The following is a 72,089-nucleotide window of genomic DNA, read 5'->3' on the forward strand; positions in this document are numbered from 1 at the left end:
GCTCACAAAATCGTTGCCCCAATGCATCATTGAAATTCAAGCTGGAAAGATGATTTTAATATATCACTTGTACATTTTGTATTGCTCTTCTGGTGACAATGTAGTTTGTTTTTGTCAATTACCATTTTAATAATAGGGTAAAGAAAATTAAGTGGATTTTTGAAAGAAAACAATACTGTCAATATACTATTAAAACAAATTAAAATGGTAAAAGTTATTGTACTTTAAGTAAAAATAAAAGAGCAAAAATATCAATCCCAGTTTTGATTACTTAAATGAACAAAAAAAAATGCATATAGCAAAGGATAGTTTCAATCTGCCTACCGCTGGGTTTTGGGCCCAGCATGCTTCCATTGCTGTACTCTGCTGCACATGTAAGTGCAAGAGATCCTGAAGCACTCACTCATCATGGGAAAGTACCAATGTGTTTCTTCGTTGGTTGATGGAAGAAACATTTTACAAAAACTCTCCAGATTATTGACTTTTTAAAGTTTTTCTAGGAAACGTTTTAGATGAATGCTTATTAGCCTTTGTCAGTATGTACTTTTGCAAAGTGTCTTTGTGGCGCAATCAGTTAGTGTGCACGGCTATTAACCAAAAGGTTGGTGGTTCAATCCCACCCAGGCACGTAATTGACCTTGTTATCAGATTTTGGTGATCTTTAAGTAGACAAGTCAAAATTTCAAACCCCCTGTTATGGTGTAGGGTACCTGGCCTTCTCTGATGTAATCAGAGTTAGATTTGATTCAGTGATTTTATAAAAACAGCTAGGAAGCACTATTTAGCAGTGGGTTGCAGAGAAAAAGAAATATGCTGGCAAAAAAAATCCAATTGAGTGATTAAACAGCTCTTCATTTTCTGGCTTTATTTTTATGCTAACAAATTTGTTCTCTGAAAAGTGTCCACAAAGCCAAGTCTCTGATTAACACCTTTGTAGGGATGGTTTTTCACCTATTACTAAATTAAACTTGCTTCATTGGAAAGGCAGCAAGATGCATCCTCATTTCAATTTCTACTGAAATAATACAGGTTGACACCAGGAAACATTAACGCCACTGCATCCTTGCTGCTTTCACATGTGGAAGTTTGTTTAATGTGAAAACAAGGTGATATCTAATTAGCACACAGGTAAGGAATTAAGAAAACCTTTATTTAAGGGTAAAGATGTTTCTCACAAAATCGTTGCCCCAATGCATCATTGAAATTCAAGCTGGAAAGATGATTTTAATATATCACTTGTACATTTTGTATTGCTCTTCTGGTGACAATGTAGTTTGTTTTTGTCAATTACCCTTTTAATAATAGGGTAAAGAAAATTAAGTGGATTTTTTAAAGAAAACTATACTGTCAATATACTATTCAAACAAATTAAAATGGTAAAAGTTATTGTACTTCAAGTAAAAATAAAAGAGCAAAAATATCAATCCCAGTTTTGATTACTTAAATTAACAAAAAAAATGCATATAGCAAAGGATAGTTTCAATCTGCCTACCTCTGGGTTATGGGCCCAGCATGCTTCCATTGCAGTACTCTGCTGCACATGTAAGTGCAAGAGATCCTGAAGCACTCACTCATCATGGGAAAGTACCAATGTGTTTCTTCATTGGTTGATGGAAGAAACATCTTACAAAAACTCTCCAGATTATTGACTTTTTAAAGTTTTTCTAGGAAACGTTCTAGATGTATGCTTATTAGACTTTGTCAGTATGTAATTTTTGCAAAGTGTCTCTGTGGCGCAATCGGTTAGTGTGTCCGGCTACTAACCAAAAGGTTGGTGGTTCAATCCCAACCAGGGACGTAATTGACCTTGTTATCAGATTTTGGTGATCTTTAAGTAGACAAGTCAAAATTTCAAATTCCCTGTTATGCTGTAGGGTACCTGGCCTTCTCTGATGTAGTTAGATTTGACTCAGTGATTTTATAAAAACAGCTAGGAAGCACAATTTAGCAGTGGGTTGCAGAGAAAAAGAAATATGCTGGCAAAAAAAATCCAATTGAGTGATTAAACAGCTCTTCATTTTCTGGCTTTATTTTTATGCTAACAAATTTGTTCTTTGAAAAGTGTCCACAAAGCCAAGTCTCTGATTAACACCTTTGTAGGGATGGTTTTTCACCTATTACTAAATTAAACTTGCTTCATTGGAAAGGCAGCAAGATGCATCCTCAATTCAATGTCTACTGAAATAATACAGGTTGACACCAGGAAACATTAACGCCACTGTATCCTTGCTGCTTTCTCATGTGGAAGTCTGTTTATGTTAGGCGCCGAGGGTCCGCTCGTCAGTGCGGCCGGCGCCTAGCAACGGGGACGCCACTGTCGGATCGTGTTCCCCGTTGCTGGGTCTAAGTTTATATCATCACTGGTTTCCTGGCTGTGTAGCATGCAGCTGCACGGCATGTTGTAATTATCACTCATCTGTTTCCCTGGCCATGCAGCTTGTCAGCTGCATGGCATTTAATCCAATCAGCCTCCAAACAGCTGATTGGAAGACTCTCTGTTAAAAGCACTCCCAGGACTCCTCACAGACGCCGGTGATAGCTTCCTGTTTGCCTGATTCTGCTGCAGAGAGAGTTCCCAGTCCCGGTCTGTTCGTTTGTTCCTGTTCTCAGTGATCCAGTACTCGGAAGTTACCATCTGTTCCTGGAGTCTGACCGAGCACCTTTAACATCTGGTGGTGTTCGTGAGTCGCGGCGCAGCCGTGTGTTGCGGCTTGTCCGCTACTATTTATTATTGTGTTTATTTTGAGTTCTGGTGCTTTGCGGAGGATTCCGCTTCCACAAGATCCACTCTGGTGTCCAGCGGTGCCGGATAGGAGTGTCGGATCCGTGGATCCTTGGTTGTCCTTTTCCCTGGCGGCTAGTCCGCACATACCTTTTGATTTAGTTAAGTTAGCTTGTAACCCCTGGCTTGGTTGCTTAGTCAGAGGGCCCCTTGTTATCTCCCTGTCTCGGACTTCCCCTTGTCTCCCATTAAGACCTGCGGGGGCATCGGGGTTGGGCAGACATAATCCGCCCTTCGAACGCGGCTGCCATGGGCTCAAGCAACCATAGTCTCGCAGGGGATTTCTGATAACACGGGCGAGACAACGGAGTTAGGGCGCCAGGGGTTACTAGGCTCTCCAGCTCCCACAACCTGTATTTCATTCCTGTACTCAGATCTCTGCCATAAGATCTTCTCCAGTCTGGAGTACAGGAATCGTAACATTATCACCGGCGCAACATTATCACCGGCCAGACAAAAGAAAAAATTTCAACAGGAGTTAATTTTTTCACTTATCCAGTAGGGAGAATTTTGTCGGCCTCATGAATCCCACCGGTGTTGGGCCAAATCCTGGCCAGTTTTTGGTTAGTCAGATTCAGGAACTTACCCAGATGGTTCAGGATCTGTCCCTCCGGGTGAGCTCACAGGAAGATCTGTTACGGACTTCCCCGAGGGTCATCCCTGAACCAAAAATGCATCTGCCTGACCGTTTTTCTGGGGATAGAAAACAGTTTTTTAATTTTAAAGAGTCTTGTAAACTGTATTTTCGTTTAAGACCAGTTTCCTCAGGTACGGAGGCTCAGCGGGTTGGAATTATAATTTCTCTGCTTCAGGGGGATCCTCAGACCTGGGCTTTTGGTTTAAAGACAGACGATCCGGCCTTATTGTCTGTAGACGCTTTTTTGAAATCTTTAGGGCTATTGTATGACGACCCTGATAGAGAGGCATCCGCAGAAAGTCAGTTGCGTGCTCTAAGACAGGGTAGGAATCCTGCAGAGAATTATTGTACGGAGTTTCGCCGTTGGTCGAACGACTGTGGCTGGAATGATCCTGCCCTGCGCAGTCAGTTTCGCCTCGGCTTATCTGAATCTATAAAAGACAGCCTCCTTCAGTATCCCGCTCCTGAGAACCTTGATAAACTCATGGAGCTCTCTATTAAAATAGATCGTCGGCTCAGAGAGCGGAGGACTGAGAAAGGGGCATCTGTAGTTTCTTTTCCCTGTGTTTCTTCCGTTCCGATAGACATGGAGGAGCCTATGCAGATTGGTCTCTCCAAATTGTCTCCGGAAGAAAGAACCAGGAGGCAAAATTCTGGTCTGTGTTTGTACTGCGGAGGTAAGGGACATTTTGCCCGTAGTTGCCCAAACAAGTCGGGAAACTTCCTGACCAAGTGAATAGTGAGGGGGTTCACTTTGGTCTACAGCTCATCTCCTCAAATAATTCACTATTGGTTCCTGCTAAAGTTTCTTATGACAGCCTCTGTTCCTCGGTCTCTGCTTTTGTGGACAGTGGAGCTGCAGGAAACTTTATGGACTTAACATGGGCCAAGGCCTTAGGTATTCCTCAGTTAACCTTAAGTAGGTGTATCACCATGCATGGTTTAGATGGGAGTCCCTTATCCAATGGGGTTATTTCTCTATGTACACCTCCTGTTTTGCTCTCGGTGGGAGCTCTACATTCTGAAAAGATTGAGTTTTTTCTTACCCATTGTCCAGCAGTTCCTGTGGTTCTGGGTCACCCTTGGCTGGCCTTTCATAATCCCATCATAGATTGGCAGTCTGGGGAGATTCTACAATGGAGTACCATCTGTGATAAAGAATGTATTACACTTCCTATCCGAGTAGCTGCTGCCAGGCCCGCACATATTCCTGGAGAGTACCAAGATTTTTTGGATGTGTTTTCCAAGGGCAATGCGGATATTTTGCCTCCCCATAGGCCTTATGATTGGACCATTTCTCATTATCAAAAAAGTCAATCCAGTTGCTTTCCGGTTACAGCTACCAAAAACGTTACGAATCGGAAATACCTTCCATTGCTCTTTGCTCAAACCATATGTTTCATCTAGCAGATTTCCTCGTAAAAAACCTCAGGGGAGATCACCAGTTATTGTACAGGGTCAGCAGGAGTTCGTGGTTGAGAAGGTTCTCGATTCCAAGCTGTCCCGGGGTCGGCTTTATTTTTTGGTGCATTGGAGAGGTTATGGTCCTGAGGAAAGGTCGTGGGTCCTAGATGAGGACCTTCATGCCCCAAGGCTCAAAAGGGCATTTTTTCAGGAATTTCCTCAGAAACCCGGATTTAGGGGTTCCTTGACCCCTCCTCAAGGGGGGGGTACTGTTAGGCGCCGAGGGTCGGCTCGTCAGTGCGGCCGGCGCCTAGCAACGGGGACGCCACTGTCGGATCGTGTTCCCCGTTGCTGGGTCTAAGTTTATATCATCACTGGTTTCCTGGCTGTGTAGCATGCAGCTGCACGGCATGTTGTAATTATCACTCATCTGTTTCCCTGGCCATGCAGCTTGTCAGCTGCATGGCATTTAATCCAATCAGCCTCCAAACAGCTGATTGGAAGACTCTCTGTTAAAAGCACTCCCAGGACTCCTCACAGACGCCGGTGATAGCTTCCTGTTTGCCTGATTCTGCTGCAGAGAGAGTTCCCAGTCCCGGTCTGTTCGTTTGTTCCTGTTCTCAGTGATCCAGTACTCGGAAGTTACCATCTGTTCCTGGAGTCTGACCGAGCACCTTTAACATCTGGTGGTGTTCGTGAGTCGCGGCGCAGCCGTGTGTTGCGGCTTGTCCGCTACTATTTATTATTGTGTTTATTTTGAGTTCTGGTGCTTTGCGGAGGATTCCGCTTCCACAAGATCCACTCTGGTGTCCAGCGGTGCCGGATAGGAGTGTCGGATCCGTGGATCCTTGGTTGTCCTTTTCCCTGGCGGCTAGTCCGCACATACCTTTTGATTTAGTTAAGTTAGCTTGTAACCCCTGGCTTGGTTGCTTAGTCAGAGGGCCCCTTGTTATCTCCCTGTCTCGGACTTCCCCTTGTCTCCCATTAAGACCTGCGGGGGCATCGGGGTTGGGCAGACATAATCCGCCCTTCGAACGCGGCTGCCATGGGCTCAAGCAACCATAGTCTCGCAGGGGATTTCTGATAACACGGGCGAGACAACGGAGTTAGGGCGCCAGGGGTTACTAGGCTCTCCAGCTCCCACAACCTGTATTTCATTCCTGTACTCAGATCTCTGCCATAAGATCTTCTCCAGTCTGGAGTACAGGAATCGTAACAGTTTAATGTGAAAACAAGGTGATATCTAATTAGCACACAGGTAAGGAATTAAGAAAATCTTTATTTAAGGGTGAAGATGTTGCTCACAAAATCGTTGCCCCAATGCATCATTGAAATTCAAGCTGGAAAGATGATTTTAATATATCACTTGTACATTTTGTATTGCTCTTCTGGTGACAATGTAGTTTGTTTTTGTCAATTACCATTTTAATAATAGGGTAAAGAAAATTAAGTGGATTTTTGAAAGAAAACAATACTGTCAATATACTATTAAAACAAATTAAAATGGTAAAAGTTATTGTACTTTAAGTAAAAATAAAAGAGCAAAAATATCAATCCCAGTTTTGATTACTTAAATGAACAAAAAAAAATGCATATAGCAAAGGATAGTTTCAATCTGCCTACCGCTGGGTTTTGGGCCCAGCATGCTTCCATTGCTGTACTCTGCTGCACATGTAAGTGCAAGAGATCCTGAAGCACTCACTCATCATGGGAAAGTACCAATGTGTTTCTTCGTTGGTTGATGGAAGAAACATTTTACAAAAACTCTCCAGATTATTGACTTTTTAAAGTTTTTCTAGGAAACGTTTTAGATGAATGCTTATTAGCCTTTGTCAGTATGTACTTTTGCAAAGTGTCTTTGTGGCGCAATCAGTTAGTGTGCACGGCTATTAACCAAAAGGTTGGTGGTTCAATCCCACCCAGGCACGTAATTGACCTTGTTATCAGATTTTGGTGATCTTTAAGTAGACAAGTCAAAATTTCAAACCCCCTGTTATGGTGTAGGGTACCTGGCCTTCTCTGATGTAATCAGAGTTAGATTTGATTCAGTGATTTTATAAAAACAGCTAGGAAGCACTATTTAGCAGTGGGTTGCAGAGAAAAAGAAATATGCTGGCAAAAAAAATCCAATTGAGTGATTAAACAGCTCTTCATTTTCTGGCTTTATTTTTATGCTAACAAATTTGTTCTCTGAAAAGTGTCCACAAAGCCAAGTCTCTGATTAACACCTTTGTAGGGATGGTTTTTCACCTATTACTAAATTAAACTTGCTTCATTGGAAAGGCAGCAAGATGCATCCTCATTTCAATTTCTACTGAAATAATACAGGTTGACACCAGGAAACATTAACGCCACTGCATCCTTGCTGCTTTCACATGTGGAAGTTTGTTTAATGTGAAAACAAGGTGATATCTAATTAGCACACAGGTAAGGAATTAAGAAAACCTTTATTTAAGGGTAAAGATGTTTCTCACAAAATCGTTGCCCCAATGCATCATTGAAATTCAAGCTGGAAAGATGATTTTAATATATCACTTGTACATTTTGTATTGCTCTTCTGGTGACAATGTAGTTTGTTTTTGTCAATTACCCTTTTAATAATAGGGTAAAGAAAATTAAGTGGATTTTTTAAAGAAAACTATACTGTCAATATACTATTCAAACAAATTAAAATGGTAAAAGTTATTGTACTTCAAGTAAAAATAAAAGAGCAAAAATATCAATCCCAGTTTTGATTACTTAAATTAACAAAAAAAATGCATATAGCAAAGGATAGTTTCAATCTGCCTACCTCTGGGTTATGGGCCCAGCATGCTTCCATTGCAGTACTCTGCTGCACATGTAAGTGCAAGAGATCCTGAAGCACTCACTCATCATGGGAAAGTACCAATGTGTTTCTTCATTGGTTGATGGAAGAAACATCTTACAAAAACTCTCCAGATTATTGACTTTTTAAAGTTTTTCTAGGAAACGTTCTAGATGTATGCTTATTAGACTTTGTCAGTATGTACTTTTTGCAAAGTGTCTCTGTGGCGCAATCGGTTAGTGTGTCCGGCTACTAACCAAAAGGTTGGTGGTTCAATCCCAACCAGGGACGTAATTGACCTTGTTATCAGATTTTGGTGATCTTTAAGTAGACAAGTCAAAATTTCAAACCCCCTGTTATGCTGTAGGATACCTGGCCTTCTCTGATGTAGTTAGATTTGACTCAGTGATTTTATAAAAACAGCTAGGAAGCACAATTTAGCAGTGGGTTGCAGAGAAAAAGAAATATGCTGGCAAAAAAAATCCAATTGAGTGATTAAACAGCTCTTCATTTTCTGGCTTTATTTTTATGCTAACAAATTTGTTCTTTGAAAAGTGTCCACAAAGCCAAGTCTCTTATTAACACCTTTGTAGGGATGGTTTTTCACCTATTACTAAATTAAACTTGCTTCATTGGAAAGGCAGCAAGATGCATCCTCAATTCAATGTCTACTGAAATAATACAGGTTGACACCAGGAAACATTAACGCCACTGTATCCTTGCTGCTTTCTCATGTGGAAGTCTGTTTAATGTGAAAACAAGGTGATATCTAATTAGCACACAGGTAAGGAATTAAGAAAATCTTTATTTAAGGGTGAAGATGTTGCTCACAAAATCGTTGCCCCAATGCATCATTGAAATTCAAGCTGGAAAGATGATTTTAATATATCACTTGTACATTTTGTATTGCTCTTCTGGTGACAATGTAGTTTGTTTTTGTCAATTACCATTTTAATAATAGGGTAAAGAAAATTAAGTGGATTTTTGAAAGAAAACAATACTGTCAATATACTATTAAAACAAATTAAAATGGTAAAAGTTATTGTACTTTAAGTAAAAATAAAAGAGCAAAAATATCAATCCCAGTTTTGATTACTTAAATGAACAAAAAAAAATGCATATAGCAAAGGATAGTTTCAATCTGCCTACCGCTGGGTTTTGGGCCCAGCATGCTTCCATTGCTGTACTCTGCTGCACATGTAAGTGCAAGAGATCCTGAAGCACTCACTCATCATGGGAAAGTACCAATGTGTTTCTTCGTTGGTTGATGGAAGAAACATTTTACAAAAACTCTCCAGATTATTGACTTTTTAAAGTTTTTCTAGGAAACGTTTTAGATGAATGCTTATTAGCCTTTGTCAGTATGTACTTTTGCAAAGTGTCTTTGTGGCGCAATCAGTTAGTGTGCACGGCTATTAACCAAAAGGTTGGTGGTTCAATCCCACCCAGGGACGTAATTGACCTTGTTATCAGATTTTGGTGATCTTTAAGTAGACAAGTCAAAATTTCAAATCCCCCTGTTCTGGTGTAGGGTACCTGGCCTTCTCTGATGTAATCAGAGTTAGATTTGATTCAGTGATTTTATAAAAACAGCTAGGAAGCACAATTTAGCAGTGGGTTGCAGAGAAAAAGAAATATGCTGGCAAAAAAAAATCCAATTGAGTGATTAAACAGCTCTTCATTTTCTGGCTTTATTTTTATGCTAACAAATTTGTTCTCTGAAAAGTGTCCACAAAGCCAAGTCTCTGATTAACACCTTTGTAGGGATGGTTTTTCACCTATTACTAAATTAAACTTGCTTCATTGGAAAGGCAGCAAGATGCATCCTCATTTCAATGTCTACTGAAATAATACAGGTTGACACCAGGAAACATTAACGCCACTGCATCCTTGCTGCTTTCTCATGTAGAAGTCTGTTTAATGTGAAAACAAGGTGATATCTAATTAGCACACAGGTAAGGAATTAAGAAAATCTTTATTTAAGGGTGAAGATGTTTCTCACAAAATCGTTGCCCCAATGCATCATTGAAATTCAAGCTGGAAAGATGATTTTAATATATCACTTGTACATTTTGTATTGCTCTTCTGGTGACAATGTAGTTTGTTTTTGTCAATTACCCTTTTAATAATAGGGTAAAGAAAATTAAGTGGATTTTTTAAAGAAAACTATACTGTCAATATACTATTAAAACAAATTAAAATGGTAAAAGTTATTGTACTTTAAGTAAAAATAAAAGAGCAAAAATATCAATCCCAGTTTTGATTACTTAAATGAACAAAAAAAAATGCATATAGCAAAGGATAGTTTCAATCTGCCTACCTCTGGGTTATGGGCCCAGCATGCTTCCATTGCAGTACTCTGCTGCACATGTAAGTGCAAGAGATCCTGAAGCACTCAGTCATCATGGGAAAGTACCAATGTGTTTCTTCGTTGGTTGATGGAAGAAACATCTTACAAAAACTCTCCAGATTATTGACTTTTTAAAGTTTTTCTAGGAAACGTTCTAGATGTATGCTTATTAGCCTTTGTCAGTAAGTACTTTTTACAAAGTGTCTCTGTGGCGCAATCGGTTAGTGTGTCTGGCTACTAACAAAAGGTTGGTGGTTCAATCCCACCCAGGGACGTAATTGACCTTGTTATCAGATTTTGGTGATCTTTAAGTAGACAAGTCAAAATTTCAAACCCCCTGTTATGGTGTAGGGTACCTGGCCTTCTCTGATGTAATCAGAGTTAGATTTGATTCAGTGATTTTATAAAAACAGATAGGAAGCACAATTTAGCAGTGGGTTGCAGAGACAAAGAAATATGCTGGCAAAAAAAATCCAATTGAGTGATTAAACAGCTCTTCATTTTCTGGCTTTATTTTTATGCTAACAAATTTGTTCTCTGAAAAGTGTCCACAAAGCCAAGTCTCTGATTAACACCTTTGTAGGATGGTTTTTCACCTATTACTAAATTAAACTTGCTTCATTGGAAAGGCAGCAAGATGCATCCTCATTTCAATTTCTACTGAAATAATACAGGTTGACACCAGGAAACATTAACGCCACTGCATCCTTGCTGCTTTCTCATGTGGAAGTTTGTTTAATGTGAAAACAAGGTGATATCTAATTAGCACACAGGTAAGGAATTAAGAAAATCTTTATTTAAGGGTGAAGATGTTTCTCACAAAATCGTTGCCCCAATGCATCATTGAAATTCAAGCTGGAAAGATGATTTTAATATATCACTTGTACATTTTGTATTGCTCTTCTGGTGACAATGTAGTTTGTTTTTGTCAATTACCCTTTTAATAATAGGGTAAAGAAAATTAAGTGGATTTTTTAAAGAAAACTATACTGTCAATATACTATTCAAACAAATTAAAATGGTAAAAGTTATTGTACTTCAAGTAAAAATAAAAGAGCAAAAATATCAATCCCAGTTTTGATTACTTAAATTAACAAAAAAAAATGCATATAGCAAAGGATAGTTTCAATCTGCCTACCTCTGGGTTATGGGCCCAGCATGCTTCCATTGCAGTACTCTGCTGCACATGTAAGTGCAAGAGATCCTGAAGCACTCACTCATCATGGGAAAGTACCAATGTGTTTCTTCGTTGGTTGATGGAAGAAACATCTTACAAAAACTCTCCAGATTATTGACTTTTTAAAGTTTTTCTAGGAAACGTTCTAGATGTATGCTTATTAGCCTTTGTCAGTATAGACTTTTTGCAAAGTGTCTCTGTAGCGCAATCAGCTAGTGTGTCCGGCTACTAACCAAAAGGTTGGTGGTTCAATCCCAACCAGGGACGTAATTGACCTTGTTATCAGATTTTGGTGATCTTTAAGTAGACAAGTCAAAATTTCAAACCCCCTGTTATGGTGTAGGGTACCTGGCCTTCTCTGATGTAATTAGATTTGATTCATTGATTTTATAAAAACAGCTAGAAAGCACAATTTAGCAGTGGGTTGCAGAGAAAAAGAAATATGCTGGCAAAAAAATCCAATTGAGTGATTAAACAGCTCTTCATTTTCTGGCTTTATTTTTATGCTAACAAATTTGTTCTCTGAAAAGTGTCCACAAAGCCAAGTCTCTGATTAACACCTTTGTAGGGATGGTTTTTCACCTATTACTAAATTAAACTTGCTTCATTGGAAAGGCAGCAAGATGCATCCTCATTTCAATGTCTACTGAAATAATACAGGTTGACACCAGGAAACATTAACGCCACTGCATCCTTGCTGCTTTCTCATGTAGAAGTCTGTTTAATGTGAAAACAAGGTGATATCTAATTAGCACACAGGTAAGGAATTAAGAAAATCTTTATTTAAGGGTGAAGATGTTTCTCACAAAATCGTTGCCCCAATGCATCATTGAAATTCAAGCTGGAAAGATGATTTTAATATATCACTTGTACATTTTGTATTGCTCTTCTGGTGACAATGTAGTTTGTTTTTGTCAATTACCCTTTTAATAATAGGGTAAAGAAAATTAAGTGGATTTTTTAAAGAAAACTATACTGTCAATATACTATTCAAACAAATTAAAATGGTAAAAGTTATTGTACTTCAAGTAAAAATAAAAGAGCAAAAATATCAATCCCAGTTTTGATTACTTAAATTAACAAAAAAAAATGCATATAGCAAAGGATAGTTTCAATCTGCCTACCTCTGGGTTATGGGCCCAGCATGCTTCCATTGCAGTACTCTGCTGCACATGTAAGTGCAAGAGATCCTGAAGCACTCAGTCATCATGGGAAAGTACCAATGTGTTTCTTCGTTGGTTGATGGAAGAAACATCTTACAAAAACTCTCCAGATTATTGACTTTTTAAAGTTTTTCTAGGAAACGTTCTAGATGTATGCTTATTAGCCTTTGTCAGTAAGTACCTTTTGCAAAGTGTCTCTGTGGCGCAATCGGTTAGTGTGTCCGGCTACTAACCAAAAGGTTGGTGGTTCAATCCAACCCAGGGACGTAATTGACCTTGTTATCAGATTTTGGTGATCTTTAAGTAGACAAGTCAAAATTTCAAACCCCCTGTTATGGTGTAGGGTACCTGGCCTTCTCTGATGTAATCAGAGTTAGATTTGAATCATTGATTTTATAAAAACAGCTAGGAAGCACAATTTAGCAGTGGGTTGTAGAGAAAAAGAAATATGCTGGCAAAAAAAATCCAATTGAGTGATTAAACAGCTCTTCATTTTCTGGCTTTATTTTTATGCTAACAAATTTGTTCTCTGAAAAGTGTCCACAAAGCCAAGTCTCTGATTAACACCTTTGTAGGGATGGTTTTTCACCTATTACTAAATTAAACTTGCTTCATTGGAAAGGCAGCAAGATGCATCCTCATTTCAATGTCTACTGAAATAATACAGGTTGACACCGGGAAACATTAACGCCACTGCATCCTTGCTGCTTTCTCATGTAGAAGTCTGTTTAATGTGAAAACAAGGTGATATCTAATTAGCACACAGGTAAGGAATTAAGAAAATCTTTATTTAAGGGTGAAGATGTTTCTCACAAAATCGTTGCCCCAATGCATCATTGAAATTCAAGCTGGAAAGATGATTTTAATATATCACTTGAACATTTTGTATTGCTCTTCTGGTGACAATGTAGTTTGTTTTTGTCAATTACCCTTTTAATAATAGGGTAAAGAAAATTAAGTGGATTTTTTAAAGAAAACTATACTGTCAATATACTATTAAAACAAATTAAAATGGTAAAAGTTATTGTACTTTAAGTAAAAATAAAAGAGCAAAAATATCAATCCCAGTTTTGATTACTTAAATTAACAAAAAAAAATGCATATAGCAAAGGATAGTTTCAATCTGCCTACCTCTGGGTTATGGGCCCAGCATGCTTCCATTGCAGTACTCTGCTGCACATGTAAGTGCAAGAGATCCAAAAGCACTCAGTCATCATGGGAAAGTACCAATGTGTTTCTTCGTTGGTTGATGGAAGAAACATCTTACAAAAACTCTCCAGATTATTGACTTTTTTAAGTTTTTCTAGGAAACGTTCTAGATGTATGCTTATTAGCCTTTGTCAGTATGTACTTTTTACAAAGTGTCTCTGTGGCGCAATCGGTTAGTGTGTTTGGCTACTAACCAAAAAGTTGGTGGTTCAATCCCACCCAGGGACGTAATTGACCTTGTTATCAGATTTTGGTGATCTTTAAGTAGACAAGTCAAAATTTCAAACCCCCTGTTATGGTGTAGGGTACCTGGCCTTCTCTGATGTAATCAGAGTTAGATTTGATTCAGTGATTTTATAAAAACAGCTAGGAAGCACTATTTAGCAGTGGGTTGCAGAGAAAAAGAAATATGCTGGCAAAAAAAATCCAATTGAGTGATTAAACAGCTCTTCATTTTCTGGCTTTATTTTTATGCTAACAAATTTGTTCTCTGAAAAGTGTCCACAAAGCCAAGTCTCTGATTAACACCTTTGTAGGGATGGTTTTTCACCTATTACTAAATTAAACTTGCTTCATTGGAAAGGCAGCAAGATGCATCCTCATTTCAATTTCTACTGAAATAATACAGGTTGACACCAGGAAACATTAACGCCACTGCATCCTTGCTGCTTTCACATGTGGAAGTTTGTTTAATGTGAAAACAAGGTGATATCTAATTAGCACACAGGTAAAGAATTAAGAAAACCTTTATTTAAGGGTAAAGATGTTTCTCACAAAATCGTTGCCCCAATGCATCATTGAAATTCAAGCTGGAAAGATGATTTTAATATATCACTTGTACATTTTGTATTGCTCTTCTGGTGACAATGTAGTTTGTTTTTGTCAATTACCCTTTTAATAATAGGGTAAAGAAAATTAAGTGGATTTTTTAAAGAAAACTATACTGTCAATATACTATTCAAACAAATTAAAATGGTAAAAGTTATTGTACTTCAAGTAAAAATAAAAGAGCAAAAATATCAATCCCAGTTTTGATTACTTAAATTAACAAAAAAAATGCATATAGCAAAGGATAGTTTCAATCTGCCTACCTCTGGGTTATGGGCCCAGCATGCTTCCATTGCAGTACTCTGCTGCACATGTAAGTGCAAGAGATCCTGAAGCACTCACTCATCATGGGAAAGTACCAATGTGTTTCTTCATTGGTTGATGGAAGAAACATCTTACAAAAACTCTCCAGATTATTGACTTTTTAAAGTTTTTCTAGGAAACATTCTAGATGTATGCTTATTAGACTTTGTCAGTATGTACTTTTTGCAAAGTGTCTCTGTGGCGCAATCGGTTAGTGTGTCCGGCTACTAACCAAAAGGTTGGTGGTTCAATCCCAACCAGGGACGTAATTGACCTTGTTATCAGATTTTGGTGATCTTTAAGTAGACAAGTCAAAATTTCAAACCCCCTGTTATGCTGTAGGGTACCTGGCCTTCTCTGATGTAGTTAGATTTGACTCAGTGATTTTATAAAAACAGCTAGGAAGCACAATTTAGCAGTGGGTTGCAGAGAAAAAGAAATATGCTGGCAAAAAAAATCCAATTGAGTGATTAAACAGCTCTTCATTTTCTGGCTTTATTTTTATGCTAACAAATTTGTTCTTTGAAAAGTGTCCACAAAGCCAAGTCTCTGATTAACACCTTTTTAGGGATGGTTTTTCACCTATTACTAAATTAAACTTGCTTCATTGGAAAGGCAGCAAGATGCATCCTCAATTCAATGTCTACTGAAATAATACAGGTTGACACCAGGAAACATTAACGCCACTGTATCCTTGCTGCTTTCTCATGTGGAAGTCTGTTTAATGTGAAAACAAGGTGATATCTAATTAGCACACAGGTAAGGAATTAAGAAAATCTTTATTTAAGGGTGAAGATGTTGCTCACAAAATCGTTGCCCCAATGCATCATTGAAATTCAAGCTGGAAAGATGATTTTAATATATCACTTGTACATTTTGTATTGCTCTTCTGGTGACAATGTAGTTTGTTTTTGTCAATTACCATTTTAATAATAGGGTAAAGAAAATTAAGTGGATTTTTGAAAGAAAACAATACTGTCAATATACTATTAAAACAAATTAAAATGGTAAAAGTTATTGTACTTTAAGTAAAAATAAAAGAGCAAAAATATCAATCCCAGTTTTGATTACTTAAATGAACAAAAAAAAATGCATATAGCAAAGGATAGTTTCAATCTGCCTACCGCTGGGTTTTGGGCCCAGCATGCTTCCATTGCTGTACTCTGCTGCACATGTAAGTGCAAGAGATCCTGAAGCACTCAGTCATCATGGGAAAGTACCAATGTGTTTCTTCGTTGGTTGATGGAAGAAACATTTTACAAAAACTCTCCAGATTATTGACTTTTTAAAGTTTTTCTAGGAAACGTTTTAGATGAATGCTTATTAGCCTTTGTCAGTATGTCCTTTTGCAAAGTGTCTTTGTGGCGCAATCAGTTAGTGTGCACGGCTATTAACCAAAAGGTTGGTGGTTCAATCCCACCCAGGCACGTAATTGACCTTGTTATCAGATTTTGGTGATCTTTAAGTAGACAAGTCAAAATTTCAAACTCCCTGTTATGGTGTAGGGTACCTGGCCTTCTCTGATGTAATCAGAGTTAGATTTGATTCAGTGATTTTATAAAAACAGATAGGAAGCACAATTTAGCAGTGGGTTGCAGAGAAAAAGAAATATGCTGGCAAAAAAAATCCAATTGAGTGATTAAACAGCTCTTCATTTTCTGACTTTATTTTTATGCTAACAGATTTGTTCTCTGAAAAGTGTCCACAAAGCCAAGTCTCTGATTAACACCTTTGTAGGGATGGTTTTTCACCTATTACTAAATTAAACTTGCTTCATTGGAAAGGCAGCAAGATGCATCCTCATTTCAATTTCTACTGAAATAATACAGGTTGACACCAGGAAACATTAACGCCACTGCATCCTTGCTGCTTTCTCATGTGGAAGTTTGTTTAATGTGAAAACAAGGTGATATCTAATTAGCACACAGGTAAGGAATTAAGAAAATCTTTATTTAAGGGTGAAGATGTTTCTCACAAAATCGTTGCCCCAATGCATCATTGAAATTCAAGCTGGAAAGATGATTTTAATATATCACTTGTACATTTTGTATTGCTCTTCTGGTGACAATGTAGTTTGTTTTTGTCAATTACCCTTTTAATAATAGGGTAAAGAAAATTAAGTGGATTTTTTAAAGAAAACTATACTGTCAATATACTATTCAAACAAATTAAAATGGTAAAAGTTATTGTACTTCAAGTAAAAATAAAAGAGCAAAAATATCAATCCCAGTTTTGATTACTTAAATTAACAAAAAAAAAATGCATATAGCAAAGGATAGTTTCAATCTGCCTACCTCTGGGTTATGGGCCCAGCATGCTTCCATTGCAGTACTCTGCTGCACATGTAAGTGCAAGAGATCCTGAAGCACTCACTCATCATGGGAAAGTACCAATGTGTTTCTTCGTTGGTTGATGGAAGAAACATTTTACAAAAACTCTCCAGATTATTGACTTTTTAAAGTTTTTCTAGGAAACGTTCTAGATGTATGCTTATTAGCCTTTGTCAGTATGTACTTTTTGGGAAGTGTCTCTGTGGCGCATTCGGTTAGTGTGTCCGGCTACTAACCAAAAGGTTGGTGGTTTAATCCCAACCAGGGACGTAATTGACCTTGTTATCAGATTTTGGTGATCTTTAAGTAGACAAGTCAAAATTTCAAACCCCCTGTTATGGTGTAGGGTACCTGGCCTTCTCTGATGTAATAAGAGTTAGATTTGATTCAGTGATTTTATAAAAACAGCTAGGAAGCACAATTTAGCAGTGGGTTGCAGAGAAAAAGAAATATGCTGGCAAAAAAAATCCAATTGAGTGATTAAACAGCTCTTCATTTTCTGGCTTTATTTTTATGCTAACAAATTTGTTCTCTGAAAAGTGTCCACAAAGCCAAGTCTCTGATTAACACCTTTGTAGGGATGGTTTTTCACCTATTACTAAATTAAACTTGCTTCATTGGAAAGGCAGCAAGATGCATCCTCATTTCAATGTCTACTGAAATAATACAGGTTGACACCAGGAAACATTAACGCCACTGCATCCTTGCTGCTTTCTCATGTAGAAGTCTGTTTAATGTGAAAACAAGGTGATATCTAATTAGCACACAGGTAAGGAATTAAGAAAATCTTTATTTAAGGGTGAAGATGTTTCTCACAAAATCGTTGCCCCAATGCATCATTGAAATTCAAGCTGGAAAGATGATTTTAATATATCACTTGTACATTTTGTATTGCTCTTCTGGTGACAATGTAGTTTGTTTTTGTCAATTACCCTTTTAATAATAGGGTAAAGAAAATTAAGTGGATTTTTTAAAGAAAACTATACTGTCAATATACTATTAAAACAAATTAAAATGGTAAAAGTTATTGTACTTCAAGTAAAAATAAAAGAGCAAAAATATCAATCCCAGTTTTGATTACTTAAATTAACAAAAAAAATGCATATAGCAAAGGATAGTTTCAATCTGCCTACCTCTGGGTTATGGGCCCAGCATGTTTCCATTGCAGTACTCTGCTGCACATGTAAGTGCAAGAGATCCTGAAGCACTCACTCATCATGGGAAAGTACCAATGTGTTTCTTCATTGGTTGATGGAAGAAACATCTTACAAAAACTCTCCAGATTATTGACTTTTTAAAGTTTTTCTAGGAAACGTTCTAGATGTATGCTTATTAGACTTTGTCAGTATGTACTTTTCGCAAAGTGTCTCTGTGGCGCAATCGGTTAGTGTGTCCGGCTACTAACCAAAAGGTTGGTGGTTCAATCCCAACCAGGGACGTAATTGACCTTGTTATCAGATTTTGGTGATCTTTAAGTAGACAAGTCAAAATTTCAAACCCCCTGTTATGCTGTAGGGTACCTGGCCTTCTCTGATGTAGTTAGATTTGACTCAGTGATTTTATAAAAACAGCTAGGAAGCACAATTTAGCAGTGGGTTGCAGAGAAAAAGAAATATGCTGGCAAAAAAAATCCAATTGAGTGATTAAACAGCTCTTCATTTTCTGGCTTTATTTTTATGCTAACAAATTTGTTCTTTGAAAAGTGTCCACAAAGCCAAGTCTCTGATTAACACCTTTGTAGGGATGGTTTTTCACCTATTACTAAATTAAACTTGCTTCATTGGAAAGGCAGCAAGATGCATCCTCAATTCAATGTCTACTGAAATAATACAGGTTGACACCAGGAAACATTAACGCCACTGTATCCTTGCTGCTTTCTCATGTGGAAGTCTGTTTAATGTGAAAACAAGGTGATATCTAATTAGCACACAGGTAAGGAATTAAGAAAATCTTTATTTAAGGGTGAAGATGTTGCTCACAAAATCGTTGCCCCAATGCATCATTGAAATTCAAGCTGGAAAGATGATTTTAATATATCACTTGTACATTTTGTATTGCTCTTCTGGTGACAATGTAGTTTGTTTTTGTCAATTACCATTTTAATAATAGGGTAAAGAAAATTAAGTGGATTTTTGAAAGAAAACAATACTGTCAATATACTATTAAAACAAATTAAAATGGTAAAAGTTATTGTACTTTAAGTAAAAATAAAAGAGCAAAAATATCAATCCCAGTTTTGATTACTTAAATGAACAAAAAAAAATGCATATAGCAAAGGATAGTTTCAATCTGCCTACCGCTGGGTTTTGGGCCCAGCATGCTTCCATTGCTGTACTCTGCTGCACATGTAAGTGCAAGAGATCCTGAAGCACTCACTCATCATGGGAAAGTACCAATGTGTTTCTTCGTTGGTTGATGGAAGAAACATTTTACAAAAACTCTCCAGATTATTGACTTTTTAAAGTTTTTCTAGGAAACGTTTTAGATGAATGCTTATTAGCCTTTGTCAGTATGTCCTTTTGCAAAGTGTCTTTGTGGCGCAATCAGTTAGTGTGCACGGCTATTAACCAAAAGGTTGGTGGTTCAATCCCACCCAGGCACGTAATTGACCTTGTTATCAGATTTTGGTGATCTTTAAGTAGACAAGTCAAAATTTCAAACTCCCTGTTATGGTGTAGGGTACCTGGCCTTCTCTGATGTAATCAGAGTTAGATTTGATTCAGTGATTTTATAAAAACAGATAGGAAGCACAATTTAGCAGTGGGTTGCAGAGAAAAAGAAATATGCTGGCAAAAAAAATCCAATTGAGTGATTAAACAGCTCTTCATTTTCTGACTTTATTTTTATGCTAACAAATTTGTTCTCTGAAAAGTGTCCACAAAGCCAAGTCTCTGATTAACACCTTTGTAGGGATGGTTTTTCACCTATTACTAAATTAAACTTGCTTCATTGGAAAGGCAGCAAGATGCATCCTCATTTCAATTTCTACTGAAATAATACAGGTTGACACCAGGAAACATTAACGCCACTGCATCCTTGCTGCTTTCTCATGTGGAAGTTTGTTTAATGTGAAAACAAGGTGATATCTAATTAGCACACAGGTAAGGAATTAAGAAAATCTTTATTTAAGGGTGAAGATGTTTCTCACAAAATCGTTGCCCCAATGCATCATTGAAATTCAAGCTGGAAAGATGATTTTAATATATCACTTGTACATTTTGTATTGCTCTTCTGGTGACAATGTAGTTTGTTTTTGTCAATTACCCTTTTAATAATAGGGTAAAGAAAATTAAGTGGATTTTTTAAAGAAAACTATACTGTCAATATACTATTCAAACAAATTAAAATGGTAAAAGTTATTGTACTTCAAGTAAAAATAAAAGAGCAAAAATATCAATCCCAGTTTTGATTACTTAAATTAACAAAAAAAAATGCATATAGCAAAGGATAGTTTCAATCTGCCTACCTCTGGGTTATGGGCCCAGCATGCTTCCATTGCAGTACTCTGCTGCACATGTAAGTGCAAGAGATCCTGAAGCACTCACTCATCATGGGAAAGTACCAATGTGTTTCTTCGTTGGTTGATGGAAGAAACATTTTACAAAAACTCTCCAGATTATTGACTTTTTAAAGTTTTTCTAGGAAACGTTCTAGATGTATGCTTATTAGCCTTTGTCAGTATGTACTTTTTGGGAAGTGTCTCTGTGGCGCAATCGGTTAGTGTGTCCGGCTACTAACCAAAAGGTTGGTGGTTTAATCCCAACCAGGGACGTAATTGACCTTGTTATCAGATTTTGGTGATCTTTAAGTAGACAAGTCAAAATTTCAAACCCCCTGTTATGGTGTAGGGTACCTGGCCTTCTCTGATGTAGTTAGATTTGATTTAGTGATTTTATAAAAACAGCTAGGAAGCACAATTTAGCAGTGGGTTGCAGAGAAAAAGAAATATGCTGGCAAAAAAAATCCATTTGAGTGATTAAACAGCTCTTCATTTTCTGGCTTTATTTTTATGCTAACAAATTTGTTCTTTGAAAAGTGTCCACAAAGCCAAGTCTCTGATTAACACCTTTGTAGGGATGGTTTTTCACCTATTACTAAATTAAACTTGCTTCATTAGAAAGGCAGCAAGATGCATCCTCAATTCAATGTCTACTGAAATAATACAGGTTGACACCAGGAAACATTAACGCCACTGTATCCTTGCTGCTTTCTCATGTGGAAGTCTGTTTAATGTGAAAACAAGGTGATATCTAATTAGCACACAGGTAAGGAATTAAGAAAATCTTTATTTAAGGGTGAAGATGTTTCTCACAAAATCGTTGCCCCAATGCATCATTGAAATTCAAGCTGGAAAGATGATTTTAATATATCACTTGTACATTTTGTATTGCTCTTCTGGTGACAATGTAGTTTGTTTTTGTCAATTACCATTTTAATAATAGGGTAAAGAAAATTAAGTGGATTTTTGAAAGAAAACAATACTGTCAATATACTATTAAAACAAATTAAAATGGTAAAAGTTATTGTACTTTAAGTAAAAATAAAAGAGCCAAAATATCAATCCCAGTTTTGGATTACTTTAATTAACAAAAAAAAATGCATATAGCAGAGGATAGTTTCAATCTGCCTACCGCTGGGTTATGGGCCCAGCATGCTTCTATTGCTGTACTCTGCTGCACATGTAAGTGCAAGAGATCCTGAAGCACTCACTCATCATGGGAAAGTACCAATGTGTTTCTTCGTTGGTTGATGGAAGAAACATTTTACAAAAACTCTCCAGATTATTGACTTTTTAAAGTTTTTCTAGGAAACGTTTTAGATGAATGCTTATTAGCCTTTGTCAGTAAGAACTTTTGCAAAGTGTCTTTGTGGCGCAATCAGTTAGTGTGCACGGCTATTAACCAAAAGGTTGGTGGTTCAATCCCACCCAGGGACGTAATTGACCTTGTTATCAGATTTTGGTGATCTTTAAGTAGACAAGTCAAAATTTCAAATCCCCCTGTTCTGGTGTAGGGTACCTGGCCTTCTCTGATGTAATCAGAGTTAGATTTGATTCAGTGATTTTATAAAAACAGCTAGGAAGCACAATTTAGCAGTGGGTTGCAGAGAAAAAGAAATATGCTGGCAAAAAAAATCCAATTGAGTGATTAAACAGCTCTTAATTTTCTGGCTTTATTTTTATGCTAACAAATTTGTTCTCTGAAAAGTGTCCACAAAGCCAAGTCTCTGATTAACACCTTTGTAAGGATGGTTTTTAACCTATTACTAAATTAAACTTGCTTCATTGGAAAGGCAGCAAGATGCATCCTCATTTCAATGTCTACTGAAATAATACAGGTTGACACCAGGAAACATTAACGCCACTGCATCCTTGCTGCTTTCTCATGTGGAAGTCTGTTTAATGTGAAAACAAGGTGATATCTAATTAGCACACAGGTAAGGAATTAAGAAAATCTTTATTTAAGGGTGAAAATGTTTCTCACAAAATCGTTGCCCCAATGCATCATTGAAATTTAAGCTGGAAAGATGATTTTAATATATCACTTGTACATTTTGTATTGCTCTTCTGGTGACAATGTAGTTTGTTTTTGTCAATTACCATTTTAATAATAGGGTAAAGAAAATTAAGTGGATTTTTGAAAGAAAACAATACTGTCAATATACTATTAAAACAAATTAAAATGGTAAAAGTTATTGTACTGTAAGTAAAAATAAAAGAGCCAACATATCAATCCCAGTTTTGGATTACTTTAATTAACAAAAAAAAATGCATATAGCAGAGGATAGTTTCAATCTGCCTACCTCTGGGTTATATGCCCAGCATGCTTCCATTGCTGTACTCTGCTGCACATGTAAGTGCAATAGATCCTGAAGCACTCACTCATCATGGGAAAGTACCAATGTGTTTCTTCGTTGGTTGATGGAAGAAACATCTTACAAAAACTCTCCAGATTATTGACTTTTTAAAGTTTTTCTAGGAAACGTTCTAGATGTATGCTTATTAGACTTTGTCAATATGTACTTTTTGCAAAGTGTCTCTGTGGCGCAATCGGTTAGTGTGTCCGGCTACTAACCAAAAGGTTGGTGGTTCAATCCCAACCAGGGACGTAATTGACCTTGTTATCAGATTTTGGTGATCTTTAAGTAGACAAGTCAAAATTTCAAACCCCCTGTTATGCTGTAGGGTACCTGGCCTTCTCTGATGTAGTTAGATTTGACTCAGTGATTTTATAAAAACAGCTAGGAAGCACAATTTAGCAGTGGGTTGCAGAGAAAAAGAAATATGCTGGCAAAAAAAATCCAATTGAGTGATTAAACAGCTCTTCATTTTCTGTCTTTATTTTTATTCTAACAAATTTGTTCTTTGAAAAGTGTCCACAAAGCCAAGTCTCTGATTAACACCTTTGTAGGGATGGTTTTTCACCTATTACTAAATTAAACTTGCTTCATTGGAAAGGCAGCAAGATGCATCCTCAATTCAATGTCTACTGAAATAATACAGGTTGACACCAGGAAACATTAACGCCACTGTATCATTGCTGCTTTCTCATGTGGAAGTCTATTTAATGGCCCTCATTCCGAGTTGATCGGTCGCAAGGCGAATTTAGCAGAGTTACACACGCTAAGCCGCCGCCTACTGGGAGTGAATCTTAGCTTCTTAAAATTGCGACCGATGTATTCGCAATATTGCGATTACTAACTACTTAGCAGTTTCAGAGTAGCTCCAGACTTACTCTGCCTGTGCGATCAGTTCAGTGCTTGTCGTTCCTGGTTGACGTCACAAACACACCCAGCGTTCGCCCAGGCACTCCCACCGTTTCTCCGGCCACTCCTGCGTTTTTTCCGGAAACGGTAGCGTTTTCAGCCACACGCCCCTGAAACGCCGTGTTTCCGCCCAGTAACACCCATTTCCTGTCAATCACATTACGATCGCCGGAGCGAAGAAAAAGCCGTGAGTAAAAATACTTTCTTCATAGTAAAGTTACTTGGCGCAGTCGCAGTGCGAACATTGCGCATGCGTACTAAGCGGATTTTCACTGCGATGCGATGAAAAATACCGAGCGAACAACTCGGAATGAGGGCCAATGTGAAAACAAGGTGATATCTAATTAGCACACAGGTAAGGAATTAAGAAAATCTTTATTTAAGGGTGAAGATGTTTCTCACAAAATCGTTGCCCCAATGCATCATTGAAATTCAAGCTGGAAAGATGATTTTAATATATCACTTGTACATTTTGTATTGCTCTTCTGGTGACAATGTAGTTTGTTTTTGTCAATTACCATTTTAATAATAGGGTAAAGAAAATTAAGTGGATTTTTGAAAGAAAACAATACTGTCAATATACTATTAAAACAAATTAAAATGGTAAAAGTTATTGTACTTTAAGTAAAAATAAAAGAGCAAAAATATCAATCCCAGTTTTGATTACTTAAATGAACAAAAAAAAATGCATATAGCAAAGGATAGTTTCAATCTGCCTACCGCTGGGTTATGGGCCCAGCTTGCTTCCATTGCTGTACTCTGCTGCACATGTAAGTGCAAGAGATCCTGAAGCACTCACTCATCATGGGAAAGTACCAATGTGTTTCTTCGTTGGTTGATGGAAGAAACATTTTACAAAAACTCTCCAGATAATTGACTTTTTAAAGTTTTTCTAGGAAACGTTTTAGATGAATGCTTATTAGCCTTTGTCAGTATGTACTTTTGCAAAGTGTCTTTGTGGCGCAATCAGTTAGTGTGCATGGCTATTAACCAAAAGGTTGGTGGTTCAATCCCACCCAGGGACGTAATTGACCTTGTTATCAAATTTTGGTGATCTTTAAGTAGACAAGTCAAAATTTCAAATCCCCCTGTTCTGGTGTAGGGTACCTGGCCTTCTCTGATGTAATCAGAGTTAGATTTGATTCAGTGATTTTATAAAAACAGCTAGGAAGCACAATTTAGCAGTGGGTTGCAGAGAAAAAGAAATATGCTGGCAAAAAAAATCCAATTGAGTGATTAAACAGCTTTTAATTTTCTGGCTTTATTTTTATGCTAACAAATTTGTTCTCTGAAAAGTGTCCACAAAGCCAAGTCTCTGATTAACACCTTTGTAAGGATGGTTTTTAACCTATTACTAAATTAAACTTGCTTCATTGGAAAGGCAGCAAGATGCATCCTCATTTCAATGTCTACTGAAATAATACAGGTTGACACCAGGAAACATTAACGCCACTGCATCCTTGCTGCTTTCTCATGTGGAAGTCTGTTTAATGTGAAAACAAGGTGATATCTAATTAGCACACAGGTAAGGAATTAAGAAAATCTTTATTTAAGGGTGAAAATGTTTCTCACAAAATCGTTGCCCCAATGCATCATTGAAATTCAAGCTGGAAAGATGATTTTAATATATCACTTGTACATTTTGTATTGCTCTTCTGGTGACAATGTAGTTTGTTTTTGTCAATTACCCTTTTAATAATAGGGTAAAGAAAATTAAGTGGCTTTTTTAAAGAAAACTATACTGTCAATATACTATTAAAACAAATTAAAATGGTAAAAGTTATTGTACTTTAAGTAAAAATAAAAGAGCAAAAATATCAATCCCAGTTTTGATTACTTAAATTAACAAAAAAAAATGCATATAGCAAAGGATAGTTTCAATCTGCCTACCTCTGGGTTATGGGCCCAGCATGCTTCCATTGCAGTACTCTGCTGCACATGTAAGTGCAAGAGATCCTGAAGCACTCAGTCATCATGGGAAAGTACCAATGTGTTTCTTCGTTGGTTGATGGAAGAAACATCTTACAAAAACTCTCCAGATTATTGACTTTTTAAAGTTTTTCTAGGAAACGTTCTAGATGTATGCTTATTAGCCTTTGTCAGTAAGCACTTTTTACAAAGTGTCTCTGTGGCGCAATCGGTTAGTGTGTCTGGCTACTAACAAAAGGTTGGTGGTTCAATCCCACCCAGGGACGTAATTGACCTTGTTATCAGATTTTGGTGATCTTTAAGTAGACAAGTCAAAATTTCAAACCCCCTGTTATGGTGTAGGGTACCTGGCCTTCTCTGATGTAATCAGAGTTAGGTTTGATTCAGTGATTTTATAAAAACAGATAGGAAGCACAATTTAGCAGTGGGTTGCAGAGAAAAAGAAATATGCTGGCAAAAAAAATCCAATTGAGTGATTAAACAGCTCTTCATTTTCTGACTTTATTTTTATGCTAACGAATTTGTTCTCTGAAAAGTGTCCACAAAGCCAAGTCTCTGATTAACACCTTTGTAGGGATGGTTTTTCACCTATTACTAAATTAAACTTGCTTCATTGGAAAGGCAGCAAGATGCATCCTCATTTCAATTTCTACTGAAATAATACAGGTTGACACCAGGAAACATTAACGCCACTGCATCCTTGCTGCTTTCTCATGTGGAAGTTTGTTTAATGTGAAAACAAGGTGATATCTAATTAGCACACAGGTAAGGAATTAAGAAAATCTTTATTTAAGGGTGAAGATGTTTCTCACAAAATCGTTGCCCCAATGCATCATTGAAATTCAAGCTGGAAAGATGATTTTAATATATCACTTGTACATTTTGTATTGCTCTTCTGGTGACAATGTAGTTTGTTTTTGTCAATTACCCTTTTAATAATAGGGTAAAGAAAATTAAGTGGATTTTTTAAAGAAAACTATACTGTCAATATACTATTCAAACAAATTAAAATGGTAAAAGTTATTGTACTTCAAGTAAAAATAAAAGAGCAAAAATATCAATCCCAGTTTTGATTACTTAAATTAACAAAAAAAAATGCATATAGCAAAGGATAGTTTCAATCTGCCTACCTCTGGGTTATGGGCCCAGCATGCTTCCATTGCAGTACTCTGCTGCACATGTAAGTGCAAGAGATCCTGAAGCACTCACTCATCATGGGAAAGTACCAATGTGTTTCTTCGTTGGTTGATGGAAGAAACATTTTACAAAAACTCTCCAGATTATTGACTTTTTAAAGTTTTTCTAGGAAACGTTCTAGATGTATGCTTATTAGCCTTTGTCAGTATGTACTTTTTGGGAAGTGTCTCTGTGGCGCAATCGGTTAGTGTGTCCGGCTACTAACCAAAAGTTTGGTGGTTCAATCCCAACCAGGGACGTAATTGACCTTGTTATCAGATTTTGGTGATCTTTAAGTAGACAAGTCAAAATTTCAAACCCCCTGTTATGGTGTAGGGTACCTGGCCTTCTCTGATGTAATAAGAGTTAGATTTGATTCAGTGATTTTATAAAAACAGCTAGGAAGCACAATTTAGCAGTGGGTTGCAGAGAAAAAGAAATATGCTGGCAAAAAAAATCCAATTGAGTGATTAAACAGCTCTTCATTTTCTGGCTTTATTTTTATGCTAACAAATTTGTTCTCTGAAAAGTGTCCACAAAGCCAAGTCTCTGATTAACACCTTTGTAGGAATGTTTTTTCACCTATTACTAAATTAAACTTGCTTCATTGGAAAGGCAGCAAGATGCATCCTCATTTCAATGTCTACTGAAATAATACAGGTTGACACCAGGAAACATTAACGCCACTGCATCCTTGCTGCTTTCTCATGTAGAAGTCTGTTTAATGTGAAAACAAGGTGATATCTAATTAGCACACATGTAAGGAATTAAGAAAATCTTTATTTAAGGGTGAAGATGTTTCTCACAAAATCGTTGCCCCAATGCATCATTGAAATTCAAGCTGGAAAGATGATTTTAATATATCACTTGTACATTTTGTATTGCTCTTCTGGTGACAATGTAGTTTGTTTTTGTCAATTACCATTTTAATAATAGGGTAAAGAAAATTAAGTGGATTTTTGAAAGAAAACAATACTGTCAATATACTATTAAAACAAATTAAAATGGTAAAAGTTATTGTACTTTAAGTAAAAATAAAAGAGCCAAAATATCAATCCCAGTTTTGGATTACTTTAATTAACAAAAAAAAATGCATATAGCAAAGGATAGTTTCAATCTGCCTACCGCTGGGTTATGGGCCCAGCATGCTTCCATTGCTGTACTCTGCTGCACATGTAAGTGTAAGAGATCCTGAAGCACTCACTCATCATGGGAAAGTACCAATGTGTTTCTTCGTTGGTTGATGGAAGAAACATTTTACAAAAACTCTCCAGATTATTGACTTTTTAAAGTTTTTCTAGGAAACGTTTTAGATGAATGCTTATTAGCCTTTGTCAGTATGTACTTTTGCAAAGTGTCTCTGTGGCGCAATCAGTTAGTGTGTACGGCTATAAACCAAAAGATTGGTGGTTCAATCCCACCCAGGGACGTAATTGATCTTGTTATCAGATTTTGGTGATCTTTAAGTAGACAAGTCAAAATTTCAAATCCCCTCTTATGGTGTAGGGTACCTGGCCTTCTCTGATGTAATCAGAGTTAGATTTGATTCAGTGATTTTATAAAAACAGCTAGGAAGCACAATTTAGCAGTGGGTTGCAGAGAAAAAGAAATATGCTGGCAAAAAAATCCAATTGAGTGATTAAACAGCTCTTCATTTTCTGGCTTTATTTTTATGCTAACAAATATGTTCTCTGAAAAGTGTCCACAAAGCCAAGTCTCTGATGAACACCTTTGTAAGGATGGTTTTTCACCTATTACTAAATTAAACTTGCTTCATTGGAAAGGCAGCAAGATGCATCCTCATTTCAATGTCTACTGAAATAATACAGGTTGACACCAGGAAACATTAACGCCAATGCATCCTTGCTGCTTTCTCATGTGGAAGACTGTTTAATGTGAAAACAAGGTGATATCTAATTAGCACACAGGTAAGGAATTAAGAAAATCTTTACTTAAGGGTGAAGATGTTTCTCACAAAATCGTTGCCCCAATGCATCATTGAAATTCAAGCTGGAAAGATGATTTTAATATATCACTTGTACATTTTGTATTGCTCTTCTGGTGACAATGTAGTTTGTTTTTGTCAATTACCCTTTTAATAATAGGGTAAAGAAAATTAAGTGGATTTTTTAAAGAAAACTATACTGTCAATATACTATTCAAACAAATTAAAATGGTAAAAGTTATTGTACTTCAAGTAAAAATAAAAGAGCAAAAATATCAATCCCAGTTTTGATTACTTAAATTAACAAAAAAAAATGCATATAGCAAAGGATAGTTTCAATCTGCCTACCTCTGGGTTATGGGCCCAGCATGCTTCCATTGCAGTACTCTGCTGCACATGTAAGTGCAAGAGATCCTGAAGCACTCACTCATCATGGGAAAGTACCAATGTGTTTCTTCGTTGGTTGATGGAAGAAACATTTTACAAAAACTCTCCAGATTATTGACTTTTTAAAGTTTTTCTAGGAAACGTTCTAGATGTATGCTTATTAGCCTTTGTCAGTATGTACTTTTTGGGAAGTGTCTCTGTGGCGCAATCGGTTAGTGTGTCCGGCTACTAACCAAAAGTTTGGTGGTTCAATCCCAACCAGGGACGTAATTGACCTTGTTATCAGATTTTGGTGATCTTTAAGTAGACAAGTCAAAATTTCAAACCCCCTGTTATGGTGTAGGGTACCTGGCCTTCTCTGATGTAATAAGAGTTAGATTTGATTCAGTGATTTTATAAAAACAGCTAGGAAGCACAATTTAGCAGTGGGTTGCAGAGAAAAAGAAATATGCTGGCAAAAAAAATCCAATTGAGTGATTAAACAGCTCTTCATTTTCTGGCTTTATTTTTATGCTAACAAATTTGTTCTCTGAAAAGTGTCCACAAAGCCAAGTCTCTGATTAACACCTTTGTAGGAATGTTTTTTCACCTATTACTAAATTAAACTTGCTTCATTGGAAAGGCAGCAAGATGCATCCTCATTTCAATGTCTACTGAAATAATACAGGTTGACACCAGGAAACATTAACGCCACTGCATCCTTGCTGCTTTCTCATGTAGAAGTCTGTTTAATGTGAAAACAAGGTGATATCTAATTAGCACACATGTAAGGAATTAAGAAAATCTTTATTTAAGGGTGAAGATGTTTCTCACAAAATCGTTGCCCCAATGCATCATTGAAATTCAAGCTGGAAAGATGATTTTAATATATCACTTGTACATTTTGTATTGCTCTTCTGGTGACAATGTAGTTTGTTTTTGTCAATTACCATTTTAATAATAGGGTAAAGAAAATTAAGTGGATTTTTGAAAGAAAACAATACTGTCAATATACTATTAAAACAAATTAAAATGGTAAAAGTTATTGTACTTTAAGTAAAAATAAAAGAGCCAAAATATCAATCCCAGTTTTGGATTACTTTAATTAACAAAAAAAAATGCATATAGCAAAGGATAGTTTCAATCTGCCTACCGCTGGGTTATGGGCCCAGCATGCTTCCATTGCTGTACTCTGCTGCACATGTAAGTGTAAGAGATCCTGAAGCACTCACTCATCATGGGAAAGTACCAATGTGTTTCTTCGTTGGTTGATGGAAGAAACATTTTACAAAAACTCTCCAGATTATTGACTTTTTAAAGTTTTTCTAGGAAACGTTTTAGATGAATGCTTATTAGCCTTTGTCAGTATGTACTTTTGCAAAGTGTCTCTGTGGCGCAATCAGTTAGTGTGTACGGCTATAAACCAAAAGATTGGTGGTTCAATCCCACCCAGGGACGTAATTGATCTTGTTATCAGATTTTGGTGATCTTTAAGTAGACAAGTCAAAATTTCAAATCCCCTCTTATGGTGTAGGGTACCTGGCCTTCTCTGATGTAATCAGAGTTAGATTTGATTCAGTGATTTTATAAAAACAGCTAGGAAGCACAATTTAGCAGTGGGTTGCAGAGAAAAAGAAATATGCTGGCAAAAAAATCCAATTGAGTGATTAAACAGCTCTTCATTTTCTGGCTTTATTTTTATGCTAACAAATATGTTCTCTGAAAAGTGTCCACAAAGCCAAGTCTCTGATGAACACCTTTGTAAGGATGGTTTTTCACCTATTACTAAATTAAACTTGCTTCATTGGAAAGGCAGCAAGATGCATCCTCATTTCAATGTCTACTGAAATAATACAGGTTGACACCAGGAAACATTAACGCCAATGCATCCTTGCTGCTTTCTCATGTGGAAGACTGTTTAATGTGAAAACAAGGTGATATCTAATTAGCACACAGGTAAGGAATTAAGAAAATCTTTACTTAAGGGTGAAGATGTTTCTCACAAAATCGTTGCCCCAATGCATCATTGAAATTCAAGCTGGAAAGATGATTTTAATATATCACTTGTACATTTTGTATTGCTCTTCTGGTGACAATGTAGTTTGTTTTTGTCAATTACCATTTTAATAATAGGGTAAAGAAAATTAAGTGGATTTTTGAAAGAAAACAATACTGTCAATATACTATTAAAACAAATTAAAATGGTAAAAGTTATTGTACTTTAATTAAATAAAAAATAGCTAACATATCAATCCCAGTTTTGGATTACTTTAACAAAAAAAATGCATATAGCAGAGGATAGTTTCAATCTGCCTACCTCTGGGTAATGGGCCCAGCATGCTTCCATTGCAGTACTCTGCTGCACATGTAAGTGCAAGAGATCCTGAAGCACTCACTCATCATGTGTTTCTTCGTTGGTTGATTTAAGAAAATTCTTACAAAAACTCTCCAGATTATTGACTTTTTAAAGTTTTTCTAGGAAACGTTCTAGATTAATGCTTATTAGCCTTTGTCAGTATGTACTTTTTGCAAAGTGTCTCTGTGGCGCAATCGGTTAGTGTGTCTGGCTACTAACCAAAAGGTTGGTGGTTCAATCCCACCCAGGGACATGATTGACATTGTGATCAGGTTTTGGTGATATTTAAGTAGACAAGTCAAAATTTCAAACCCCCTCTTTTGGTGTAGGGTACCTGGCCTTCTCTGATGTAATCGGAGTTAGATTTGATTCAGTGATTTTATAAAAAACAGCTAGGAAGCACAATTTAGCAATGGGTTGCAGAGAAAAAAATATGCTGGTAGAAAAATCCAATTGAGTGATTAAACAGCTCTTCATTTTCTGCCTTTATTTTTATGCTAACAAATTTGTTCTCTGAAAAGTGTCCACAAAGCCAAGTCTCTGATTAACACCTTTGTAAGGATGGTTTTTCACCTATTACTAAATTAAACTTGCTTCATTGGAAAGGCAGCAAGATGCATCCTCATTTCAATGTCTACTGAAATAATACAGGTTGACACCAGGAAACATTAACACCACTGCATCCTTGCTGCTTTCTCATGTAGAAGTCTGTTTTATGTGAAAACAAGGTGACATGTAATTAGCACACAGGTAAGGAATTAAGAAAATCTTTATTTAAGGGTGAAGATGTTTCTCACAAAATCGTTGCCCCAATGCATCATTGAAATTCAAGCTGGAAAGATGATTTTAATATATCACTTGTACATTTTGTATTGCTCTTCTGGTGACAATGTAGTTTGTTTTTGTCAATTACCCTTTTAATAATAGGGTAAAGAAAATTAAGTGGATTTTTTAAAGAAAACTATACTGTCAATATACTATTAAAACAAATTAAAATGGTAAAAGTTATTGTACTTTAAGTAAAAATAAAAGAGCAAAAATATCAATCCCAGTTTTGATTACTTAAAGTAACCAAAAAAAATGCATATAGCAAAGGATAGTTTCAATTAGAGATGAGCGCCTGAAATTTTTCAGGTTTTGTGTTTTGGTTTTGGGTTCGGTTCCGCGGCCGTGTTTTGGGTTCGACCGCGTTTTGGCAAAACCTCACCGAATTTTTTTTGTCGGATTCGGGTGTGTTTTGGATTCGGGTGTTTTTTTCAAAAAACCCTAAAAAACAGCTTAAATCATAGAATTTGGGGGTCATTTTGATCCCATATTATTATTAACCTCAAAAACCATAATTTCCATCATTTTCAGTCTATTCTGAATACCTCACACCTCACAATATTATTTTTAGTCCTAAAATTTGCACCAAGGTCGCTGGATGACTAAGCTAAGCGACACTAGTGGCCGACACAAACACCTGGCCCATCTAGGAGTGGCACTGCAGTGTCACGCAGGATGTCCCTTCCAAAAAACCCTCCCCAATCAGCACATGATGCAAAGAAAAAAAGAGGCGCAATGAGGTAGCTGACTGTGTGAGTAAGATAAGCGACCCTAGTGGCCGACACAAACACCGGGCCCATTTAGGAGTGGCACTGCAGTGTCACGCAGGATGTCCCTTCCAAAAAACCCTCCCCAATCAGCACATGACGCAAAGAAAAAAAGAGGCGCAATGAGGTAGCTGACTGTGTGAGTAAGATTAGCGACCCTAGTGGCCGACACAAACACCGGGCCCATTTAGGAGTGGCACTGCAGTGTCACGCAGGATGTCCCTTCCAAAAAACCCTCCCCAATCAGCACATGACGCAAAGAAAAAAAGAGGCGCAATGAGGTAGCTGACTGTGTGAGTAAGATTAGCGACCCTAGTGGCCGACACAAACACCGGGCCCATTTAGGAGTGGCACTGCAGTGTCACGCAGGATGTCCCTTCCAAAAAACCCTCCCCAATCAGCACATGACGCAAAGAAAAAAAGAGGCGCAATGAGGTAGCTTACTGTGTGAGTAAGATTAGCGACCCTAGTGGCCGACACAAACACCGGGCCCATTTAGGAGTGGCACTGCAGTGTCACGCAGGATGTCCCTTCCAAAAAACCCTCCCCAATCAGCACATGACGCAAAGAAAAAAAGAGGCGCAATGAGGTAGCTGACTGTGTGAGTAAGATTAGCGACCCTAGTGGCCGACACAAACACCGGGCCCATTTAGGAGTGGCACTGCAGTGTCACGCAGGATGTCCCTTCCAAAAAACCCTCCCCAATCAGCACATGACGCAAAGAAAAAAAGAGGCGCAATGAGGTAGCTGACTGTGTGAGTAAGATTAGCGACCCTAGTGGCCGACACAAACACCGGGCCCATTTAGGAGTGGCACTGCAGTGTCACGCAGGATGTCCCTTCCAAAAAACCCTCCCCAAACAGCACATGACGCAAAGAAAAATAAAAGAAAAAAGAGGTGCAAGATGGAATTGTCCTTGGGCCCTCCCACCCACCCTTATGTTGTATAAACAAAACAGGACATGCACACTTTAACCAACCCATCATTTCAGTGACAGGGTCTGCCACACGACTGTGACTGATATGACGGGTTGGTTTGGACCCCCCAAAAAAAGAAGCAATTAATCTCTCCTTGCACAAACTGGCTCTACAGAGGCAAGATGTCCACCTCATCATCACCCTCCGATATATCACCGTGTACATCCCCCTCCTCACAGATTATCAATTCGTCCCCACTGGAATCCACCATCTCAGCTCCCTGTGTACTTTGTGGAGGCAATTGCTGCTGGTCAATGTCTCCGCGGAGGAATTGATTATAATTCATTTTAATGAACATCATCTTCTCCACATTTTCTGGATGTAACCTCGTACGCCGATTGCTGACAAGGTGAGCGGCGGCACTAAACACTCTTTCGGAGTACACACTTGTGGGAGGGCAACTTAGGTAGAATAAAGCCAGTTTGTGCAATGGCCTCCAAATTGCCTCTTTTTCCTGCCAGTATAAGTATGGACTGTGTGACGTGCCTACTTGGATGCGGTCACTCATATAATCCTCCACCATTCTTTCAATGGTGAGAGAATCATATGCAGTGACAGTAGACGACATGTCCGTAATCGTTGTCAGGTCCTTCAGTCCGGACCAGATGTCAGCATCAGCAGTCGCTCCAGACTGCCCTGCATCACCGCCAGCGGGTGGGCTCGGAATTCTGAGCCTTTTCCTCGCACCCCCAGTTGCGGGAGAATGTGAAGGAGGAGATGTTGACAGGTCGCGTTCCGCTTGACTTGACAATTTTCTCACCAGCAGGTCTTTCAACCCCAGTAGACTTGTGTCTGCCGGAAAGAGAGATCCAAGGTAGGCTTTAAATCTAGGATCGAGCACGGTGGCCAAAATGTAGTGCTCTGATTTCAACAGATTGACCACCCGTGAATCCTTGTTAAGCGAATTAAGGGCTCCATCCACAAGTCCCACATGCCTAGCGGAATCGCTCCGTGTTAGCTCCTCCTTCAATGTCTCCAGCTTCTTCTGCAAAAGCCTGATGAGGGGAATGACCTGACTCAGGCTGGCAGTGTCTGAACTGACTTCACGTGTGGCAAGTTCAAAGGGCATCAGAACCTTGCACAACGTTGAAATCATTCTCCACTGCGCTTGAGACAGGTGCATTCCACCTCCTATATCGTGCTCAATTGTATAGGCTTGAATGGCCTTTTGCTGCTCCTCCAACCTCTGAAGCATATAGAGGGTTGAATTCCACCTCGTTACCACTTCTTGCTTCAGATGATGGCAGGGCAGGTTCAGTAGTTTTTGGTGGTGCTCCAGTCTTCTGTACGTGGTGCCTGTACGCCGAAAGTGTCCCGCAATTTTTCTGGCCACCGACAGCATCTCTTGCACGCCCCTGTCGTTTTTTAAATAATTCTGCACCACCAAATTCAAGGTATGTGCAAAACATGGGACGTGCTGGAATTTGCCCATATTTAATGCACACACAATATTGCTGGCGTTGTCCGATGCCACAAATCCACAGGAGAGTCCAATTGGGGTAAGCCATTCCGCGATGATCTTTCTCAGTTGCCGTAAGAGGTTTTCAGCTGTGTGCGTATTCTGGAAACCGGTGATACAAAGCGTAGCCTGCCTAGGAAAGAGTTGGCGTTTGCGAGATGCTGCTACTGGTGCCGCCGCTGCTGTTCTTGCGGCGGGAGTCCATACATCTACCCAGTGGGCTGTCACAGTCATATAGTCCTGACCCTGCCCTGCTCCACTTGTCCACATGTCCGTGGTTAAGTGGACATTGGGTACAACTGCATTTTTTAGGACACTGGTGAGTCTTTTTCTGAGGTCTGTGTAAATTTTCGGTATCGCCTGCCTAGAGAAGTGGAACCTAGATGGTATTTGGTAACGGGGGCACACTGCCTCAATAAATTGTCTAGTTCCCTGTGAACTAACGGCGGATACCGGACGCACGTCTAACACCAACATAGTTGTCAAGGCCTCAGTTATCCGCTTTGCAGCAGGATGACTGCTGTGATATTTCATCTTCCTCGCAAAGGACTGTTGAACAGTCAATTGCTTACTGGAAGTAGTACAAGTGGGCTTACGACTTCCCCTCTGGGATGACCATCGACTCCCAGCAGCAACAACAGCAGCGCCAGCAGCAGTAGGCGTTACACGCAAGGATGCATCGGAGGAATCCCAGGCAGGAGAGGACTCGTCAGAATTGCCAGTGACATGGCCTGCAGGACTATTGGCATTCCTGGGGAAGGAGGAAATTGACACTGAGGGAGTTGGTGGGGTGGTTTGCGTGAGCTTGGTTACAAGAGGAAGGGATTTACTGGTCAGTGGACTGCTTCCGCTGTCACCCAAAGTTTTTGAACTTGTCACTGACTTATTATGAATGCGCTGCAGGTGACGTATAAGGGAGGATGTTCCGAGGTGGTTAACGTCCTTACCCCTACTTATTACAGCTTGACAAAGGGAACACACGGCTTGACACCTGTTGTCCGCATTTCTGTTAAAATAGTTCCACACCGAAGAGCTGATTTTTTTGGTATTTTCACCAGGCATGTCAACGGCCATATTCCTCCCACGGACAACAGGTGTCTCCCCGGGTGCCTGACTTAAACAAAACACCTCACCATCAGAATCCTCCTGGTCAATTTCCTCCCCAGCGCCAGCAACACCCATATCCTCCTCATCCTAGTGTACTTCAACACTGACATCTTCAATCTGACTATCAGGAACTGGACTGCGGGTGCTCCTTCCAGCACTTGCAGGGGGCGTGCAAATGGTGGAAGGCGCATGCTCTTCACGTCCAGTGTTGGGAAGGTCAGGCATCGCAACCGACACAATTGGACTCTCCTTGTGGATTTGGGATTTCGAAGAACGCACAGTTCTTTGCGGTGCTACTGCTTTTGCCAGCTTGAGTCTTTTCATTTTTCTAGCGAGAGGCTGAGTGCCTCCATCCTCATGTGAAGCTGAACCACTAGCCATGAACATAGGCCAGGGCCTCAGCCGTTCCTTGCCACTCCGTGTGGTAAATGGCATATTGGCAAGTTTACGCTTCTCCTCCGACAATTTTATTTTAGGTTTTGGAGTCCTTTTTTTACTGATATTTGGTGTTTTGGATTTGACATGCTCTGTACTATGACATTGGGCATCGGCCTTGGCAGACGACGTTGCTGGCATTTCATCGTCTCGGCCATGACTAGTGGCAGCAGCTTCAGCACGAGGTGGAAGTGGATCTTGATCTTTCCCTAATTTTGGAACCTCAACATTTTTGTTCTCCATATTTTAATAGGCACAACTAAAAGGCACCTCAGGTAAACAATGGAGATGGATGGATACTAGTATACAATTATGGACGGACTGCCGAGTGCCGACACAGAGGTAGCTACAGCCGTGAACTACCGTACTGTGTCTGCTGCTAATATAGACTGGTTGATAAAGAGATGTCGTAGTATGTATGTATGAAGAAGAAAGAAAAAAAAACCACGGTTAGGTGGTATACAATTATGGACGGACTGCCGAGTGCCGACACAGAGGTAGCCACAGCCGTGAACTACCGTACTGTACTGTGTCTGCTGCTAATATAGACTGGTTGATAAAGAGATGTCGTAGTATGTATGTATAAAGAAGAAAGAAAAAAAAACCACGGTTAGGTGGTATACAATTATGGACGGACTGCCGAGTGCCGACACAGAGGTAGCCACAGCCGTGAACTACCGTACTGTACTGTGTCTGCTGCTAATATAGACTGGTTGATAAAGAGATGTCGTAGTATGTATGTATGAAGAAGAAAGAAAAAAAAAACACGGTTAGGTGGTATACAATTATGGACGGACTGCCGAGTGCCGACACAGAGGTAGCCACAGCCGTGAACTACCGTACTGTACTGTGTCTGCTGCTAATATAGACTGGTTGATAAAGAGATGTCGTAGTATGTATGTATGAAGAAGAAAGAAAAAAAAACCACGGTTAGGTGGTATACAATTATGGACGGACTGCCGAGTGCCGACACAGAGGTAGCCACAGCCGTGAACTACCGTACTGTACTGTGTCTGCTGCTAATATAGACTGGTTGATAAAGAGATGTCGTAGTATGTATGTATAAAGAAGAAAGAAAAAAAAACCACGGTTAGGTCGTATACAATTATGGACGGACTGCCGAGTGCCGACACAGAGGTAGCCACAGCCGTGAACTACCGTACTGTACTGTGTCTGCTGCTAATATAGACTGGTTGATATAGAGATGTCGTAGTATGTATGTATGAAGAAGAAAGAAAAAAAAACCACGGTTAGGTGGTATACAATTATGGACGGACTGCCGAGTGCCGACACAGAGGTAGCCACAGCCGTGAACTACCGTACTGTACTGTGTCTGCTGCTAATATAGACTGGTTGATAAAGAGATGTCGTAGTATGTATGTATGAAGAAGAAAGAAAAAAAAACCACGGTTAGGTGGTATACAATTATGGACGGACTGCCGAGTGCCGACACAGAGGTAGCCACAGCCGTGAACTACCGTACTGTACTGTGTCTGCTGCTAATATAGACTGGTTGATAAAGAGATGTAGTAGTATGTATGTATAAAGAAGAAAGAAAAAAAAACCACGGGTAGGTGGTATACAATTATGGATGGACTGCCGAGTGCCGACACAGAGGTAGCTACAGCCGTGAACTACCGTACTGTGTCTGCTGCGACTGGATGATAAATAATGATATAAAAAATATATATATATCACTACTGCAGCCGGACAGGTATATATATTATATAATGACGGACCTGCTGGACACTGTCTGTCAGCAGAATGAGTTTTTTATAGAATAAAAAAAAAACACCACACAAGTGAAGTCACACGACGAGTGTTTAACTTTTTCAGGCAATCACAATATAGTATACTACTAACTATACTGGTGGTCAGTGTGGTCAGGTCACTGGTCAGTCACACTGGCAGTGGCACTCCTGCAGCAAAAGTGTGCACTGTTTAATTTTAATATAATATGTACTCCTGGCTCCTGCTATAACCTATAACTGGCACTGCAGTGCTCCCCAGTCTCCCCCACAATTATAAGCTGTGTGAGCTGAGCACAGTCAGATATATAATATATATATACATAGATGATGCAGCACACTGGGCTGAGCAGTGCACACAGATATGGTATGTGACTGTCTTGTACTCCTGGCTCCTGCTATAACCTATAACTGGCACTGCAGTGCTCCCCAGTCTCCCCCACAATTATAAGCTGTGTGAGCTGAGCACAGTCAGATATATATACATAGATGATGCAGGCATGCAGCACACTGGGCTGAGCAGTGCACACAGATATGGTATGTGACTGAGTCACTGTGTGTACCGTTTTTTTCAGGCAGAGAACGGATATATTAAATAAAACAACTGCACTGCTGGTGGTCACTGTGGTCAGTCACTAAACTCTGCACTCTCTTCTACAGTATCAGCCTCAGGTCAATCTCTCTCTCTCTCTCCTAATCTAAATGGAGAGGACGCCAGCCACGTCCTCTCCCTATCAATCTCAATGCACGTGTGAAAATGGCGGCGACGCGCGGCTCCTTATATAGAATCCGAGTCTCGCGAGAATCCGACAGCGTCATGAGGGTGAAAATGTTTCTCACAAAATCGTTGCCCCAATGCATCATTGAAATTCAAGCTGGAAAGATGATTTTAATATATCACTTGTACATTTTGTATTGCTCTTCTGGTGACAATGTAGTTTGTTTTTGTCAATTACCATTTTAATAATAGGGTAAAGAAAATTAAGTGGATTTTTAAAAGAAAACAATACTTTCAATATACTATTAAAACAAACAGCCAGGGGTTACCAATTACGTAAACTCCTTCATGATAAAGAAAAAGTATTGGCTATGGATAGAAAAGACCTATTAGTCAAAAAGATTAGGACAACACAGGATTCCAAATTTCCTTGGGTGAATCAGTACCATTCACGTTCTGAGACTGTATGTAAAATTGCCAAAAAACATTGGCATCTTATTAAGTCAGATGATCAATTGAAGTTGGGCGGAGTAGATTTGATGCCATGTTTCTCCAGATCCAGCAATTTGCGGGATATTCTGGTCAAAACTGACATTACAGGTAAAGGGAAGCCACCCCCAAAGAACTTTTTAACTTTAGGCAAATTGGGATGCTACAAGTGTCCCTGTACTACTTGTAAGTATCTGATTAGTGGTGACACTTTTTGTCACCCTCATTTAGGTACAAAGCTTAAAATTCAGCATCGCTTAACATGTGAGAGCACCTATGTCGTATACCAGATCATATGCCCATGCGGACTTTCCTATATAGGTAAAACTATCAGGAAGTTCAAAGAGAGGATGACGGCACACAGATCAGCTATTAGACAGGCACTGTCCACTGGTATAAGTGAACAACCAGTGGCCAGACACTTTGCTGAATTTAAACATAGTGTGGCCAGCATCAAGTACCGCATGATAGATCATATTCCTTTATCATTACGAGGAGGCGACAGAGGGGCTGCTCTGCTGAGATGTGAGGCCAGATGGATATCCAAATTGGATGTCTTGGCCCCACGGGGCCTTAACGAAACTCTTCCCTTGTCCTGCTTTTAGGTGTCAAGCATTGCTGGTTTTCATTATATTGTTTCTTTATTTCTATTTGATATAATTGTTTCATATATTGATTATAAAAAATTTTCATAAATTTTTTTCATTTTTTTCATTCTTTTTATTTTTATATATATTTTTTGTACTATATGATTGTTACATTTGCCCCGATTCATTTTGTGACTACAATGTTTTTTCTCCTTTTTTCGTGACTCAGTGTTACTAATATCTATGGGTTTCTCTTAGCAGATCCCCTCAATCTGTCACTTTGAACATGGTGGTTATATCTGAAATGTTAACTTTTGTCAAGTATTGGAATGAGCTTTTAAGCGATTGTATCTTATTACTATACGGAGGTCTTATTTCTAAGTACCGCCATTGACTGCAGCATTGTGCCTTGTTTAGATTGTCACCATGGTGATGGGTTTGGTGTGCACGTAACGGCTGTTAGCCGCGACGTCATCTGACAGCGCCCTGCCTCAGCGTCCTGCGCTGGCGCTCCGGCGGGCGGGAGAAATGTTCACGCTGGTGGGGATATAAGGTGAGTTCATTTGTATTTGTTTGTATCCTGACGAAAATTTTATAAATTGAAACGTTGATCTTCACGGAGTCTGGCCGTTTATTCACCAGTTTCTACTAAGCTGTGAGTGCCGCATGTTACTATTTTCTAATATATATATACATAGATGATGCAGCACACTGGGCTGAGCAGTGCACACAGATATGGTATGTGACTGTCTTGTACTCCTGGCTCCTGCTATAACCTATAACTGGCACTGCAGTGCTCCCCAGTCTCCCCCACAATTATAAGCTGTGTGAGCTGAGCACAGTCAGATATATATACATAGATGATGCAGGCATGCAGCACACTGGGCTGAGCAGTGCACACAGATATGGTATGTGACTGAGTCACTGTGTGTACCGTTTTTTTCAGGCAGAGAACGGATATATTAAATAAAACAACTGCACTGCTGGTGGTCACTGTGGTCAGTCACTAAACTCTGCACTCTCTTCTACAGTATCAGCCTCAGGTCAATCTCTCTCTCTCTCTCCTAATCTAAATGGAGAGGACGCCAGCCACGTCCTCTCCCTATCAATCTCAATGCACGTGTGAAAATGGCGGCGACGCGCGGCTCCTTATATAGAATCCGAGTCTCGCGAGAATCCGACAGCGTCATGAGGGTGAAAATGTTTCTCACAAAATCGTTGCCCCAATGCATCATTGAAATTCAAGCTGGAAAGATGATTTTAATATATCACTTGTACATTTTGTATTGCTCTTCTGGTGACAATGTAGTTTGTTTTTGTCAATTACCATTTTAATAATAGGGTAAAGAAAATTAAGTGGATTTTTAAAAGAAAACAATACTTTCAATATACTATTAAAACAAATTAAAATGGTAAAAGTTATTGTACTTTAATGAAAAATAAAAGAGCAAAAATATCAATCCCAGTTTTGGATTACTTTAATTAACAAAAAAAATGCATATAGCAGAGGATAGTTTTAATCTGCCTACCTCTGGGTTATGGGCCCAGCATGCTTCCATTGCAATACTCTGCTGCACATGTAAGTGCAAGAGATCCTGAAGCACTCACTCATCATGGGAAAGTACCAATGTGTTTCTTCGTTGGTGGATGGAAGAAACATCTTACAAAAACTCTCCAGATTATTGACTTTTTAAAGTTTTTCTAGGAAACGTTTTAGATGAATGCTTATTAGCCTTTGTCAGTATGTACTTTTGCAAAGTGTCTCTGTGGCGCAATCAGTTAGTGTGTACGGCTATAAACCAAAAGGTTGGTGGTTCAATCCCACCCAGGGACGTAATTGACCTTGTTATCAGATTTTGGTGATCTTTAAGTAGACAAGTCAAAATTTCAAATCCCCTCTTATGGTGTAGGGTACCTGGCCTTCTCTGATGTAATCAGAGTTAGATTTGATTCAGTGATTTTATAAAAACAGCTAGGAAGCACAATTTAGCAATGGGTTGCAGAGAAAAAAAATATGCTGGCAGAAAAATCCAATTGAGTGATTAAACAGCTCTTCATTTTCAGCCTTTATTTTTATGCTAACAAATTTGTTCTCTAAAAAGTGTCCACAAAGCCAAGTCTCTGATTAACACCTTTGTAGGGATGGTTTTTCACCTATAACTAAATTAAACTTGCTTCATTGGAAAGGCAGCAAGATGCATCCTCATTTCAATGTCTACAGAAATAATACAGGTTGACACCAGGAAACATTAACGCCACTGCATCCTTGCTGCTTTCTCATGAAGAAGTCTGTTTAATGTGAAAACAAGGTGATATCTAATTAGCACACAGGTAAGGAATTAAGAAAATCTTTATTTAAGGGTGAAGATGTTTCTCACAAAATCGTTGCCCCAATGCATCATTGAAATTCAAGCAGGAAAGATGATTTTAATATATCACTTGTACATTTTGTATTGCTCTTCTGGTGACAATGTAGTTTGTTTTTGTCAATTACCCTTTTAATAATAGGGTAAAGAAAATTAAGTGGATTTTTTAAAGAAAACTATACTGTCAATATACTATTAAAACAAATTAAAATGGTAAAAGTTATTGTACTTTAAGTAAAAATAAAAGAGCAAAAATATCAATCCCAGTTTTGATTACTTAAATTAACAAAAAAAAATGCATATAGCAAAGGATAGTTTCAATCTGCCTACCTCTGGGTTATGGGCCCAGCATGCTTCCATTGCAGTACTCTGCTGCACATGTAAGTGCAAGAGATCCTGAAGCACTCAGTCATCATGGGAAAGTACCAATGTGTTTCTTCGTTGGTTGATGGAAGAAACATCTTACAAAAACTCTCCAGATTATTGACTTTTTAAAGTTTTTCTAGGAAACGTTCTAGATGTATGCTTATTAGACTTTGTCAGTATGTACTTTTTGCAAAGTGTCTCTGTAGCGCAATCGGTTAGTGTGTCCGGCTACTAACCAAAAGGTTGGTGGTTCAATTCCAACCAGGGACGTAATTGACCTTGTTATCAGATTTTGGTGATCTTTAAGTAGACAAGTCAAAATTTCAAACCCCGTGTTATGGTGTAGGGTACCTGGCCTTCTCTGATGTAATCAGAGTTAGATTTGATTCAGTGATTTTATAAAAACAGCTAGGAAGCACACTTTAGCAGTGGGTTGCAGAGAAAAAGAAATATGCTGGCAAAAAAAATCCAATTGAGTGATTAAACAGCTCTTCATTTTCTGGCTTTATTTTTATGCTAACAAATTTGTTCTTTGAAAAGTGTCCACAAAGCCAAGTCTCTGATTAACACCTTTGTAGGGATGGTTTTTCACCTATTACTAAATTAAACTTGCTTCATTGGAAAGGCAGCAAGATACATCCTCATTTCAATGTGTACTGAAATAATACAGAATGACACCAGGAAACATTAACGCCACTGTGTCCTTGCTGCTTTCTCATGTGGAAGTCTGTTTAATGTGAAAACAAGGTGATATCTAATTAGCACACAGGTAAGGAATTAAGAAAATCTTTATTTAAGGGTGAAGATGTTTCTCACAAAATCGTTGCCCCAATGCATCATTGAAATTCAAGCTGGAAAGATGATTTTAATATATCACTTGTACATTTTGTATTGCTCTTCTGGTGACAATGTAGTTTGTTTTTGTCAATTACCATTTTAATAATAGGGTAAAGAAAATGAAGTGGATTTTTGAAAGAAAACAATACTGTCAATATACTATTAAAACAAATTAAAATGGTAAAAGTTATTGTACTTTAAGTAAAAATAAAAGAGCCAAAATATCAATCCCAGTTTTGGATTACTTTAATTAACAAAAAAAAATGCATATAGTAGAGGATAGTTTCAATCTGCCTACCGCTGGGTTATGGGCCCAGCATGCTTCCATTGCTGTACTCTGCTGCACATGTAAGTGCAAGAGATCATGAAGCACTCACTCATCATGGGAAAGTACCAATGTGTTTCTTCGTTGGTTGATGGAAGAAACATCTTACAAAAACTCTCCAGATTATTGACTTTTTAAAGTTTTTCTAGGAAACGTTTTAGATGAATGCTTATTAGCCTTTGTCAGTTTGGACTTTTGCAAAGTGTCACTGTGGCGCAATCAGTTAGTGTGCACGGCTATTAACCAAAAGGTTGGTGGTTCAATCCCACCCAGGGACGTAATTGACCTTGTTATCAGATTTTGGTGATCTTTAAGTAGACAAGTCAAAATTTCAAACCCCCTCTTATGGTGTAGGGTACCTGGCCTTCTCTGATGTAATCAGAGTTAGATTTGATTCAGTGATTTTCTAAAAACAGCTAGGAAGCACAATTTAGCAGTGGGTTGCAGAGAAAAAGAAATATGCTGGCAAAAAAATCCAATTGAGTGATTAAACAGCTCTTCATTTTTTGGCTTTATTTTTATGCTAACAAATTTGTTCTCTGAAAAGTGTCCACAAAGCCAAGTCTCTGATTAACACCTTTGTAAGGACGGTTTTTCACCTATTACTAAATTAAACTTGCTTCATTGGAAAGGCAGCAAGATGCATCCTCATTTCAATGTCTACTGAAATAATACAGGTTGACACCAGGAAACATTAACGCCACTGCATCCTTGCTGCTTTCTCATGTGGAAGTCTGTTTAATGTGAAAACAAGGTGATATCTAATTAGCACACAGGTAAGGAATTAAGAAAATCTTTATTTAAGGGTGAAAATGTTTCTCACAAAATCGTTGCCCCAATGCATCATTGAAATTCAAGCTGGAAAGATGATTTTAATATATCACTTGTACATTTTGTATTGCTCTTCTGGTGACAATGTAGTTTGTTTTTGTCAATTACCATTTTAATAATAGGGTAAAGAAAATTAAGTGGATTTTTAAAAGAAAACAATACTTTCAATATACTATTAAAACAAATTAAAATGGTAAAAGTTATTGTACTTTAAGTAAAAATAAAAGAGCAAAAATATCAATCCCAGTTTTGATTACTTAAATCAACAACAAAAAATGCATATAGCAAAGGATAGTTTCAATCTGCCTACCTCTGGGTTATGGGCCCAGCATGCTTCCTTTGCAGTACTCTGCTGCACATGTAAGTGCAAGAGATCCTGAAGCACTCACTCATCATGGGAAAGTACCAATGTGTTTCTTCGTTGATTGATGGAAGAAACATCTTACAAAAACTCTCCAGATTATTGACTTTTTAAAGTTTTTCTAGGAAACGTTCTAGATGTATGCTTATTAGCCTTTGTCAGTATGTACTTTTTACAAAGTGTCTCTGTGGCGCAATCGGTTAGTGTGTCTGGCTACTAACCGAAAGGTTGGTGGTTCAATCCCAACCAGGGACGTAATTGACATTGTTATCAGATTTTGGTGATCTTTAAGTAGACAAGTCAAAATTTCAAACTCCCTGTTATGGTGTAGGGTACCTGGCCTTCTCTGATGTAATCAGAGTTAGATTTGATTCAGTGATTTTATAAAAACAGATAGGAAGCACAATTTAGCAGTGGGTTGCAGAGAAAAAGAAATATGCTGGCAAAAAAAAACCAATTGAGTGATTTAAACAGCTCTTCATTTTCTGGCTTTATTTTTATGCTAACAAATTTGTTCTCTGAAAAGTGTCCACAAAGCCAAGTCTCTGATTAACACCTTTGTAGGGATGGTTTTTCACCTATTACTAAATTAAACTTGCTTCATTGGAAAGGCAGCAAGATGCATCTTCATTTCAATGTCTACTGAAATAATACAGGTTGACACCAGGAAACATTACCGCCACTGCATCCTTGCTGCTTTCTCATGTAGAAGTCTGTTTAATGTGAAAACAAGGTGATATCTAATTAGCACACAGGTAAGGGATTAAGAAAATCTTTATTTAAGGGTGAAAATGTTTCTCACAAAATCGTTGCCCCAATGCATCATTGAAATTCAAGCTGGAAAGATGATTTTAATATATCACTTGTACATTTTGTATTGCTCTTCTGGTGACAATGTAGTTTGTTTTTGTCAATTACCATTTTATTAATAGGGTAAAGAAAATTAAGTGGATTTTTTAAAGAAAACTATACTGTCAATATACTATTAAAACAAATTTAAATGGTAAAAGTTATTGTACTTTAAGTAAAAATAAAAGAGCCAAAATATCAATCCCAGTTTTGGATTACTTTAATTAACAAAAAAAAATGCATATAGCAGAGGATAGTTTCAATCTGCCTACCGCTGGGTTATGGGCCCAGCATGCTTCCATTGCTGTACTCTGCTGCACATGTAAGTGCAAGAGATCCTGAAGCACTCACTCATCATGGGAAAGTACCAATGTGTTTCTTCGTTGGTTGATGGAAGAAACATCTTACAAAAACTCTCCAGATTATTGACTTTTTAAAGTTTTTCTAGGAAACGTTTTAGATGAATGCTTATTAGCCTTTGTCAGTATAGACTTTTGCAAAGTGTCTCTGTGGCGCAATTGGTTAGTGTGTACGGCTATAAACCAAAAGGTTGGTGGTTCAATCCCACCCAGGGACGTAATTGACCTTGTTATCAGATTTTGGTGATCTTTAAGTAGACAAGTCAAAATTTCAAACCCCCTCTTATGGTGTAGGGTACCTGGCCTTCTCTGATGTAATCAAAGTTAGATTTGATTCAGTGATTTTATAAAAACAGCTAGGAAGCACAATTTAGCAGTGGGTTGCAGAGAAAAAGAAATATGCTGGTAAAAAAATCCAATTGAGTGATTAAACAGCTCTTAATTTTCTGGCTTTATTTTTATGCTAACAAATTTGTTCTCTGAAAAGTGTCCACAAAGCCAAGTCTCTGATTAACACCTTTGTAGGGATGGTTTTTCACCTATTACTAAATTAAATTTGCTTCATTGGAAAGGCAGCAAGATGCATCCTCATTTCAATGTCTACTTAAATAATACGGGTTGACACCAGGAAACATTAACGCCACTGCATCCTTGCTGCTTTCTCATGTGGAAGTCTGTTTAATGTGAAAACAAGGTGATATCTAATTAGCACACAGGTAAGGAATTAAGAAAATCTTTATTTAAGGGTGAAAATGTTTCTCACAAAATCGTTGCCCCAATGCATCATTGAAATTCAAGCTGGAAAGATGATTTTAATATATCACTTGTACATTTTGTATTGCTCTTCTGGTGACAATGTAGTTTGTTTTTGTCAATTACCATTTTAATAATAGGGTAAAGAAAATTAAGTGGATTTTTAAAAGAAAACAATACTTTCAATATACTATTAAAACAAATTAAAATGGTAAAAGTTATTGTACTTTAAGTAAAAATAAAAGAGCAAAAATATCAATCCCAGTTTTGATTACTTAAATCAACAACAAAAAATGCATATAGCAAAGGATAGTTTCAATCTGCCTACCTCTGGGTTATGGGCCCAGCATGCTTCCATTGCAGTACTCTGCTGCACATGTAAGTGCAAGAGATCCTGAAGCACTCACTCATCATGGGAAAGTACCAATGTGTTTCTTCGTTGGTTGATGGAAGAAACATCTTACAAAAACTCTCCAGATTATTGACTTTTTAAAGTTTTTCTAGGAAACGTTCTAGATGTATGCTTATTAGCCTTTGTCAGTATGTACTTTTAACAAAGTGTCTCTGTGGCGCAATCGGTTAGTGTGTCTGGCTACTAACCGAAAGGTTGGTGGTTCAATCCCACCCAGGGACGTAATTGACATTGTTATCAGATTTTGGTGATCTTTAAGTAGACAAGTCAAAATTTCAAACTCCCTGTTATGGTGTAGGGTACCTGGCCTTCTCTGATGTAATCAGAGTTAGATTTGATTCAGTGATTTTATAAAAACAGATAGGAAGCACAATTTAGCAGTGGGTTGCAGAGAAAAAGAAATATGCTGGCAAAAAAAAACCAATTGAGTGATTTAAACAGCTCTTCATTTTCTGGCTTTATTTTTATGCTAACAAATTTGTTCTTTGAAAAGTGTCCACAAAGCCAAGTCTCTGATTAACACCTTTGTAGGGATGGTTTTTCACCTATTACTAAATTAAACTTGCTTCATTGGAAAGGCAGCAAGATACATCCTCATTTCAATGTGTACTGAAATAATACAGAATGACACCAGGAAACATTAACGCCACTGTGTCCTTGCTGCTTTCTCATGTGGAAGTCTGTTTAATGTGAAAACAAGGTGATATCTAATTAGCACACAGGTAAGGAATTAAGAAAATCTTTATTTAAGGGTGAAGATGTTTCTCACAAAATCGTTGCCCCAATGCATCATTGAAATTCAAGCTGGAAAGATGATTTTAATATATCACTTGTACATTTTGTATTGCTCTTCTGGTGACAATGTAGTTTGTTTTTGTCAATTACCATTTTAATAATAGGGTAAAGAAAATGAAGTGGATTTTTGAAAGAAAACAATACTGTCAATATACTATTAAAACAAATTAAAATGGTAAAAGTTATTGTACTTTAAGTAAAAATAAAAGAGCCAAAATATCAATCCCAGTTTTGGATTACTTTAATTAACAAAAAAAAATGCATATAGTAGAGGATAGTTTCAATCTGCCTACCGCTGGGTTATGGGCCCAGCATGCTTCCATTGCTGTACTCTGCTGCACATGTAAGTGCAAGAGATCATGAAGCACTCACTCATCATGGGAAAGTACCAATGTGTTTCTTCGTTGGTTGATGGAAGAAACATCTTACAAAAACTCTCCAGATTATTGACTTTTTAAAGTTTTTCTAGGAAACGTTTTAGATGAATGCTTATTAGCCTTTGTCAGTTTGGACTTTTGCAAAGTGTCACTGTGGCGCAATCAGTTAGTGTGCACGGCTATTAACCAAAAGGTTGGTGGTTCAATCCCACCCAGGGACGTAATTGACCTTGTTATCAGATTTTGGTGATCTTTAAGTAGACAAGTCAAAATTTCAAACCCCCTCTTATGGTGTAGGGTACCTGGCCTTCTCTGATGTAATCAGAGTTAGATTTGATTCAGTGATTTTCTAAAAACAGCTAGGAAGCACAATTTAGCAGTGGGTTGCAGAGAAAAAGAAATATGCTGGCAAAAAAATCCAATTGAGTGATTAAACAGCTCTTCATTTTTTGGCTTTATTTTTATGCTAACAAATTTGTTCTCTGAAAAGTGTCCACAAAGCCAAGTCTCTGATTAACACCTTTGTAAGGACGGTTTTTCACCTATTACTAAATTAAACTTGCTTCATTGGAAAGGCAGCAAGATGCATCCTCATTTCAATGTCTACTGAAATAATACAGGTTGACACCAGGAAACATTAACGCCACTGCATCCTTGCTGCTTTCTCATGTGGAAGTCTGTTTAATGTGAAAACAAGGTGATATCTAATTAGCACACAGGTAAGGAATTAAGAAAATCTTTATTTAAGGGTGAAAATGTTTCTCACAAAATCGTTGCCCCAATGCATCATTGAAATTCAAGCTGGAAAGATGATTTTAATATATCACTTGTACATTTTGTATTGCTCTTCTGGTGACAATGTAGTTTGTTTTTGTCAATTACCATTTTAATAATAGGGTAAAGAAAATTAAGTGGATTTTTAAAAGAAAACAATACTTTCAATATACTATTAAAACAAATTAAAATGGTAAAAGTTATTGTACTTTAAGTAAAAATAAAAGAGCAAAAATATCAATCCCAGTTTTGATTACTTAAATCAACAACAAAAAATGCATATAGCAAAGGATAGTTTCAATCTGCCTACCTCTGGGTTATGGGCCCAGCATGCTTCCTTTGCAGTACTCTGCTGCACATGTAAGTGCAAGAGATCCTGAAGCACTCACTCATCATGGGAAAGTACCAATGTGTTTCTTCGTTGATTGATGGAAGAAACATCTTACAAAAACTCTCCAGATTATTGACTTTTTAAAGTTTTTCTAGGAAACGTTCTAGATGTATGCTTATTAGCCTTTGTCAGTATGTACTTTTTACAAAGTGTCTCTGTGGCGCAATCGGTTAGTGTGTCTGGCTACTAACCGAAAGGTTGGTGGTTCAATCCCAACCAGGGACGTAATTGACATTGTTATCAGATTTTGGTGATCTTTAAGTAGACAAGTCAAAATTTCAAACTCCCTGTTATGGTGTAGGGTACCTGGCCTTCTCTGATGTAATCAGAGTTAGATTTGATTCAGTGATTTTATAAAAACAGATAGGAAGCACAATTTAGCAGTGGGTTGCAGAGAAAAAGAAATATGCTGGCAAAAAAAAACCAATTGAGTGATTTAAACAGCTCTTCATTTTCTGGCTTTATTTTTATGCTAACAAATTTGTTCTCTGAAAAGTGTCCACAAAGCCAAGTCTCTGATTAACACCTTTGTAGGGATGGTTTTTCACCTATTACTAAATTAAACTTGCTTCATTGGAAAGGCAGCAAGATGCATCTTCATTTCAATGTCTACTGAAATAATACAGGTTGACACCAGGAAACATTACCGCCACTGCATCCTTGCTGCTTTCTCATGTAGAAGTCTGTTTAATGTGAAAACAAGGTGATATCTAATTAGCACACAGGTAAGGGATTAAGAAAATCTTTATTTAAGGGTGAAAATGTTTCTCACAAAATCGTTGCCCCAATGCATCATTGAAATTCAAGCTGGAAAGATGATTTTAATATATCACTTGTACATTTTGTATTGCTCTTCTGGTGACAATGTAGTTTGTTTTTGTCAATTACCATTTTATTAATAGGGTAAAGAAAATTAAGTGGATTTTTTAAAGAAAACTATACTGTCAATATACTATTAAAACAAATTTAAATGGTAAAAGTTATTGTACTTTAAGTAAAAATAAAAGAGCCAAAATATCAATCCCAGTTTTGGATTACTTTAATTAACAAAAAAAAATGCATATAGCAGAGGATAGTTTCAATCTGCCTACCGCTGGGTTATGGGCCCAGCATGCTTCCATTGCTGTACTCTGCTGCACATGTAAGTGCAAGAGATCCTGAAGCACTCACTCATCATGGGAAAGTACCAATGTGTTTCTTCGTTGGTTGATGGAAGAAACATCTTACAAAAACTCTCCAGATTATTGACTTTTTAAAGTTTTTCTAGGAAACGTTTTAGATGAATGCTTATTAGCCTTTGTCAGTATAGACTTTTGCAAAGTGTCTCTGTGGCGCAATTGGTTAGTGTGTACGGCTATAAACCAAAAGGTTGGTGGTTCAATCCCACCCAGGGACGTAATTGACCTTGTTATCAGATTTTGGTGATCTTTAAGTAGACAAGTCAAAATTTCAAACCCCCTCTTATGGTGTAGGGTACCTGGCCTTCTCTGATGTAATCAAAGTTAGATTTGATTCAGTGATTTTATAAAAACAGCTAGGAAGCACAATTTAGCAGTGGGTTGCAGAGAAAAAGAAATATGCTGGTAAAAAAATCCAATTGAGTGATTAAACAGCTCTTAATTTTCTGGCTTTATTTTTATGCTAACAAATTTGTTCTCTGAAAAGTGTCCACAAAGCCAAGTCTCTGATTAACACCTTTGTAGGGATGGTTTTTCACCTATTACTAAATTAAATTTGCTTCATTGGAAAGGCAGCAAGATGCATCCTCATTTCAATGTCTACTTAAATAATACGGGTTGACACCAGGAAACATTAACGCCACTGCATCCTTGCTGCTTTCTCATGTGGAAGTCTGTTTAATGTGAAAACAAGGTGATATCTAATTAGCACACAGGTAAGGAATTAAGAAAATCTTTATTTAAGGGTGAAAATGTTTCTCACAAAATCGTTGCCCCAATGCATCATTGAAATTCAAGCTGGAAAGATGATTTTAATATATCACTTGTACATTTTGTATTGCTCTTCTGGTGACAATGTAGTTTGTTTTTGTCAATTACCATTTTAATAATAGGGTAAAGAAAATTAAGTGGATTTTTAAAAGAAAACAATACTTTCAATATACTATTAAAACAAATTAAAATGGTAAAAGTTATTGTACTTTAAGTAAAAATAAAAGAGCAAAAATATCAATCCCAGTTTTGATTACTTAAATCAACAACAAAAAATGCATATAGCAAAGGATAGTTTCAATCTGCCTACCTCTGGGTTATGGGCCCAGCATGCTTCCATTGCAGTACTCTGCTGCACATGTAAGTGCAAGAGATCCTGAAGCACTCACTCATCATGGGAAAGTACCAATGTGTTTCTTCGTTGGTTGATGGAAGAAACATCTTACAAAAACTCTCCAGATTATTGACTTTTTAAAGTTTTTCTAGGAAACGTTCTAGATGTATGCTTATTAGCCTTTGTCAGTATGTACTTTTAACAAAGTGTCTCTGTGGCGCAATCGGTTAGTGTGTCTGGCTACTAACCGAAAGGTTGGTGGTTCAATCCCACCCAGGGACGTAATTGACATTGTTATCAGATTTTGGTGATCTTTAAGTAGACAAGTCAAAATTTCAAACTCCCTGTTATGGTGTAGGGTACCTGGCCTTCTCTGATGTAATCAGAGTTAGATTTGATTCAGTGATTTTATAAAAACAGATAGGAAGCACAATTTAGCAGTGGGTTGCAGAGAAAAAGAAATATGCTGGCAAAAAAAAAACAATTGAGTGATTTAAACAGCTCTTCATTTTCTGGCTTTATTTTTATGCTAACAAATTTGTTCTCTGAAAAGTGTCCACAAAGCCAAGTCTCTGATTAACACCTTTGTAGGGATGGTTTTTCACCTATTACTAAATTAAACTTGCTTCATTGGAAAGGCAGCAAGATGCATCTTCATTTCAATGTCTACTGAAATAATACAGGTTGACACCAGGAAACATTACCGCCACTGCATCCTTGCTGCTGTCTCATGTAGAAGTCTGTTTAATGTGAAAACAAGGTGATATCTAATTAGCACACAGGTAAGGGATTAAGAAAATCTTTATTTAAGGGTGAAAATGTTTCTCACAAAATCGTTGCCCCAATGCATCATTGAAATTCAAGCTGGAAAGATGATTTTAATATATCACTTGTACATTTTGTATTGCTCTTCTGGTGACAATGTAGTTTGTTTTTGTCAATTACCATTTTATTAATAGGGTAAAGAAAATTAAGTGGATTTTTTAAAGAAAACTATACTGTCAATATACTATTAAAACAAATTTAAATGGTAAAAGTTATTGTACTTTAAGTAAAAATAAAAGAGCCAAAATATCAATCCCAGTTTTGGATTACTTTAATTAACAAAAAAAAATGCATATTGCAGAGGATAGTTTCAATCTGCCTACCGCTGGGTTATGGGCCCAGCATGCTTCCATTGCTGTACTCTGCTGCACATGTAAGTGCAAGAGATCCTGAAGCACTCACTCATCATGGGAAAGTACCAATGTGTTTCTTCGTTGGTTGATGGAAGAAACATCTTACAAAAACTCTCCAGATTATTGACTTTTTAAAGTTTTTCTAGGAAACGTTTTAGATGAATGCTTATTAGCCTTTGTCAGTATAGACTTTTGCAAAGTGTCTCTGTGGCGCAATTGGTTAGTGTGTACGGCTATAAACCAAAAGGTTGGTGGTTCAATCCCACCCAGGGATGTAATTGACCTTGTTATCAGATTTTGGTGATCTTTAAGTAGACAAGTCAAAATTTCAAACCCCCTCTTATGGTGTAGGGTACCTGGCCTTCTCTGATGTAATCAGAGTTAGATTTGATTCAGTGATTTTATAAAAACAGCTAGGAAGCACAATTTAGCAGTGGGTTGCAGAGAAAAAGAAATATGCTGGTAAAAAAAATCCAATTGAGTGATTAAACAGCTCTTAATTTTCTGGCTTTATTTTTATGCTAACAAATTTGTTCTCTGAAAAGTGTCCACAAAGCCAAGTCTCTGATTAACACCTTTGTAGGGATGGTTTTTCACCTATTACTAAATTAAATTTGCTTCATTGGAAAGGCAGCAAGATGCATCCTCATTTCAATGTCTACTTAAATAATACGGGTTGACACCAGGAAACATTAACGCCACTGCATCCTTGCTGCTTTCTCATGTGGAAGTCTGTTTAATGTGAAAACAAGGTGATATCTAATTAGCACACAGGTAAGGAATTAAGAAAATCTTTATTTAAGGGTGAAGATGTTGCTAACAAAATCGTTGCCCCAATGCATCATTGAAATTCATGCTGGAAAGATGATTTTAATATATCACTTGTACATTTTGTATTGCTCTTCTGGTGACAATGTAGTTTGTTTTTGTCAATTACCATTTTAATAATAGGGTAAAGAAAATTAAGTGGATTTTTGAAAGAAAACAATACTGTCAATATACTATTAAAACAAATTAAAATGGTAAAAGTTATTGTACTTTAAGTAAAAATAAAAGAACCAAAATATCAATCCCAGTTTTGGATTACTTTAATTAACAAAAAAAATGCATATAGCAGAGGATAGTTTCAATCTTCCTACCTCTGGGTTATGGGCCCAGCATGCTTCCATTGCAGTACTCTGCTGCACATGTAAGTGCAGTAGATCATGAAGCACTCACTCATCATGGGAAAGTACCAATGTGTTTCTTCATTGGTTGATGGAAGAAACATCTTACAAAAACTCTCCAGATTATTGACTTTTTAAAGTTTTTCTAGGAAACGTTCTAGATAAATGCTTATTAGCCTTTGTCAGTATGTACTTTTTGCAAAGTGTCTCTGTGGCGCAATCGGTTAGTGTGTTTGGCTATTAACCAAAAGGTTGGTGGTTCAATCCCACCCAGGGACGTAATTGACCTTGTGATCAGATTTTGGTGATCTTTAAGTAGACAAGTCAAAATTTCAAACCCCCTGTTATGGTGTAGGGTACCTGTCCTTCTCTGATGTAATCAGAGTTAGATTTGATTCAGTGATTTTATAAAAACAGCTAGGAAGCACAATTTAGCAGTGGGTTGCAGAGAAAAAGAAATATGCTGGCAAAAAAATCCAATTGAGTGATTAAACAGCTCTTCATTTTCTGGCTTTACTTTTATGCTAACAAAGTTGTTCTCTGAAAAGTGTCCACAAAGCCAAGTCTCTGATTAACACCTTTGTAGGGATGGTTTTTCACCTATTACTAAATTAAACTTGCTTCATTGGAAAGGCAGCAAGAAACACTAGACTAATTGGAGGTGCGCCCTAAAGCAAATTACAATGTTAGGATTAGGGGGTTCGGAAAGACCTCTAGTGTATACTGTCACGATCCGGGTATCTGGACGCCATAACTTACCTTTCAGATGCCTCCTAAGGCTGGCTCAGCGCTCCAGGACCGGATCCCATCTGTTATTCTGATGTCCCCATTCCTGCCTCCTCTCCTGTCACTCTGAGACGCTGTCACAGCGGCGCCATGTTACATCTTGAATGGCATCTCCTGCAGCCTCCGCCGCCGTCCCTGAGTTTCTGCATGCAGGATGTCAGAGTGGCGCTTATGTCAGCCGCGGCCTCCGCTGTTGCCCGCGTGGTTCAAATGTGCACTCATCAGTCTGGCGTCTCCTGTTTACTGTTGCCGGCGCCGCCATTGCTGTTAAAGTTCCCACATGGATTATCAAACCAATCTTCCCTCCAAGTGTCTGCATGGGCGCAGCCATGTTGGATTCTGTCACCTGTTCATTTCCACCAATCCGCTGTTTCCATTGTAATCTGCATAATTGCCTAGCCAATCCCTTCCTTGCTGCAGGTATAAGTATTCTGTGCCTGAGCAAGGAAGGCGTCAGTGATTTGGTTGTCAAACCTAGTTCCAGTTTGTCTCTCTCCCGTGGTTGTTTTCCAGGTTCCAGTTACCATCTCCAAACCTCCACTAAAGAGACCCGCTCTAGTCTACCACCTGCGGTGCAGCCTGACTCTCCAGTCCTCTGGGACTCATCTGTTTCCAGTTACAGATTTACCTGCTTCCAGCCTAGCTTCCAGCAGAGATCAGCTCTTCTTAAAGTGCCGGTATCATTTCCGCAGATTACCACTCACCACCGGCACTATTATTTCACCGCTCTCAAACTCCATATATCAATCATATTTCATCGCTCTCAAGCTTCATTTATTATTTGGCTGGTTCCATCCAGCAATCCACTCCGTGCTTACATCAGTCTGGTTTCAGCCAGTACCCACAGCAGCCATTTTATCCACAGCAGCCCAGCTTTTCCTGGAACACCAGCTAGTATGATCCTGGGCTATCTCCATTGCTACAGTCGGGCCTGGTAAGGACTTTCCAACTAGAAGATAATAAGAACTGTCTCATACTACCAGAGCCCTGTGGTCCTTGTCCTCCTGTAGTACCCAGGAACTGTATTATTTCTCTGCTGATTTTATGTTTCTCTTTTATTACTGCTGTGATGCATGGAGTTTGTCAAAATAAACATCATTGACTTTTATCCTGGTTGTCGTGGGCACGCCTTCGGGCAATTCTTCTACATTTAACTTACATGTCCAGGGGTCTGATACAACCTCCCAGGTTCCACTACACCTCAGGCCCTACAACTGAGGCTGCCTCCAGTCAGCTCAGGCCCTCAGTTGTGACATATACACTGTATATACATTTTAAGATAGGAAGGTACAAATTACATATTCACATTGCATCTATGGGCTGGATTCACATGTCCCTTTCCTCCCTCAATCGTGCCCGTCAGCAGCTATTCTATTCTATATAAGGAGCCACGAGTCGCCGCCATTTTCACTTGTGCATTGGAGATGATAGGGAGAGGACGTGCAGCGTTTTCTCAGTTTCTGTGTTCAGTGTGCTGCAAATATCTGTGCTCAGTGTGCTTGCAAATATCTGTGCTCAGTGTGCTGAAAATATCTACGTTCTCTGCCTGAAAAATGCTCCATATCTGTGCTGCATTGTATTATATAGTATGAGGACAGGGCAAAATTTTGCTGACCACCAGTATATAATATATAGCAGTATGGTACAGTAGGCCACTGCTCTACCTACCTCTGTGTCGTCAAGTATACTATCCATCCATACCTGTGGTGTATTTTAGTAGTTGTGCGCAGTATATATAGTAGGAGGACAGGGCAGAATTTTGCTGACCACCAGTATATAATATATAGCAATACGGTACAGTAGGCCACTGCTCTACCTACCTCTGTGTCGTCAAGTATACTATCCATCCATACCTGTGGTGTATTTTAGTAGTTGTGCGCACTATATATAGTAGGAGGACAGTGCAAAATTTTGCTGACCACCAGACTTCTACTTAAGTCCAATGGTGTAGGATGTGCAAAGCTGTTTGGCTGTGCATTTATTGATCTAAGCATGCATTTTTATCAAAGCGTGATAAAATTGACACATAACGCAGCGTTCAATCAGCGTTAATTTATCTTCAGCTGATATCGATTGTGAATTGACGTTTCTTCTCTTCTTGTCACCTACAGGTAATTACAATTGACTACAACCACCAATCTATTCTGCTGCACTATATCTATATATGCAAAGCTAATTCTGCTGGGTAATGCAAATTGAAACATTATTGCATAGTATGTGATTTTGAAGTACTTTTTTAAAGTTTTGAATGATATAGACCCAGTTTAATTTTTGTGGAATGCCTGGTTGTAGCTTTTAAGGTAATTTATTGCCTGGCATTTGAGGGGGTGGGGTGTGGTTACAGATTTAAATTATTGGTTTCACTTGTAATAGTCTTCTACTTAAGTCCAATGGTGTAGGCTGTGCAAAGCCATTTGGCTGTGCATTTATTGATCTAAGCGTGCATTTTTATAAAAGCGTGATAAAATTGACACATAACAGCAGTGTTCAATTAGCGTTCAATCGAAGTGAAAAAGAAGGAAAACAGAAGCACACCAATCTAACAAAACAAAGAAAACTGAAGAACTAATAACAAATGTGAGTCACTTACTCCTCAGATCACTCACCTCCTGATTGTTGCATCTGATTACATAGCACAGAACTACCTTACTTGGACATTTCATAAACCATCCATTTCACCTACAAATGCCTGTATCTGTATTATTGTAATTTTGTTTTTTAAGCACAGCTGCACCAATGCAATTTTACCTGCAAACACTTAAAACATCTAACATAATTACCATTGCTTCTTAAACCTCTCACAATCCTTTCATTTCTTACACTCCAAATACATTTCTGCACCCACTTTATCTACGCTTTTGACTCATTTCATACTAAATTGAGCCTACACTGCTTTTCTCACCTGCATTTCTACAATTCTTCTGCTCGGATTCCCTTACAGTCTCCTCTCCTACTTCCACTTTCCCTCAACCTATTTACCTTCTTAACACTATGTGAATGCTTTCTTATACTCCCCACATCACTCAGTGTCTACCTAATAATGTATCTTTATCCTCCCCCCCCCCAGTCTCCTCCACCTCCTCCTCTGTCTCCCCTCCATCCCTCTGTTTCCTTCCCCCACCTTTCCTGTTACCCCACTTTCATTCACCTCTGCCCCATGGTCCTGCTACCCCACAACTCAGCCCTGCTTCCTCTCTCCCTTCCCTGTCACCTCCCCACACCCCCATCCACATCACACTGACCTCCCTCCCTGCCCACCTCCTGCAGTTTCCCCTCCTATCTCAGGCACCCGTACCATCACTACTCTCTCATCCCTGCCCTCAAAGTTAATCCCACCTCATCGCTACAGCAACCCTGAAAATCTAATTCACATCTCTCCCACAAACTCATACCCCCTATCCTGTGCCCTCTGGAATGCCAGATCTGTTTGTAACAAACTGGTCCCCACTCATGACCTTTTCATTTCCAACTCCCTACACCTACTAGCCATTACTGAAACTTGGATTACGCCCTCTGACACTACTTCTGCTGCTGCTCTCTCTGCTGGGGGCCTTACATTCACACACACCCCCCGACCTGGGGGTCGCCATGGGGGTGGTGTTGGGGTCCTTTTACCTTCTAGTTACTCCTACCAACTCATACCACCAGAACCATCCCTTATATTATCTATATTTGAGGTCCACTCCATATGTCTCTTCCAACCAGTCCATCTTAGAGTAGCTGTCATTTACCGCCCCCCTGGCACTGCTTCCAAATTCATCGACAACTTTGCTTCCTGGCTTCCTCACTTCCTCTCTTCTGACATTCCCACCATTATCCTAGGCGATTTCAACATCCCTATTGACATCCCCACACAATCCCCTGCCTCTAAACTCCTTAACCTCACCTCTTCACTTGGTCTCTCCCAGTGGACCTCCTCACCCTCCCATGTGAATGGGAGCTCACTGGATCTGGTCTTCACTCACCGCTGTGATATTTCTGATTTTTCAAACTCCCCATTTCCCCTCTCTGACCACCACCTGCTCTCCTTCAACCTATCTCTCTCGACTTCCCCATCTCAACCTCCTAAGGCTACCATCACTAAGCGTAACATTGAAGCTATTGACACCACATTCCTTTCCTCCCTGTTTGACTCACTTCTCTCTCCTATTCTCTCTCTCTCTCATGCCCTGAACAAGCCACTTCCACATACAATGCTTCCCTTACTTCTGCTCTTGACTCTGTTGCTCCACCAACCACTGTTCACCCTCGCAAATTAACACCTCAACCCTGGCACACCAAATGCACCAGATATCTGCAAAAATGCTCACGTACTGCTGAGCGACACTGGAGGAAATCACGCTCTAAGGCAGACTTCCTCCATTTCAAACTTATGCTCTCATCCTTCAGTGCTGCCCTTTCTCTTGCTAAACAGTCATACTTCAAGAACCTCATCTCCTCCCAGTCTTCCAACCCCCGGCGCCTCTTTGCCACTCTCAACTCACTCATCTGCCCACCTCCACCTCGTCTCCCTTCCTCACTCTCTGCTCTTGACTTTGCCACTTACTTCACATCCAAAATTGACTCCATACGTCAGGACATCACATCACACCAGACTATCAGTAACCAGCCTTCTCCCATCCCTTACCAACCCTCCCCATCCCTCGCACCAACTCTGTCATCTTTCTCCCATGCATCTGGAGAGGAAGTCATGGCCCTCATTCGTTCCTGTCCCCTCACCACCTCCCCACTTGACCCTATCCCCTCCCGCCTCCTCTGCCACATCTCTTCTTCTGCTTATTCCCATCTTTCCCACCTTCTCAATCTCTCCCTCTCATCAGTCACTGTCCCCTCTGCCTTCAAGCACGCTCTCATCTCTCCTATTCTTAAAAAAACCTACCCTTGATCCAAACACTCTCTCCAATTACCGACCCATCTCTCTTCTCCCTTTTGCCTCCAAACTCCTTGAGCGTATTGTCTACAACCGCCTTACTTCCTTTCTTTCCTCACACTCACTGCTTGACCCATTCCAGTCTGGCTTCCGTCCTCTCCACTCCACTGAAACTGCCCTTACAAAAGTATGCAATGACCTCCATGCTGCTAAATCTAAGGGACACTACTCTCTACTTATTCTACTTGATCTCTCTGCTGCTTTTGACACTGTGGACCATCCTCTCCTACTGCAAATCCTTCACTCCATTGGTCTGCGTAACACTGCCCTCTCTTGGTTGTCGTCCTACCTTTCTGACCGTTCATTCTCTGTCTCCTCTCATGACTCCACCTCCCCCTCACTTCCACTAACTGTAGGGGTACCCCAAGGTTCTGTCCTTGGTCCGATTCTCTCTCTATACGTCCTCACTAGGTAAGCTCATTAGTTCTTTTGGTTTCCAATATCATCTCTATGCTGATGACACTCAAATCTATCTTTCCTCTCCAGACCTCTCCCCTACTCTCCTCACTCGTATCTCCAACTGTCTCTCTGCTATCTCTTCCTGGATGTCCCAGCGCTTTCTTAAACTTAACATGTCTAAGACCGAGCTGATCATCTTCCCTCCCTCCCGCATAACCTCACCTCCTACAATCTCATTATCTATTGATGGCACTACTATCTCCTCTACCCCCCAAGTGCGCTGTCTTGGAGTAATCCTTGACTCCTCCCTCTCCTTCAAACCACACATTCAGCACCTCTCACAAACCTGCCGTTTTCATCTAAAAAATATTTCCAGGATCAGACCCTTTCTGACCCAGGATGCTACTAAGACTCTTATCCACTCACTGGTCATCTCCAGACTGGACTACTGTAATCTCCTCCTGACTGGCATTCCTGACAAATACCTCTCTCCACTCCAATCTATCCTCAATGCTGCTGCCCGGCTCATTTTCCTCACCAAATGCACTACGTCCACCTCTCCTCTCTTACTAGTCCTTCACTGGCTCCCCTTCCCTTTCAGAATACATTTCAAGCTTCTCACACTTGCTTACAAAACCCTCACCCACTCCTCTCCCATCTACATCTCTGATCTTATCTCGCTTTACACTCCCACCGGTCCTCTTCGCTCTGCTAATGCACGCCGACTCTCCTGCCTACGGATTACTTCCTCCCACTCCTACCTCCAAGATTTTTCACGTGCTGCACCACTTCTCTGGAATTCCCTACCTCTCCCCCTCAGACTCTCCACCTCTCTACAAAACTTCAAATGGGCTCTCAAGACCCACTTCTTCACCAAACCCAGCCAAATCTCATCCTAAACCTCTGTTCCACGCTCTCTATGTACCCCATCTGTCTCACCCCTGTCTGTCTACCCCTCCCCTTTAGAATGTAAGCTCTCATGAGCAGGGCCCTCTTCCCTCATGTGCTTACTCTTTTCTTACTTTAATAATCTTCAGCTGCACCAAATCCAGCAGTCTTCTGCCACCTGATACTTATTCCAGTGTCATCTGCTGATGTAGCTATGTTTATTTACCCTGTACTTGTCCTATATTGTCATCAACTGTAAGTTGCTGTTTTCCTGTTTGATTATTTGTTTATGTACTCTGTAATTTGGTGCTGCGGAACCCTTGTGGCGCCATATAAATAAAGTATAATAATAATAAATAATATAATATATAGCAGTACGGTACAGTAGGCCACTGCTCTACCTACCTCTGTGTCGTCAAGTATACTATCCATCCATACCTGTGGTGCATTTTAGAAATAAAACATATCTCGGCAGAGCAATCTATATATCCATCATTTTTCAGACAGCAACAGTGGGTATTGTAATAGTCACCCAATCCATCACTTTTATAGGGTTACATGCATCCACATGCTACAGCCTGTCTCAATAATTTTACTGTCACAGTGTGTGTGTTTGTGTTTTTATTTGGGTATTTTTTGTTGTTGTAGAACTACAGGTACCAGCGAGCCCGTTATTTCCCCGCCTGCTGGTACTTGAGGTTCTCCAAGTACCAGCAAGTGGGGGAGGCTTGCTGGGCCTTGTAGTTCCACAACAAAAAAACAATATTCTTTTTTTACACATATGGCTATCAGCCCGGCACCCACCACCCAGGGGTGCTGGGGACAGCCTCGGGCTTCACCCCTGGCCCTTGGGTGCCTCGAGGGGAGGAACCTCTTGATTTAAGGGATCCCCACTCCTCCAGGGAACCCCGGCCAGGGGTGACTAGTTGGAGGGGTAATGCCAGGGCCGCAGGGACCTACATAAAAGTGTCCCCTGGCTGTGGCATTATCTCTCTGGCTAGTGGAGCCCGGTGCTGGTTTTAAAAATATGGGGGACCCCTACATATTTTGTCCCACGTATTTTTGGAACCAGGACCCGTCTAAGAGCCCGGTGCTGGTTGTCTAAATACGGGGAACCTCTGTCCAATTTTTCCCCCAGTATTTAAATAACCAGGACCGGCTCAAAGAGGCTGGTTATACTAAGGAGGGGGGACCTCACACATTTTTTTTAACCCATTCAGACCCTTCTCCTTTAAGTTAATGGAAGCCCTGGACAACAAAATTGCATTCATGTCCTCCTCCCTCACCCTTCCCAGTCCCAAACACTCATTTTTTTTCTTTAAAAATTTATAATATATCACAAGAACAATGAGCAGGCAGGCAGCGGGCATTGGCGGCATCGGACTGAGATAGAAATTAGTGGTGGAGGGCTGGGTCAGTTGATTGTGGGAGAGTTTGTAAGCCATTGGCGGTGGCAGTGGGTATCGGCTCAGAGGCAGTAGCGGGCATTGGCTAAGGGTCATCGGCAGGATTCGGCGGACATTATGGCTGTAGTGCCTCACTAGCCACTGACCTCACCGCACGCCACTGTGGGACAGATGTAACATGCAGAGAGAGGTAGATTTTAGGAGAAGGAATGTCCTAGCATAACTGTTAATTGCAGTGTAATACTGTAATTCAACTGTGCAGCATTTGTGGCTAAATGTCAAAGAAGCCAGTATTTACCTTGCATGCAAAACAATAAATGTATTTGCACATACCTCCCAACTAACCCAATTTTTGCAGGACAGTCACTTTTTTTGGGAATGTCCAGCTAACCCAAATAACCCCCCCCCCCAGTGTCCCATAGTCATGGGGAAGGGGGGGGGTGGAAGGCTCCCTGTAGCTTGTTGCTCTGCAAATATGCACATTGTGGGTAATTCAGACCTGATCGCTAGGGTGTGTTTTTTGCATCCCTGTGATCAGGTGGTTGCCGCCTACAGCGGAAGGGAAAATTTGCTGTGCAGGTGTGTGATCACATGTGCACAAGAGCTGCACAGCTCAGCACTTACTCAGCCATTGAGGTGACGTCACAAATCCTCCCACAAAACGCCGGGTCCCTCCAGTGTTTTTCCGGACACTCCCTAGAAACATTCAGTTGCCACCCACACAAACACCCTCTTCTTGTCAATCTTCTTGTGCACCTACGCATTGTGGCGCATACGCATGTGCAGTGCAGACCTGATTGCCCGCTGGGTGAAAATAAATTGAAGCGATCTGGTCTGAATAAGCCCCAATGTCTATTCACGGGAGACAGAGGGGCTGGGGCATGGTCAGCAGCTCACAGAGCACCTATAATGAGAAAAATGGGAGACATGGCTCATGATCGCGATATACCTGCGAAGGTACGCCCTCTATTGATTGACAGGCAGAGGCATTCGCATTTTCTGCGGGGCACCCGGAGAAAATGTAGGCACATGCACAGGATGGACCCTGCGTATATGCCCCTATCCTCTTCATAGTTTTTGGGGTTGGAACGAGCAGTGTGAAAACATCAATCGATGGGGGTAATTCCAAGTTGATCGCAGCAGGAATTTTGTTAGCAGTTGGGCAAAACCATGTGCACTGCATTTACGAACAGATGATTTTTTATATAAATTTTAAAATGTTAGTAAATGTGTGTTTTTTTCAACCTGGAAGCCCAACATCGATTAAGATCGATCTTAAATAGACCCCTGGGTTTTAAGGATAACCATAGTTGAGTCCAATAATTAATTCACATTGACCGAAGTTCTAATTAAGTAGTGATGTGCACCGGAAATTTTTCGGGTTTTGGTTTTGGGTTCGGTTCCGCGGCCGTGTTTTGGGTTCGGACGCGTTTTGGCAAAACCTCACCGAAATTTTTTTGTCGGATTCGGGTGTGTTTTGGATTCGGGTGTTTTTTTCAAAAAACCCTAAAAAACAGCTTAAATCATAGAATTTGGGGGTCATTTTGATCCCATAGTATTATTAACCTCAATAACCATAATTTCCACTCATTTTCAGTCTTTTTTGAACACCTCACACCTCACAATATTATTTTAATTGGTATTTGGTACCGGGGACACAGTACCTCAATCAAGTCTATAGTTGGCTCTGAAATCAGCATTAAACTGGATCCACACTTAGATTATCTGTCCAATTTTTTTTTCTAGTTGAAACAAAATTATGCTAATATGTGGCAGCAAATGACAATTGACCATTTGCTCCCAAACACTGGAAAACATCCAAAAATGGTCATTTAGATAAATTGGTTAAATCCATTTCATTTAGCTAATTTATCCAAACTACCTTTATTGTATCTTTGTGGGTGAATGATGTGTGGGTCAGTGTTGAGGGTGGTGGAGGAGATGGGTAATAGGCACAGCAGGGTGTGGACAGTCAAATAGTGTGCTTAGAGGTGCAGATAAATAGGGATATCTAATAATTCACCCACTATTCTATAGAATTATTAGATATCCCTATTTATCTGCATTACTCACCTAACACTCAGCATTTATCTACATGCTGATGCTATTCATAGCACTTAGCTTGCAAGTATTTTACCCATAAGGAGACACATTAGATGTTCCCTCTCTTTTCATTGTAGACGTCCCCAGCAACCATACTGTACTATACTACAACAGGAATAATTACTGTGGGGGATTATACCATTTGATCTGGAATAAAGGGAAAATATTGTGGAAAGAGTGCTGTAAGTGTATGATATGTAGAACTATTGCCAGGTTCTGACATTTGTCAAGTGAATTACTAATATACATTCAACTAATATTACATAGTGTCCAGTAATTCAGTATCAGACTAATTGATATAGTCAATTTGGATCAATAATAAAGACACAACACAGGTAGCGAACCTTGATATTAATAAATGTATTTCCATTTATTATATATGGTAATTACATTATACAAACTTATTGTACTTTATTTCGTGTTTAGACAATTTTAACAAATTTATTAAAAGTTAATTTTTAAATCATCATTTGTGCGCCAGCAAAAGAGACATTCTTTTCTCTTCTCCTTTCCTGCATAACATTACTTGTCTCTGGTAGCACCCCCGAACGTCCTACAATTAATATTTAATATAACTGATGGACATTTATTGGGGCCTCTTCATACAAATATTTAGAATTTAATAGCTGGTGCAAAACACATCCCCTTCCCCCCATTCCCTGTATATCTGGATTCACCAAGGAAATGCTGATACTGACTCCAAGAAGAAAGGGAGTCTCTTCCCTATGAAGGTGAAGCCTTGTTTGGCGACGGCCTAGTTAATTTGATCTCAGCAGCTCCCGCAGGTAAGTCAACCTTCTTGCACTATGTTCCCTCTCAACGGATAAAGACGCATCATTATCTGATGCAGTCATTTCGGCCCAATAGATATGCAAGAAGTTAAGATTCCCCTTTCTTTGCAGGTAGAGGAAGGAGAAGAGGGAAGAGGTCTGTAGCCTCTTCAAGATTGCAGGAGCAGAGATTGTCCTCTGCTTCTGCCAAATCCACTGCATGACGCTAGGGCTTTCTTGCAGGAGCCCGCACCAGTGGGGGCACGTCTAAAACTCTTCAGTCAGTTCTGGATTCATTCGGACCTGGACTCGTGGGTTTTATAAATAGTGTCCCAAGGGTACAAACTGGGGTTTCAAGACGTTCCCCCTCACCGATTGTTCAAATCAGCCTTAGTCAGCAGGGAGAAGGTTTTTATTCAAGCCGCTTCGTGGTCCCGAAGCCGGACGGCTCAGTCAGACCAATCTGAAATCTGAAATCCCTCAATTTCTACCTAAAGAAATTCAATTTCAAGATGGAATCTCTCACGGTAGTGATCTCCAGTCTGGAGGAAGGAGATTTCATGGTTTTGGTAAACTTAAAGGATGCCTACTTACATGTTCCCATTTAGCCACTGCATCAAGCTACCTGAGGTTTGCAATTCAGGATTGTCATTACTAATTTCAGACGTTGCCATTTGGTCTGTCCGCGGCTCCGAGGATTTTCACCAGGGTGATGGCGGAAATGATGGTTCTCCTTTGCAAGCAAGGAGTCACAATTATCCCGTACTTGGATGTTCTCCTGATAAAGGCGAGATCCAGGGACCAGTTGGTGCAAAACATTGCACTCTCCCTGACAGTTCTTCAACAACATGGTTGGCTCCTAAACTTGCCAAAATCGCAGTTGGTCCCAATGACGCGGTTGTTGTTTTTGGGAGTGATACTGGACACAGAAGAGGTTTTCCTCCAGTGGAAAGGCTATGGAGATCCAGAGTCTGGTCAAACAAATTCTGAAACCAGCAAGAGTGTTAATCCATCAATGCATTCGGTTGCTGGGGAAAATGGTTTTGGCCTACGAGGCCATTCAGTTTGGCAGGTTCCATGCCAGAGTGTTCCAGTGGGACCTGTTGGACAAGTGGTCCGGATCCCACTTACACATGCACCGGAGGATAATCCTGTCTTCCAAGACCAGAATCTCACTCCATTGGTGGCTGCACAGTTCTCACCTCCTAGAGGGGCGATGGTTCGGGATCCAGGACTGGATCCTAGGGACCACGGATGCAACCCTTTCGAGGTGGGGAGCAGTCACACAGGGGGAAAACGTCCAAGGAAGATGGTCAAGTCAGGAAAGTTGTCTCCACATAAATGTTCTGGAGTTAAGGGCCATTTAATAACAGCAGACACAGTACACACTGGGACGGGTGCCCAGCATCCTCTACGGACTAAGAGAAAAGGATTTACCGGTAGGTATTAAAATTCTAGTTTCTCTAATGTCCTAGAGTATGCTGGGGACTCCGTAAGGACTATGGGGATAGACGGGCTCCGCAGGAGACATGGGCACTTTAAGAAAGACTTTAGTTCTGGGTGTGCACTGGCTCCTCCCTCTATGCCCCTCCTCCATACCTCAGTTTGATACTGTGCCCAGTTGAGACTGGGTGCTTTTCAGGAGCTCTCCTGAGCTTTCTGACAGAAAGTATTTTGTTAGGTTTTTAATTTTCAGGGAGCACTGCTGGCAACAGACTCCCTGCATCGAGGGACTGAGGGGAGAGAAGCAGCCCTACTCTCTGAGTTGCAAGGTCCTGCTTCTTAGGCTACTGGACACCATTAGCTCCAGAGGGATTGGTACGCAGGATCTCACCCTCGCCGTCCGTCCCAGAGCCGCGCCGCCGTCCCCCTTGCAGATTCAGAAGATAGAAGCAGGGTGAGTATGAGAAGAAAAGAAGACTTCAGAGGCGGCAGAAGAGTTCATAATCTTCACTGAGTTAACGCACAGCACTGCAGCTGTGCACCATTGCTCCCATACACCTCACATACTCCGGTCACTGTAAGGGTGCAGGGCGCAGGGGGGGCGCCCTGGGCAGCAATATAAACCTCTTTTTGGCAAAAATATAACATATATACAGCTGGGCACTGTATATGTATGAGCCCCTGCCAATTTTACAGTTTAAGCGGGACAGAAGCCCGCCGCCGAGGGGGCGGGGCTTCTCCCTCAGCACTCACCAGCGCCATTTTTTCTCCACAGCACCGCTGAGAGGAAGCTGCCCGGACTCTCCCCTGCTTATACCATGGTAGACAAGAGGGTTGAAAAGAGAGGGGGGGCACATAATTCGGCGCAAATGACATACAGCAGCGCTACTGGACAAACATTATGTTACTGTGTTATTCCTGGGTTATATAGCGCTGGGGTGTGTGCTGGCATACTCTCTCTCTCTGTCTCTCCAATGGGCCTTGTGGGGAAACTGTCTTCAGAAAAAGCATTCCCTGTGTGTGTGTGGTGTGTCGGTACACGTGTGTCGACATGTCTGAGGAAGAAGGCTATATTAGAGAGGAGCGGGAGCAAATGAATGTGGTGTCTCCGCCGACACCTGATTGGATGGATATGTGGAATGTTTTAAATGCTAGTATAAACTCATTGCACAAAAGATTAGACAAGGCTGAAGCTTTGGGACAGTCAGGGTCTCAACCCATCCCTGATCCTATGTCGCAGGGACTGTCAGGGTCTCATAAGTGCCCACTATCCCAGATTGTTGACACAGATACCGACACGGATTCTGACTCCAGTGTCGATTACGTTGATGCAAAGTTACAGCCAAAATTGGCAAAATCCATTCGATATAGGATTATGGCAATAAAAGATGTTTTGCACATCACAGAGGAACCCCCTGTCCCTGACAAGAGGGTACATATGTACAAGGGAAAGAAGCCTGAGGTAACCTTTCCCCCCTCACACGAGCTGAACGAGTTATGTGAAAAAGCTTGGGAATCTCCAGATAAAAGACTGCAGATTTCCAAAAGGATTCTTATGGCGTATCCTTTCCCATCAACGGATAGGTTACGATGGGAATCCTCCCCTAGGATGGACAAAGCATTAACACGCACAGCTACAGCTGGAAAATCAAATTTTTTACCTTATGTTCCCTCACAGCATAAGAAAGCTCTGCATTATCAAATGCAGTCCTTTCGGTCACAAAGAAACAAGAAAGTGCGAGGTGCGTCCTTTCTTGCCAGAGGTAGGGGCAGAGGAAAAAAGATGCACAACACAGCTAGCTCCCAGGAACAGAAGTCCTCCCCGGCCTCTACAAAATCTACTGCATGATGCTGGGGCTCCACTGGCGGAGTCCGGCCCATGTGATGTCATGCAGCCGCTCTGACCACGCCTCCTGTTTCTCCGTTGCCGACCCAATATTGAAAACCCTGCCCCCGCACCGCTCCATCTCCGACTTGGAAATGGAGTGTTGTTGACCCCCCTCCCCCCCCCTGCACCGATTGACAGGCAGAGGCGATCGCATTATCTGCAGGCGGATGCGTATGCTCTTAGCAATTTTTGCAGTTGGATTGCTTATTGCGATTGCAATCCAACCTGAATCAGGCCCTATTACCTATCACAATGCACTGCGGGTAGTACAAAATGGGGTTAATATAGGAGAAAAACCCCCAGAGCTGTGCTCCTTAACTGTCCCTGGTGGCTAGTGGAGCAGCTGCCCAGTAATCAGTGTCCACGCCAGTGCGCACACGGCCCGCCCCCTACAGCCACGCTGGATCACGGTATAAAGTCGGCACAGAAGCCCCTTACCACCCTTTCATCAGCGGCCTCGTGATCCCGGAGGGCGGTGTGTGTGTGACTGACCTTAGGAAGAAACCGGAGCCTCCGCTGCAGTGACCCAGCAACCGGGGCACTGGAGTATACTGTGCCGCTGGGAGTGATGGAGCTGCAGTAAATATGTCTATTAGACCTAGCCTGCTGCAGCCCTTGTAGATTCTTATTAAAAAAGTTCTTCTTTTCTTGTCAAAATTAATAGCTAAGAATAGGCTGCCTGAGGCAGCCCCCTGTTAAGTGGCCTGCTACTGAAGGCACCAACTACAAACTGAGCTCCCTGTTCATGGAAGCGAGGTTATAGAGGAGGGGGCGCTGAGTATCTTGTGAACAGTCAAAAGCTTTGAGCTTGTTGGTGCCTCAGATCAAGATCCTACTCTACACCCCAATATGAATCCTTGTGGAGTCCAGTGTACCCCACAGAAGAAAAAAATGTGTCACAACCATTGGCAGCAACATAAGAATAGCTGCTGATGGGCACAATTGAGAAAGGAAGGGGGGAAAACATTTGAATCCAGCACATATATGTAATTTGAATATGTAATTTGTACCTTCCTACTTTAAAATGTAATGGATGAACCTCACCCTGTGAGAACTATCTTCATGATCAAGAGATCTCATATGCAAGATAAGTATGTGTTGGGATAGGGCTGTGGAGGGCGGCTGCTCGGGCACACCCCCGTCAAGTTAAGGAGATTCAACTGAGGAAGCACAAGGGAACTCTCATCTGGGGACAACAACTGCAGGGAGAACACATTTTCAGATGAATGTGGGAGGGTAGAAGGCTGCCTAATACTGAAGCACCCCCAAACAACAAACCAAATGCAACAACTAGTGTAAGCATTCCTGGGGGAAGGCCTGCAGCAGATGGATCCAATAACAGCTCCAGAGTTGCTCTACAAGACAAGTAAAAGGGTGTGAGCCCTGCAGCACCACCTGTACTTTGCATACACACATATAGGACAGCATCTCTTATATGCCCCAGGGTCAATAAAATAGTATCCTTATCTAGGGTATCCATCCCCTCAGATAAGGTATCCGTCCATGCTGCTACAGCACTACACACCCAGGCCGACGCAATTGCCGGTCTGAGTAAGGTACCCGAATGTGTATAAATGGACTTCAGGGTTATCTCCTGTTTGCGGTCAGCAGACTCTTTGAGGGTAGCCGTATCCTGGGACGGGAGGGCTACCTTCTTGGATAAGCGTGTTAATGCTTTGTCCACCCTAGGGGAGGATTCCCATCTTAACCTATCCATTGATGGGAAAGGATACGCCATAAGAATCCTTTTGGAAATCTGCAGTCTTTTATCTGGAGATTCCCAGGCTTTTTCACATAACTCGTTCAGCTCGTGTGAGGGGGGAAAGGTTACCTCAGGCTTCTTTCCCTTGTACTTATGTACCCTCTTGTCAGGGACAGGGGGTTCCTCTGTGATGTGCAAAACATCTTTTATTGCCATAATCCTATATCGAATGGATTTTGCCAATTTTGGCTGTAACTTTGCATCATCGTAATCGACACTGGAGTCAGAATCCGTGTCAGTATCTGTGTCAACAATCTGGGATAGTGGGCGCTTATGAGACCCTGACAGTCCCTGCGACATAGGATCAGGCATGGGTTGAGACCCTGACTGTCCCGAAGCTTCAGCCTTGTCTAATCTTTTGTGCACTGAGTTTACACTAGCATTTAAAACATTCCACATATCCATCCAATCAGCTGTCGCAGAGACACCACATTAATTTGCTCCCGCTCCTCTCTAATATAGCCTTCTTCCTCAGACATGTCGACACACATGTACCGACACACCACACACACAGGGAATGCTTTTTCTGAAAACAGTTTCCCCACAAGGCCCTTTGGAGAGACAGAGAGAGAGAGTATGCCAGCACACACCCCAGCGCTATATAACCCAGGAATAACACAGTAACTTAATGTTTGCCCAGTAGTGCTGCTGTA

The 72,089-nt window shown here is 39.7% G+C and overlaps 7 non-coding genes across 7 annotated transcripts; all 7 read left to right on the forward strand.

Annotated features, from left to right (window-relative positions):
• The first annotated feature begins 13,682 nt into the window (after positions 1-13,682).
• TRNAS-ACU (transfer RNA serine (anticodon ACU)) lies at positions 13,683-13,756 on the forward strand. Its single transcript has one exon. It is a non-coding gene; the product is annotated as a tRNA-Ser (tRNA).
• Positions 13,757-31,705: 17,949 nt separating this feature from the next.
• TRNAS-ACU (transfer RNA serine (anticodon ACU)) lies at positions 31,706-31,779 on the forward strand. The gene has a single exon. It is a non-coding gene; the product is annotated as a tRNA-Ser (tRNA).
• A 15,297-nt stretch (positions 31,780-47,076) lies between these two features.
• Positions 47,077-47,150, forward strand: TRNAY-AUA (transfer RNA tyrosine (anticodon AUA)). Its single transcript has one exon. It is a non-coding gene; the product is annotated as a tRNA-Tyr (tRNA).
• Positions 47,151-48,245: 1,095 nt separating this feature from the next.
• TRNAS-ACU (transfer RNA serine (anticodon ACU)) lies at positions 48,246-48,319 on the forward strand. The gene has a single exon. It is a non-coding gene; the product is annotated as a tRNA-Ser (tRNA).
• Positions 48,320-51,756: 3,437 nt separating this feature from the next.
• On the forward strand, positions 51,757-51,830 carry TRNAY-AUA (transfer RNA tyrosine (anticodon AUA)). Its single transcript has one exon. It is a non-coding gene; the product is annotated as a tRNA-Tyr (tRNA).
• Positions 51,831-52,925: 1,095 nt separating this feature from the next.
• On the forward strand, positions 52,926-52,999 carry TRNAS-ACU (transfer RNA serine (anticodon ACU)). Its single transcript has one exon. It is a non-coding gene; the product is annotated as a tRNA-Ser (tRNA).
• Positions 53,000-55,266: 2,267 nt separating this feature from the next.
• TRNAN-AUU (transfer RNA asparagine (anticodon AUU)) lies at positions 55,267-55,340 on the forward strand. The gene has a single exon. It is a non-coding gene; the product is annotated as a tRNA-Asn (tRNA).
• The last annotated feature ends 16,749 nt before the right edge of the window (positions 55,341-72,089 follow it).

This window comes from Pseudophryne corroboree, chromosome 8, assembly GCF_028390025.1.
Source record: "Pseudophryne corroboree isolate aPseCor3 chromosome 8, aPseCor3.hap2, whole genome shotgun sequence".
NCBI lineage: Eukaryota > Metazoa > Chordata > Amphibia > Anura > Myobatrachidae > Pseudophryne > Pseudophryne corroboree.